The sequence below is a fragment of the Panthera leo genome, chromosome D2 (genome assembly GCF_018350215.1).
Source record: "Panthera leo isolate Ple1 chromosome D2, P.leo_Ple1_pat1.1, whole genome shotgun sequence".
Lineage (NCBI taxonomy): Eukaryota > Metazoa > Chordata > Mammalia > Carnivora > Felidae > Panthera > Panthera leo.
Genome location: NC_056689.1, coordinates 59049567 through 59116225, shown reverse-complemented (window position 1 = coordinate 59116225; position 66659 = coordinate 59049567). Strand labels below are relative to the sequence as shown.

General features: G+C 56.9%; 6 protein-coding genes across 17 annotated transcripts; 3 read left to right on the top strand and 3 right to left on the bottom strand.

Annotated features, from left to right (window-relative positions):
- Positions 1-11323: 11323 nt before the first annotated feature.
- SFXN3 (sideroflexin 3) lies at positions 11324-18600 on the bottom strand. The gene is made up of 11 exons (XM_042908759.1): positions 18470-18600; positions 17064-17227; positions 16229-16399; positions 15782-15880; positions 15332-15407; positions 15080-15165; positions 14691-14818; positions 14461-14510; positions 13576-13625; positions 13047-13094; positions 11324-12779 (listed from the first exon to the last, which is right to left on the bottom strand). The coding sequence occupies exons 2-11, from the start codon at positions 17222-17224 to the stop codon at positions 12683-12685; spliced, it is 966 nt and encodes a 321-aa protein (XP_042764693.1). The 5' UTR covers positions 17225-17227; positions 18470-18600; the 3' UTR covers positions 11324-12682.
- A 1323-nt stretch (positions 18601-19923) lies between these two features.
- PDZD7 (PDZ domain containing 7) lies at positions 19924-39467 on the top strand. Of its 7 annotated transcripts, XM_042908785.1 has the most exons (17): positions 19924-19965; positions 20624-21015; positions 25754-25894; positions 26200-26374; positions 26904-27080; positions 27314-27461; positions 28787-28847; positions 29230-29637; positions 30155-30352; positions 31919-31966; positions 32540-32715; positions 35851-35942; positions 36053-36144; positions 36300-36371; positions 36871-37476; positions 37769-37869; positions 38276-39467. In XM_042908785.1, exons 2-17 carry the CDS (start codon positions 20790-20792, stop codon positions 38489-38491), a joined length of 2937 nt encoding a protein of 978 aa, XP_042764719.1. In that variant the 5' UTR covers positions 19924-19965; positions 20624-20789; the 3' UTR covers positions 38492-39467. The 7 variants fall into 7 exon arrangements, 4 of the variants coding, with proteins under 4 accessions (XP_042764719.1, XP_042764720.1, XP_042764722.1 ...); XM_042908786.1 differs by lacking the exons at positions 37769-37869; positions 38276-39467 and having other exon boundaries at positions 36875-36994; XR_006194665.1 differs by lacking the exons at positions 36300-36371; positions 36871-37476; positions 37769-37869; positions 38276-39467 and adding an exon at positions 34997-35061 and having other exon boundaries at positions 36053-36141.
- A 223-nt stretch (positions 39468-39690) lies between these two features.
- LZTS2 (leucine zipper tumor suppressor 2) lies at positions 39691-49388 on the bottom strand. Of its 6 annotated transcripts, XM_042908796.1 has the most exons (6): positions 46534-46637; positions 43546-43995; positions 42258-42920; positions 41479-41736; positions 40540-40671; positions 39691-40464 (listed from the first exon to the last, which is right to left on the bottom strand). In XM_042908796.1, the coding sequence occupies exons 2-6, from the start codon at positions 43951-43953 to the stop codon at positions 39988-39990; spliced, it is 1938 nt and encodes a 645-aa protein (XP_042764730.1). In that variant the 5' UTR covers positions 43954-43995; positions 46534-46637; the 3' UTR covers positions 39691-39987. The 6 variants fall into 6 exon arrangements, with proteins under 6 accessions (XP_042764730.1, XP_042764726.1, XP_042764728.1 ...); XM_042908792.1 differs by lacking the exon at positions 46534-46637 and adding an exon at positions 49310-49388 and having other exon boundaries at positions 39691-40671; XM_042908794.1 differs by lacking the exon at positions 46534-46637 and adding an exon at positions 47482-47842 and having other exon boundaries at positions 39691-40671.
- On the top strand, positions 45560-51794 carry LOC122201830 (collagen alpha-1(I) chain-like). The gene is made up of 3 exons (XM_042907802.1): positions 45560-45574; positions 46667-47206; positions 49235-51794. The coding sequence occupies exons 1-3, from the start codon at positions 45560-45562 to the stop codon at positions 49601-49603; spliced, it is 924 nt and encodes a 307-aa protein (XP_042763736.1). The 3' UTR covers positions 49604-51794.
- Positions 51748-57309, bottom strand: TWNK (twinkle mtDNA helicase). The gene is made up of 6 exons (XM_042908790.1): positions 56996-57309; positions 55234-56478; positions 54807-55047; positions 54548-54655; positions 54090-54231; positions 51748-52937 (listed from the first exon to the last, which is right to left on the bottom strand). Exons 2-6 carry the CDS (start codon positions 56474-56476, stop codon positions 52617-52619), a joined length of 2055 nt encoding a protein of 684 aa, XP_042764724.1. The 5' UTR covers positions 56477-56478; positions 56996-57309; the 3' UTR covers positions 51748-52616.
- On the top strand, positions 57204-65399 carry MRPL43 (mitochondrial ribosomal protein L43). Its single transcript, XM_042908797.1, is given in 6 exon segments — positions 57204-57377; positions 57466-57572; positions 57694-57920; positions 60875-61001; positions 61135-61197; positions 65191-65399. Coding segments are annotated over 6 exon segments (849 nt in total). The 5' UTR covers positions 57204-57246; the 3' UTR covers positions 65385-65399.
- Positions 65400-66659: the final 1260 nt, after the last annotated feature.

Genomic DNA, 66659 nt, shown 5'->3' with positions numbered 1-66659 from the left:
GATAGGGAGGTAAGAAAAGTCAAGCTAATATCAAGTTATCAAGCTGCTGGTGCTGCTAAAAAAGAGGGAGTGGGGCGGGGGGAGAGAGAAAAGAAAACCTGTGGAATCTGGTCCACTTAGCAACCACTGAGCATAAGTAGTGGCTGCTGTTTTAGGTGGGTCTGGCCCTCTCTAGCTCACCCTAGTCCTGATGGTGGGACCAGTTTGCCTCATTGAAGACTCCTGCCTGCCCCTGTAACCTTTGCGGATATGATCCTTGAACTAGATTGGTCTTTGGCTCCAAAAGGCAATAGCAACGACAACAACAACAGCTACCGCTGAGCAAAGGTTCCAGTGTGCCAGGCACTGTGGCCAGCAATTTACATACATTAGCTTGTTGCAGACTTACAATGCCTTGTAAGGTAGGCTTATTAAACTTATTTTTTTAATGCTTATTTTTGAGAGAGAGAGAGAGAGAGAGAGAGAGCACAAGCAGGAGAGGGGCAGAGAGAGAGGGAGACAGAATCTGAAGCAGGCTCCAGGCTCTGAGCTGTCAGCACAGAGCCCGATGCGGGGCTCGAACTTACAAACTGTGAGATCATGACCTGAGCCGAAACTTACTTTTTAAATAAGGAAACTGAGGGGCGCCTGGGTGGCTCAGTTGTTTAAGCATCTGAGACTTTGGCTCAGGTCATGATCTCACGGTTTGTGGGTTCAAGCCCCGTGACAGGCTCTGTGCTGACAGTTCAGAGCCTGGACCCTGCTTCGGATTCTGTGTCTCCCTCTCTCTCTGCCCCTCCTCTGCTCATGCTCTGTCTCTCTGTCTCTGTCTCAAACGAATAAACATTGGGGCTCCTGGGTGGCTCAGTCCAACTCTTGGTTTCAGCTCAGGTCATGATTTCGCGGTTCGTGAGATGGAGTTGTGTGCTTGAGAGCACAGAGCCTGCCTGAGATTCTCTGCCCCTCCTCTGCTCTGTCTCTAAAAACAAATACACTTTAAAAAAAGTTTAAATGAATGAACAATAAAAGAATAAATAAGGAAACTGGGGTTCAGACCGGTAGGTAAGTTTGCCCACTGCCACACTGACCAGTAGGCAACAGAGTCAAGACTTGAACCTGGGGCTGCCCGGGCATGATTCTACCATCACACTGTCCTGACACTATCACTCTTATCTTTATCTGCTACCTTCAGGGCAGCTAGAGCCAGAACTCCAGCTGGTGGTTTATAAGTTTAAATGCCCCATATTCAAGAGCCAACCAGTAGAGATGCAGGTGAGTATATGTCCAGTCAGCAGAAAATCGGGAGGCGGGGAGGTGATGGGGCACATCCTCGGTTAAAGCATTTGGGCACCTGAGGCCAAAGTGCCCCAGGGTTAGTATTAATAGAAGATGAGAGCTATGAGCTTGGGGGAGGGGGGAGATGGGATCAGTCTCCTGAGATGCCAGGACCTTCGAGAGGCCTTGGGGAAGGCCTCTCCAGGTGCTCCTAGTGCTGAGACAGGTAGGTAGAAGGTGAGAGAGTGATGACTCAGCTGCTGGTATTGACAGGAACTCTCCTGGCTATGGGGGGTTGGGGTGGGGGGTTCTGGCGAATGGAAAGCGGGTGGCCGTCTGAGCTGGGGGACAATGTAAGCCTCTGAGCCATGAGGCCTAGGGGTCCCACCCATGCCTTCCTCCCTTCTTGCCCCTCCCCGCTCCTGGTCTGAGGGGTCTGTGGTAACCAACCAGCTTCCTGTGCAGGACTAGCCCAGCTAGCTCACAGGGGAAAATTGGCTGGGAGCCTTTCTTAGGTGCAGCATTTTACCGAAAGCCTCGCGGACACGGCGCCCCACAGTGCAAGGACGGGAGAAGGACAAGGAGGAAAGGACTTGTTCAGAGGCCCTTCACCTCGGCGGGGGGGCTCAGCCTCCACTTGCCTGGCCCGGTGGGTAGCAGGGAGGATGAGGCTAGGTCTGGGGGAGCGAGGGCACCGCGCGGTTCCGTGTCCCAGTCAGGTGAATGGCCCGGAGCCTAGAACTGGGCGCCCTGCCTGGGATCCCGCAGCCAAGGCCCGGAGCGCCCCCTGCGGAGGCCGAGAACACCGCAGGCAGGTGGCAGCACCCGGCGAGGAGGCCGGAGGAGGGAGCTCCAGCCCCGCCCGGGAGCCGGGTGCGCCCCCATCCCACCTGCACGAGGGCACCCCGCCCGGGGGAGGGGGGCGGGAGTCCGAGGCGGGTCGGATTCCCAGCCAGCTCTCTCCTCACAGGAGGCGGCCCATTATCCGGCGTCGTTAAAGAGCAATTAGATGGAAATTAAGCCGAGAACAAGTATTGATTATCTCATTAAGGCCGGGGGAGCCCGCTCTGTCGGTGAGAGTTTACCGCCGCTCACCCCATTATCTGCAAGGTGAAAGCCTGCGGTCATCAAAACCCAGTGAAGTATTGATCTTACCCCTATCCCCAAACCCAGTCCCGCGCCCTCCCCCTAGAGTGTATGGGGTCTGGAGAGGTGACACGGGGTGTGTGTGTGGGGGGGGGGGGATGATGGGGGGAGGAAAATCTCAGGCCCCCACTCTCTGTGTCTTAGCACTCCCTCTGTATTCCTTTCATTTTCTGCTTCCAAATCATTATTTTTCCCCATGCTACTTTGGTGGGGGGGAGGGGGGAAAGGAGACCAGAGATAATTCACATCCCTCCAGGGCAGTAGAGGGGGATCCCCTAGTTTTACCTCCAGAGAAGATAAACTAAAGTTGAAACTTAACTGAAATTATTTGCCCCTGTTGACACAGCATATCGGGTGTCTCTGGACCTCGAACCCCATACCCTGCAGGGAGGGGGATGGGTTTAGTTCTGGATCACCACCATCTCCAAAACAAGAGATACCTAGGATCACCCCCAAGGCCCCCCAAGGCTTAGAGACCTTAGAGTTAAGAAGGGGCTTCCCCAGGGTCCCCGATGATGAGACCTTGGGAGAAAAATCAGAGCGTGTTAGAGAGAAAAGTTGTTTTCATCCTAGTTTTGCTTCTAGCTAGCTGTGTAACCTCAGGCAAGTCACGTTGCCTCTTCAGGCCACAGAGTCTGCAAAGAATGGGGTTGGAAGCGCTCTAGAGCTCCTGCGCCCTCAGACACAACAATCTGTCAGACAAAGTGCGGAGTCCGGCTGGCAGGCCTGGGGGTGCAGCTGTGTGCCCAGCCCCTGCCTGACCCTAGGGGAGCTTATGGCCTCAAGGGGAAGAAGACATTGAATGGATAATCATGGAAATAATTAATAAGTCGCAATTATGATAGGAACTAGAAGGAAGAGTGCAGGTGCTAAGACGGTGTTGGAGAAGCGAACGGAGGGGGCTTGTGCAGGAAGCAGATGTTTCAGTAAAGACACAGGGAACGTCTGTTGCCCACTAACTCGTTCAACACACAGTTACTGAAGGTGCTCCAGAGCCCAAGGTGAGCAAAACCACGGTACTTCTCCCTGGAGCCCATAGTCCAGTGGGGGGAGACAGACAGCAATGATCTAACCACACAAATGAAAGCAAAAGCACACATACGGTACACCTACTGAAAAATACGACGAGTAATGAGCGAGAATAAGAGGAGGGATTCACTTGGAGAAGAGAGGGTCCAGGAAGCCTCTCTGAGAGCGCGATGGTCAGTCCATCATTGAAGACCAGAAGCCCTTCAGTGGAGTCTTTGGGAAAACGGGGTGGGGGAGGGAGTCTCCTGGAGAGGGCGCACCTTCCTCCCCAACGCGCCTTGCCTTGGAGCGCGCCCAGGACGGAGACCCAGCAGAGACTAGGGTTCCGGCCTCTGACACTCCGGACCCCACCGTGGGGCTCACCTGAGAGTTTCAGGCGAGCCTAGGGGGCGGAGGGCGGGCCGGCGGCGGCAGGTGGTACGCCGGGCGCACACCAAGTTGGCCCGAGCGGAGTGCGCGGCGCCGCCGCGGTATCTGGGCTCATCTCCCTGCCCCGGAGCCGGGCAACGATTAATCTTGGTTGACGGTTTCTAATGTCCTAATTGGGAGGTGGGGAGAGCGGCCCAGTCCGCCCTAAAGGTAGAAGCGGCTAATGGGCCTCTTCATCACCGCCAGGAGCGGGTCCCCGGTGGAGCGCGAGGGGCGCTGCAGCAGGTGAGACGCAGAGCTGGCGGCGGCCCTTAATGAAGCTGCCCTGCCTGCGCGGACCGAGAGGAGAGCTCCGGGGAGGGAGGCGGTTCCAGGGGTGGAGGGCGGTTAGCTCAGCCCAGCGCGGGGGCTCACCTGGGTGCCCTTTCCCTGAGGAGGCCTCCCGGGGGCGCAGGGCTGGGTGGGTGGGGGTGCTGGGTTAGACCTGAGTAGAGAATGGATCTTTTCGGAGGTGACAGGAGTGGGACGGGATATGGCCCTGCAGTAAGGAAGGGCCTGGCACTAGGTGGGCTCTCCGAGATGTTGCTGACCCACAAGGCCTGTGCCCGACGTGTGCAGGGCAGAGATGTGAGAAGCAAGTGTGGATTCTCAGGCTTTCGGGGACCCTAACGACTCCAGAGCGCCTTGTCTTTCACAGCTGCGCCCCTTGCCCTCTGCGACTCAGTTTCCCTTCTGGAGCGGGTTTGTGAGCTCCCAGCCCCTCCAGCTCTCAAGCCCACCCCACCCCCACCCCCTCCAGCATATACTAGCGGGACCTGTAGCTAACCTAGTCCTACCGATACAGTCTCCCTCACCCATCCCCATGTGGCCCAAACTGCGGGGGCTGGGGGGTGCGGGTCACGCTTGTGCCCCACTCCCACCCCCCGCCAGCCCCGGACGCGGTCCGCGCCGCTCTTGTCCTCCCCTGGGAACCTCTGCTTTCTGGAACCGCGTCTTCTCCGCGGGCTTCGCTGTCTCTCGCTCGCTCGCTGGAAGCCTCTCTCCCGCCCCCTTCCCCCTCCAGCCGCCCCAGAAATATATTGTATTCTCACCTAATCCTGTTCAATTACAGCATAATAAAACACATAATAAAAACCTAATTCATTTTTCTCCCGCGCCCCCCATCTCCCGGCATCTTCTTGCTCGGGATTAAAAATTTGTCTTCATGCTTGTGGCACCGCAGTCCCGGCGCCTCGGCATCTTTAATGTATGAGCCGGGGAGCCAGGGACCCGCCGGCTCCGCCGTCTCCGCTCCGGAAAGGCGTCCGCTAGTCACCTGAGGATGCGGGTGGGGACGGAGGGAGGAGCGCATCCCTGAGTGGGGCCCCATTGGCAGCCACCCCTCCTTTCCACGGGACGATTTGGGGCTCAAAGGTCCTCAGATTCCCAGTGGTGAGGCGATAGCTTGTCCGTCAGAGCCAACGGACCCAGTGTGGCCTCCAGGGGACGCAATGTGGGGCAGGTCTCCGGGAGGGAGTGTCCTAAGGGAGGCTTGGCTCCCCACCCCCTAATGCAGAGCAGAGCCGGGCAAGCAGCGGCCCCAGTTTCCTCGGCCTTCATTCTCTCCTCTGCTTCGGCACAACCTGGATCGCTGAAACAAGGTTAGAACTTCCTACAAAGAATTATCAAGAATTCGATACGAGAAAATTTCCTACAAAGGCACGGTGCCTGGAGATTGTAGAGGGCAGGTCTGAGACCCAGTACAACCTAGTGGTACTCCCTCATGCCTTCATTTCTTCCTTCATGCATTTAGGGCAAGGGTTCTCAAACTTTCTATGGGTTCCAATGGGACCTTTAGTTTCCCACTTTTCTTCACAGTACCCTAGGCCAAAAGAGATATCTAACAGTTCTGTGTAAGTACTTAGGTCCAAGCAATTCAGTACATATTTCTGTCCTAACTCCTTTGTACCTGTTTGAAAAACAAATCCACATACATTGTGGGAGGGGGGAGAATATTTTTATATAATTCGTAACCTTGATTACTTACTAACAGGATGTGTGCACCTGTTGAGATCTGCAAAACTTGTCCACATTTGGAACCAGCTTGGCTGCTGTCACCCTCATTGCCTGTGCCCCATTGATTTTTGTGTACTTCTTGCTTTTTGGCACATCAAAAACCCAGTTTTGCCCAAAGGCATTGAAAGTAATGCAGCACAATCTAATTTTGAAACCACGAACTTGGGTTAGCAGTTTGTGCAATGTCCAGCATATGTGGAGTATGCTGGGCTTCTCTTGAAAACTGAAAATATCGGGGCGCCTGGGTGGCTCCGTCAGTTAGGCGTCCGACTTCGGCTCAGGTCATGATCTCGCGGTCTGTGAGTTCGAGCCCCGCGTCGGGCTCTGTGCTGACAGCTCAGAGCCTGGAGCCTGTTTCAGATTCTGTGTCTCCCTCTCTCTGACCCTCCCCTGTTCATGCTCTGTCTCTCTCTGTCTCAAAAATAAATAAACGTTAAAAAAAATAAAAAAAAAAAGAAAACTGAAAATATCTTGCCACAGTCCTAACTAATTCACTGTAGTGCTCTGGGGTGCCTAAGTACATGGTTGGGAAACCACAGATTTAGGGAGTCTGTCTGTTTCCTTTACACAGCAAGCCTCTAGTGGTCTTGGAAAGTTTGGGACAAGTGAATGGAAGTCATCTGATTCGGCCAAAGAAAAAGAACTTGAATCTTATCCACAACTCAGAGATCAGATAGCAGCAGGGTAGTCTGACAGCCTGGGGCTTTAGGTGTCAGAAGCCAGCTTGCAGAAATGGGGCGCTGGAAGAAAATCACTAGCAGTGAAAGCAAATCCAGCAGGAAGAATCTGACCCAGCAGAGGGCTTGAGTATCATAAAAAGGAATGCTTCCAGGTATATTGTAGGGTGCCAGGTATATTGTAGGGTGATGCTTAATCTTACATCACTGCTACCCAGCACCTCCCCCACCCCACTGTGCCTTGGTGCCCTGGAAAAGAGAGGGGGCTGAGCCCCTCCTCTCACTGGCCATCACGTGTAGGGACACAGCTAGAGCAACCTTCACCTTGCCTGAGGGACCTTTCAAGCCCCAAGGTTCTGATATGCCTCCCGGGGAGGATAGGCTCCCCCATCGTCCAGGCTGAAAGTCACTAAAGATGCGAACCATTGTTTCTTTTGTGAATTTGTGACGTATTTTAGGTTTGCTGAGGAGTAATAAAATAGAGAGACACTGCTGGTGATCTTACCTAGGACCAACCTATGAGTGAGCTTTAGGGCTCTTTTGCATTCCACATTCATTTATTCAGCAAACATGTATCGAGTACTTACTGTGAGTCAGGCGGTACTAGGGGTGGTGTGGGCATAAAAAAGTGAATATACGAGCTGTTGTTTAATGGGTACAGAGTTTCAGATGCGCAAGATGAAAAAGTTATGAAGACCTGTCTCACAACAATGTGCATATATTTAACACTACCAATTATACACTGAAAAACGGTTAAGATGGTAAATTTTGTGTTATGTGTGTTTTATCACAATTTGTTCTAAAAAAGTGAAGATAATGGGGCCCCTGGATGGCTCAGTCGGTTGAGCGTCCGACTTCGGCTCAGGTCATGATCTCGCGGTCCGTGAGTTTGAGCCCCGCGTCGGGCTCTGTGCTGACAGCTCAGAGGCTGGAGCCTGTTTCAGATTCTGTGTCTCCCTCTCTCTGCCCCTCCCCCGCTGTCTCTCTCTGTCTCAAAAATAGATGAACACTAAAAAAAATATATTGAAAAAAAAAAAGGGGGGACGGGTTTACTTCCCTGTTGGATGTATGGGGTTGGGGAGGGAGGGGCTGTGTTTGTAGCCCAAGCTATGCAGGGTTCCTCCCTGCTCTAAGGGTTGTTATTCAGTTTTCAGAACCTTGCTGGTTTCAGATTGGAAGGAGGAAAGAAAAAGCTGGAGGAGGCTGGGGCCCAAAACTGGGGCCTGCGGTTATCCTTCTGGCAGCCTGAGTTGGGAGGACTGCCCGTGAGGAAAAAGGTGTGTATATTTAGAAAGAAAGGAGGGAGCTGCCCAGGAAGTTCCCTTGGAGGGTATGATGCAACTGGGCCAAGATTCCTCCACGATTCCTAGCAAAAGAATGCCTCCGCAGCAGCATCAAAACCGAGATCGCTGTAACAGGCAGGGAGATTGACGTAGAGGGGAGGAGGGAGAGACATCTTAATGACTGCTGGGCACAGGCTGTGTCCCTGCAGATGGGGAAGGACTCTGTTCACCCAACAGGCCATTTCTACCCAGCACCGAGCATACAGCCACTCTTAGCAGTTCAGTAAACGTTTCCTGAACTGTGGGATGCAAGCGCAAGTGGCAGGGCCAATAGTCGGGTAGGCCGCGGAAAAATCCGGGCTTGGGACCCAGGAGAGGCATCGCGCGATTCCTCGAAAACGTCGCGGATTTCCGGGCAGGAAGTCAAAGGGCGGGCGCTGGGGCGCTCGTGAACTTCGAAACTGGAAAGGAGGGAGGTGATCTGGCGGCTGTAACGGTCCGCGACCGAGGACACCCGGAAAGCGGACCTGATAGTAGGTTCCTAGCTCAGGTGGGGATGAACAATTGCATTTCCGGCCAGCGGCGATAAAGCCGTTGCCTGGGAAACGGAAAGGAGGTGGAGCCCAGCCTAACTTTGATTGACAAGGGCCAGAGGAGGGGCGGGACTCTGCGCTGACTGGCTTCGCCCCCCCCAGGGGGCGTGACTTACCGATGACTGACAGCCCCCCCCAGGGCGGGGCTGGCTTGAGACTGACAAGCTTGACTGAGAGGAAAGGGGCTTGGCTGTGACTTGCAGGGCGCCGCAAGGGGGTTGGCGGGAGAGCGAGGGGGAGGGGGGACTAGCCTACTCTGATTGGCCTGCGCCCACAGAGCGGAGCTGAAGCTGGCCCTAACCAGTGTCCCTGGGATGCCAGCCTCAGTGACCCTAGAAAAGGGCAGGCTAAATCTACTCCTGAAATCATTGTTGCACTATATGCTAACTTGGATGTAAATTTAAAAAATAAATTAAATTTAAAAGAAAGAAAGAAAGAAAGAAAGAAAAGAAAGAAAGGGATATGCCCATTTGGCTCCCTCCCTATGGCCAGCCTAACCCAGACCTGAGTCATTTTTCTCCTCAGAACGTGGGTTGGGAGAGAGGGACGGTTGTGGTCTTTCTTAATAATGGGCAAGATGGGAGTTCTGGAGCAGATGAAACCAGGCCAGGGGAAAAAGGCTGGAGAGGAAGACCTAAGACGCAGATGTAGGCTCCCAAAGAAGGTTCCCAGAGTCTGGCTGCGCATGAGGAGGAAGAAGGGAGGCCCAAGAATGGGGGAGATTATTTTCCAGCGAGAAAAGTGCTACCTCTGTCCAAATGCTGACTTCCCAGGAAAATTCCAAGTACGTGGAAGCAGTTTGGAAAAGGCACCTGGCTAGGATTTGCCCCTAGAGAGCCTGTGAAGTTAGCCTACAGCCAACTTTTGCTCTGAGAAGCTGGTGTGGAATTAGGAAGGAAAGATGGCAGGAAAGCATTCCTTCCTAACTGGCCTCACTGGTGCCTTGGCCAGTCCCCTCCCTGATAGGGTTAGTGTTATCTACAGAACACAGTAAGTTATAAAGTGTTCTTAATGATTTTGTTTAACAGAGGTTCCTGCACCTCCCTCCCCAAATAGGTTTATTTTACATGGATTTTTCCAGTAAGAGTGCAAGGCCTCTTTTCAAGGAGGTTACCAAAGACCAAAGCAGTACCTGCAGAAAGAGGTTTCAAGAGTTGACCCAGAGCCCCCTGGGCTTGGTAGGAGGCACCGGTCAAGACTGGCAGAACAGGATGGAATTGAAACTGGTTTTTGAAATGTTACCCCATATTTAAAAACATTTTTTAAAGTAAACTCTAGGCCCAACATGGGCTCAAACTCACAACCCCAAGACCAGGAGTCACATGCTGTACTGACTGAGCCAGCCAGGCACCCCATCTAAGTGTTGCCCTGTATTCAAACAATTTTTTTTAATGTTTATTTTTGGAAGAGAGACAGAGTGTGAGTGGGGGTGGGGAAGAGAGAGAGGAAGACACAGAATCTGAAGCCGGCTCCACACTCTCAGCTGTCAGCACAGAGCCCGACCCAGAGCTTGGTCTCACGAGCCGGGAGATCATGAGCCGAAGCCGGACGCTTAACCGATTTGAGCCACCCAGGCGCCCCATGTTGCCCCATCTTTAATCAAGAAGAGAAATCTTTGCTTATGCTCCTTCAGCTGTAAAACTCTCAAGCTTGGAAACTCCTCGGGCTTTAGTAAAAGGTCTGAGTACACTTGTGGGCCTATCAGTTTTGTGGGCCTATAAACAAACTGGGCCCAGGGAGGAGAGGCCCTGGAGCGTCAGAGAGATGAGGAGAATGATCTCAAGTTTGGCTGGTGGCTGGCAGGTGAGGAAGAAGCTTAGCCCAGTGGCTTCAGAGTCACGCGACTCGACTTGAATCCTGGTTCTACCACTTCCTAGTTGTGGAACCACGGGCAACTTTTTAAATGTCTTCAAGCCTGTGTTTTTGCTAAGAATGGACATAACACGTCTGGTCCCCCAGTGGGTTGTGAAGATCAAAAGGTGGGCTTAAAGCACTTGGCCCAGCACCACACGTACGGCTCAATGAGCAGTAGCTGGTATCACCCCCACTGCCCATACAAGGAAACTTCCATTTCCCAAGAGGAGTGAGAGAGCCCAGGCCAAGGTCCTAGGTTCACTTCAAGTTGTTGTGGGACCATACAGTCCCAAAGATTGTCTCCCACCACCTAGTGTGAGAGTTTGGAGCTGAAAAAGGGGAGATGAGGGGTATGTCCTGCAGGGAGTAGGCAATGGATTTTATCATAGATTCATACATGTTTATTCTTTTGAATCTTCCAAAGCCAAGACTTGGGGTAAGAGAGGCAACTAACTATAAACTGTTTAATAGTAGCTCTCACCATCTGTTCAGAGGCATGAACTTTTGGCCTCATTTCTCCCAGGGGGGGAGAAAAGGGTTACATAAGGGGGGAGTGGAGGATCCTGGGATGGGGGGGCAGGAAGGGGTGCTAACTAGCAAATGGTCCCTGCCAGGCTTGTTCCTCTGCTGTACTGGTGGGGGCATGGAGGGGTATGGAGGGTGTGCTGGTGCTCTAACTTCTCTCTGATGGAGCTGGACAGTCCCTAGCCTTCCTCTCTCCAGAGGCTTCCCTGGGAACCAGAGGCCCACCGACCCATGCCAAATGCCTGAAGGGAACCAAGAAGCCCAGAGCCTGAGCTGGTAGGTAGGTGGGATCAGCCTTCCTAGCCAAGAACGAAATGAAGCCAGGACTCTATCTGCAAAGGGAATAGAAGGCATCTACATCCCCTTAGTTAGCACTCTGGGTGCTGATGGAGGACTGATTTTCTAATCTCAGAGTGCCCTCTGCTGGGGGCTGAGGTTCCATACAGAAGGGAGGGAAGAGCTAGAACCTAGATTTTGTGGGGGAGGGAAGGCTGAAGGCAGAAGACTGGTTCTTCCTGAGCACTCAGAACACAGAATCAAGTGAAGATCAAGAAGTAGATCGGTTTTTAGTTTATTGAGTAACAATGGCATCATAGTTTTAGTCACTGGTAGCAGATAGTTGGGGGAGCACAAAAATGCTCTTAGAGGATCCCACTGGGGCCTTCCTCCGCACCACCCACTGCTTCAGCTAGAGCTCATGGGAGTTGGAGTCAAGGTCAAGCTCTGCATCCTGTGAGCGTAACACTATACCTTCCATTCCCAAGCCTACCTGCCCTTTGGACCAGCTATGGATGCCTGGGCCCTTCTTCCTCGTGGGAGATGGGGGTGGGAGTGGAGGTAGGAGCAGGGCCAAGCCTCAAAAAAGAGGAGCTAAGGTCAGGGTTCTGCTGAATGTCTAACAAGGGTCAAGAGAAGACAGAATTTCCTGTCTTAAGATTGTACACTCAGGGCCTAGTTGCCCTTGAGGGTGTGCTAGTTGTCTCCACTCAGATACCTGTGGTATCTGAGGTTAAGCACCATTCCCACAGCTGTGTCCCTCTGCAAGAGGGGGCGCTGGGAGCTCTTAAAGGGGGAATGCTTGCTCTGCCTCCATGGCTTTTTGGTTTGGGTTGGGACTATAGGTGTAGATTTGAGTCTATGATGTCAGAGCAGACCAAGAACTCCTAAGAATGTACCTAAAGATGTCCACACTGCAGTGTGGGGGCGAGGGGAGGATGGCAAGAGTTGTACAGGATACCACCCCTTTGTTCTGACAGAGGAGAGGAGAGGAAATGAGCTCTTTCAGGATGTGGGGGGTGCACAAACTCCCCGTCTCCCTTACCCTGATAGGTCTTTCTCTGCCAGCCCAGTTCCTGGGAGCCAGGAAGCAAAAGTCGGAAGGAGTCGGACCCGTTTGGCCTGCTAGTATCCCTCAGTCTCTGTTCTGAGATCCTGGCTACTCCTGTGTCCAGAAGGGGCCCTCGAGGTGCTGTCAGAAATGACTTGGCCAGTGGAACTGTTTAGGCAGGGAAGTCCTGTAGCCTGGCTGGCTGACAGGTGGCAAGAGGCCGAGAGGAGAAGCCAGATTATCAGGACATCCTAGGACAGCACGTCCGTTCCTAGCTTCTAGGACAGCATGTACACACACACATACACACGTATCATGTGTGTACATACATAAACATAGGAGCACAGGAGAAAGGGATTATGTGGCCCTGCTCTTTGAAACCAGAGAGGAGAGAAAAAGGCTTAACGGGGGCACCTCTCAGCCTATGGATTGCTGGTCTCAATGGCTGCTTCCCCACCAAGCCCCCCCCCCCCCCAGTACCAGGAAGAGGGGCAAGTGGCAGGGACGGCAAGGCTCCACTAAAGCAGCAGCCCAAGGAGGTGAGGGAGGGGTCCAGGGGCTGACCCTCCCTCAAAGCCCCTTGTTGTAGTAAACCACTTCGATGCTGGGGTTTTGCTCACGGACCCGAGCTCTCAGCTCTGGCTCCAGCCTGCTCACATGTAAGGAGCTGCAACAGAACAGCACAGGCAGGCTGAGGATCCCCTCAACCCAACCTGCATCAGCCTAAGGGCTCACCACCTCTCCTCCTCCCAGGCTGGACAGTCTCCTTCAACGGCCAGAAGGCCCAGCTCACCATCAAGTCCCCACCCCCAGAATAAGTCTAGTGCCTGCCAAGCCTCCTCCTGGAACACACTAAAGGACCCTAAGGTCAGTGGGTTCCAGAGATGTGGAGACCTATTCAGAGCCCCCAACCAAGCCCGGGGGCAGCACTTACCTTCTCTGGGGGAAGAGGGCACAGCACAAGGGGGTGGCAAATACCAGGCTTGGGGGGAGAAGAGTGTTGGGAAGGTTTGTGAAGTTTTGACCTATGGTTGTTGCCTCCCTGCATCCCACCCCATCCCTGGAGACAGCCCCGAGGGGTAGAGATTGATTAAGGCCAACGCTGACATCAGGTTCTGGCTAAGGAAAGAGCCTCCAGGGCAATGACCCAGAGCTCCACAGCCAGTGAGTGCCTGAATCAGAAATTAAACGTGCATGAAACTCCTGGATGATACCAAAAGGTATATTTCCACGCTTTCCTCTTGTACACAAAGACTAGAATGTATTCAACTAGACTGTTGACCTTCAAGGATGGCGATCACCTGCTAACACACACAACATGCCCTACAAGTGTCTAAGAGCCCTACCAGCTGAATGGATGAATGAATGATGTACATAAACATCTTAAAATCCGCAAATACCCACCCACATCCACCAGGGAAAGGGCACTCCCACACACCCTAGCTAAGTCCCCACACACTTACCAGAAGCCCACCAGTCCCACCTGCAGGGGCGCTCCCAGCCAGGGGCGACGCTGTAGGGAGACAGAGGCAACGGGATGGCTTGTGTCCCCTCCTCCCCTAACCCCCACCGCATTTCCCCTACCACAGCTCTATCCCACCAACCCTGCCTTTGAGTCTTTTCTTTCTCCCAAGACCATAACAGGCTTGGAATTTCCAAATCACCAGCCTCCAGTCCAGCCACGCCTACTTGCGACACCCTCCCTAGTGTCCCTTCACCCACTCTCCCCTCACAGGATTGGTTCCGCACTTCCTCCAGGAGCTGCTTTCTTCAGGAAGCCTCCTCTAACACTCCGCTCCCGTCCCAGTAGCATGCATGAATCTGTCCCTTTCCTGTTCTGCACGCCCTTCTCCATTCCCTCCAGCCACAGGGACCAGCGTTCGGTTCCTCCAGTGGGCACAGCTGGTGCTCAAGATATATTGGTGAATAAATGATTCAATAAATGAGCTTGTAGTCCTGTGCCTTCTCTGTTCTGTTCGTGCGTGTGTGAGCCTGTGTGTCTCATTGTTGTCGGTAGGTGACAGCATGAATATAGTGGCCAGTGTGATGGTGGTGGTCCATCCCCGTGTGTGTCAAGAGGCCTCTGGAGTGATACCAGCTCTCTTCAGGACAGAAACCATTTCCTTCCTTTCCTTATCTTCTCCTCCTGCTCCCTCAGTGTTCCTTCACCCCAGCCCACTTCCTTCCTGCTGAATGCATGAATGAAGGTGGAGGGGGCAGCCCAGGGGTGGGGCCAACAGGGAGCAAGTCTCAGACTCCTGGGCCAAGCTGGAAAGAGGGTTGGGGACTGGTCACTTCTGCTCCCAGCCGTCACCTCTTCCAGGGTGGGAAAGGTGGGCGTGGCCTACCTTTAGGAAGTCTTTCTTCTCCAGAGTGTCCATGATCACCGGGGGAATGGCTGCAGGGAGAGCAGGGCAGAAGAGGAGGTAAGAGTTAGTGGAATGAAAGTCAGAATCCTGAGGAGGGGTGGATCCCCTTCACAACTCTTCCCACTCCCCCGGGAGTGCTCAAAACCCCTGGAGAATGCACCCTGTTCTCTTAGAGCCTCCCGTGCCCCACCCAGGCACCCCTGCCTCACCCATGGCAGGAATGGCCATGCAGATTCTCGATATCACCACCTGGAAGATTCCCTGCTTGGCAGCGGCCACTGAGTGGCCAAGTCTCTGACCTTCCTCATCAGTCACTGGGATGCCCACCTGCAGTTCCCTGAAAAGGGAAGGGGGTGGGGGTCAGATCACAGGCCCGCATCCTACCTGCACTGCCCTCACGGGCAGCTATTCCCCGGGGTCCCGTCAGATATCACAGATTCAGATATCATTCCAGGATCCCAGAGTCAGACTGAGACTGTGCCCAGAAGCTTCTGTTTGGAGAGGGAGAGGACGGTCCCCACCATGGGCCAGTCGGCATGGCGGGATGGTGTGCCTGCCTGCACGCTGGGCCCGCATGCCAGGAGCTGGAGCCACTCACCTCTGCCTCATCAGGGGGATGTTGATGCAGTTGGCAGCTGCCACAGCTGCAAAGGGGACAAATCTGCCCACCAGGGGGGGCAGGTGCTGGGGGGAGGAAATATATCGTTTAGTGGCCCTAAGGGCCATGGAGTGGTGAAGAACTCTGGGGAGGGATGTGGGGAGCCTGTAGGTTGGTGTGGACGAGCGATGGGGAAGAGGGAGACAGATAAAGGGTAAGTGAGGGGGCAGTACAATGGGGGGGGGCATCTACCTTGGTGAGGGATTTGAGTCCCAGGGCTGTGGCCACGGCCCCAGTGGTGGCACTCACATAAGCTGTTCCCAGCTGCCTGTGGGTGGAAGAGGCAGGACACAAGGCTGGAGGTGAACAGTCCAGCGTGTGGTTCTTTCCTTCAGGGACACGTCAAAATCCTCAATACGTGAGGCGTGACGGGCAGAGAAATTCCTCCCCTGCTACAGCATAGACTTGCCTGGAAGCTCCAGTCCCTCGGACAGGGCCTCCCTTAGCACAGGCAAGAGGACCCCAAGCCCTCAGGCCAGGAGAGTGGGGAGAGGGGCGGACTGAGGGGAGGGAGTTGAGTCACGGGCTGCAGGAGCACTGAGGAACAGGAGCAGACAAGAGGGAGCAATGGTAGGCCTGGGGAGGCCAGGGCAGGGAGAGAGTGGCGGGGTGGGGAGTCCCGGTGAGGGGATGAGCTCTCACCCCACAGTGATGGGAGCGTCGCCACTGCGATTGGAGTAATTAACAACAGCATTGAAGGACTGATTCACCCACTGCCAGAACACCACGGTCGGGGTCTTCCTGAGGGAACAGAGACACTTACTGCTGCTCCTGCTACAGTGTCCCTTATCCTCAAACCCTAATAAAGAAACCCTAAAGGTTATTCCCAAACCCTCAGGAGGGACCCAGCTGATGACCTTAGAACTTGCTTCGGTGACCTCTGCACGACCCTCCCCACTGACACGACCACATACACTTGTCTCTGGGGTGGGAGGAGCCCTGGGGCTGAGTTCTGAGGAATGCGAGGGATTCTAACACAAGCTCTCATTCACCCACTATTTTCTGCCCAAACTGGCCTCACCTAGTCATCAGGCTACACTCTAGCTTGGACAGAGTGCTCAGGGAGGGGACACACGGGGCAGGACCTGCCTGTAGAAGGTGAGCATGCAGCCAGTGATGGTCATGTTCATGGGCACCTGGGCTGACATACGGCCAATCAGGACCACCTTCTCCCCCGTGTCCGGATGGAAAGCAGAATCGTACACATACTTGGCCCTCCAGAGCTGGTCCTCAGTGAGCCCTGGCGTCACCACGCCGGCCCTGCAGAGAATGTCAGGGAACAGACAGGCAATTCTAGGGGCAGATCTGCCTCCACCAGCCCTGACCACTTAGCTCAGGGAAAGTCTGGCCAGAGGACCAGGAACTTTGGCCCTGAGTCTCAGAATAAAGGAGCTCCTTGTCTCTGGGGGAGTCAAATCTTCCAGAAGGGCAGGGGGCTCCTATTTCCATTTTCCTTCTAGCCACATAAAGAAGGGTGCCCTTCTGTTTCTGCCTAAATGCCTGGTCATGGGTAATGGTAGTTTCCGGTGGGTCAAAAATGGCTGGGGGCATCTCAAGGGTATTTCCTCTTGGGGACAAGGGGGTGCTCTCCTATCTCCTTGGGGCTCAACTTTGAGCCCCATCTGTCCTTGAAGAGGGTGGGCCTAGCAGTGGGACAGGACCCTGTGGAGGGTTGTGAAACATACAGCAGCCCCCCACCCACAAATATCAATGCCACCTCCTCAACCCAAACACCCTGAAATTCTCTGGGTTGAAGCGCTGTGCCATAGTTGCCTGTGATTCCAACATATAGAGCTAGGGAGTAAGGGGGTCAAGGAGTGGGACAAGGTCACTCTCAAACTTGAGGAGATAGATGCAAAAGGTACCATATTAATGGCAGGGAATGAGTACCCCAGGGTCTCATTCGGACGGGGCAGCGGGCTACCTGTAGTTCTGCACGATGTTCCGGGAAGCTTCCAGCTGTGCTCCAGACAGCAGCAGATTTCGGGGGTCAGTAACGGTGAAGAAGTGCCGGGCTCTGCCCAGGAAAGTGCTTTGGTCCCAGCGAGGTTCCTGGATATTGATATCTAAGGGCAACTCCCCCATTTTCTGCAGAGCAAAGATCAGGATCGGAAGGGCTCCAAGGAGGGAGTCCAGGAACTCAACTTGTGGGAGCCTCTGGTGGCTCTGCCCTGGTCCCTGGGCCTATCACCAACCCCTTCTAGAGCTCAAGGTGACTCCAGATAGGTAAGCAAGGGTTGGGGGGAGGAGTTGTTTTCCAGGCAAGGCCCTGGCTCAGAGACCTGCAGCCATTGGAGGAGGGGGCAGGGGAAAACAGAACCAGAAAAAACAGATCTCTTTTGCACTCTGGCCCCGTGCAGCTTTTCATCAGTGAGGATTTACACGTGTATGGTTGATGCAACAGCAGCAACTAATCCTATGCAGCTACTCTTGTGCTCTGTGTGCACAAAAGTGTGTATTATATGCATTATACATGCATGCTCAGGTCAGCTTCAGGGCCCAGCTGCCTTAAGACCTAGATACAAACCCCCAAGGCTGTCTGGGAAGATGGCATAAGCCGTCCCACACCCCAGCCCCTGATTGGAGGAGAACAAGGGCTCACTGGCTACTTCGGGGCTTATCTATTCCAGATCTCAAATAGGGGACTCTGATGCCAGCCAAGCATGCGTGCCCGCAGTCATGCACAAGTCCCCCTCTCCAGGGGCATTTTTCTCAACCCACACTGAATGGCCCAAGGCCCTCCTTGTTCCCCAGCTGGGCAGGGCTGGCACAGACACCCATCCACCTCTCCCCAAGCCACCTACGTCTAGAAAGGAGGAGTCGGTAAGTGCCCTCTCCACCCAGTACCAAGAGGAAAGCCTGAAGCAGCCGGCTGGCTGTGTTAGGCAAAATCCTACAATATGACTAATCCTCTCCAACCGCACTTCCTCCCGCACTGGAGGAGACACCCTCCCCTCTCTCACAAACTCACACTCACATACCCACATACAAAGATGCGTACATGACCTACACAGATATACAAACGGCGGACACGCACTGCATACACCAGCCCACAAAGACCGTTACTTGCACACTCACACATACGCGCACACACACACACCCCATATGCATCAACTGCAGACACGTGAATGTGTGACCACATAAGGCCCCACCCTGACATTCCTCCCACCAGCCAACCTCCCCTCGTGCCCCAAGCACCTCCCTAGAACCGAAGATACTGAATCCGGATAGGATAGAGAGCACACCCAAGGCAGGCTTCCCTCCCTCTTAGCCCTCAACCTCCTACTCCCCTGAACCCCGCGAACCCCGCCCCGGACAGCCAGCACTCACGCTTTGCTGAGCTCCTGGGCTTCTGGCCTCTGCAGCTCCCGGACCCGCCTTTCTCTCGGCGCGTCGCCCCTGCCTCCGCCCCCCCAACCCATCACGCGTAACGTCACGCGTGACGCTGACAGGCAGGAGGGGCGGGGGCAACCCCCGCGCGTCCGCCGGGCGTGCCCAGGGATTGGCAGAGCCTGGGGGCGGTGGGTGCCATTTAGGGCGACGCCCCCAGCCCCGGCTGCAGGGAGCTGGCTCTACGCCGCCTCCCAAAGCCAATCAGGGCTCGGGGAATAGGTTCTGGCCCGTCCCCAGGCCTAGAGGGGAGGGGAGGAGCCGTGGGCGCTGCCCCCTTTGCTTGCAGTCCCCTGACTGGCCTCGGGAGGCACCCGGCTTCGGCAGCAACGCGTCTAGGTGCCCAGGGCGAAGGCTCGCTGGGCGCAGGACGAAGGCTGGCGGCGTGGAGGGGCCATCCTCTGATGGTGCGCCCGGAGGGACTCGGGTTACCGCCTGGGTTGTTTACTAGATGGCCGCCTTGGCAGTGGCCTTTGCCTACTTGGCCCCCTGGGCTCCTACCCCAGTTCTCACAAGCTCTTCTCGCAGCACTTGGGCATTCGCAGTCCTCCACAATCTCGTTCTGCTCGTGCCTGTGCCCCCTTCTATGTCCCCACCCTTTTCCTCCTCCAGCCCCCTCCTTACCTAGCTCCACTGGGTCCCAGTTTCCTTACGTCCCCGATCCCTATCCCGGCACCACAGACCTAGCCCCAGTCCCTGCCCTGGGAGGTGTAGGGGAAGAAGGCTCAAGGTAGCTCTGTCTGCATCAAGCAAGTGGCTCAGAAAGATTCTTCCTCCCCCTAGTGTCCTGGAACCAGTGATCCACTCTGTCCCCTTTCCAGAACTGAGGGGCCAGAGAGACACTTTGTGACATAGAAGGAAGACGCATGAGAAGGAAGTCAACACTCAAACACACACCCACACCCACCCACACACACATATACTTCACAACTCATCCAGTCACCTTACAGGGCACGCCTGCCGCACGCCCAGGCGCCAGCCCACGCTCCTGCCCACCTCATGCTCACGTCCCCACTGCCCAGGTGACATTCCTTCACTGAGGCCTCACAGGTGACGCGAAGGGGTGACAATTCCGAGCCCTAGCATCTAGCTTGGCCCGGAGAAGACGCGGTTCTGGGCTCCCCTGCGCTGAGCCGGTAGCGGGAGGGGGCGAGGCGTGACCCAAACCCTAAATTCGTGGGGGCGTGGTGGGGCATCAGAACTCGAACTGCAGGGGTCTCAGCCCAGGTGACAAACGCCTGACCGGAGCGCCCGAAACAGGGGGCGGAGAGAGTGACTGGCGGCCCTCGCAGCCAATGGGAGCCCGGGGCTACGTAGGCCAGCCCTGTTCCAGCAGCTAGGCGGAGCGTGGGCGGGGTTCCCCGGACGCTGCAAGAGCTCGCGCCCGCGCCCACCGGCTGGCTGGCGAGGCCGGCGGCCGCCGCACCAACAAGCAGGTGAGGGGGGCCAAGCTCAAGAGGCGGGGGCCGAGGGTGGGATGCTGCGTTCTGAGTCCCAGAGCTGCTCTGGGGGACTTAGCTCCGGGTTTGGGACGCGATGTTGTGGGACTCTAGCCAGCAGGTCCTCCCCGCAAGCCTGGGAGACGTTGAGGCAACCCCTTTCGACGGGAGAGGGGGTGGGAGGGACAGCAGCCTGGAGCCAAGGGATCTGTGGCGGTCGGGAAATCTCCGGGGCCATTGGCTGCAGCTGTCCCAGGTCCTGACGCCCTGCCTCGAGACATGAGCCCCCTGCCCACAAACACAAGGAAAGGCGTGCAGTGACTGGTCCTGCCCCCAATTTCTCTCACACCCACTTGAAGCCCTAGGGCCCGCAAGAATCCATCTCCACTCTCTCAGCCTCTACTGAGAACTGGTCACTGGGGTGGATGACTCAGCTGAGAGCAGGAATGAGGGGTGAATGAGAGGTTCCCACTGGCGTTGTATAAATGACTCCGAAAATCCACGATGGTGCCTGGACTGGGCCAGGGGTGGGAGACGTGAGGGGCCTAGGGCATGGGAGGGCAGGAAGCTCAAATCAGGGCGAGGGGTGGAAGTTCTGGGAGGCAGCAAGGGCAACATTCACACCCTTGTCCCAACCCCTGCTCTCCCTCCACAGGCCTGGAGCGCACACTGCTGTGAGGCAACGGAGGTGGGGGGCTCCCAGTCCCTGAGACCCCAGTCCCGCACGGAAGGCTCATGGAGCCCGGGGCACGCGGGGCCCTTTGCTCCAGGGCTAGCAGATTCTTTCTGGACCTGTAGGGCGTCACCCCAGTCTAGCCACAATGGCGCACAGTTTTGCGGTGGGCTTCGACCCACTGGGCCTTGCAGACCTAAGCTCGGGCTCTCTGAGCTCCCTCTCCTCCCGAGGCCACCTGGGCAGCGACTCGGGCTCCGCAACGCGATACCTGCTGAGGAAGCAGCAGCAGCGGCTGTTGAATGGGCCCCCCCGCGGAATCCGAGCCTCATCGCCCATGGGCCGTGTCATCCTCATCAACTCTCCCATCGAAGGTGGGGGCGGGACCCAGCTTGGGCCGGGAGCTAAGGGTGGGGGTAAGGGACAGCAGCACTAAGCAGGAGGAGGCAGAGCCAATATGGGTGGAGGAACCCAAGTGATGGGAGTCTTAAGGATGTGGGAGGTGGAGGGTCTCTGTTTACCCTTATACTCTACCTTATCAGCCCTTTCCTTATGTTTAGGCCAATCCTTTAGTGTTGCAGGGCTGTAGAGAGGTCAGAGGTGGGAGATAGGAGCCCGGAGGCACGGAAAAGTGTGTGTGGTATGCTAGCCCCCAAGTGAACAAGATAGGGTATTGAATTGGCCCCTCCATCCTATGGGCTCTGCCTTTCTCCAATCCCTTTGTGTATGCCTTTGGTGGGGGGGCAGGATAGAGAATGATATAATCCCATCAACCAGCCCATTGTGTGACCAGCTCAGTGCGGGGCTGTGAGGAGTCAGTGCCCAACTGAGCAGACAGAATTTAAGATTTCAGGTGCAGAGGCCCCTGACCAGTTCATTCAGGAGAGCATGCGGCTCTTGATCTCAGGTCATGAGTTCAAGCCCCATAGTGTGTGTACAGATGATTTCAAATAAGTAAATAATAGGGGCGCCTGGGTGGCTTGGTCAGTTAAGCGTCCGACTTCAGCTCAGGTCATGATCTCACGGTCCGTGAGTTCGAGCCCCGCGTCGGGCTCTGTGCTGACCGCTCAGAGCCTGGAGCCTGTTTCAGATTCTGTGTCTCCCTCTCTCTCTGCCCCTCCCCTGTTCATGCTCTGTCTCTCTCTGTCTCAAAAATAAATAAACGTTAAAAAAATTATTAAAAAAAACAAATAAGTAAATAATAATAATAATAATAATAATAATAATAAAAAGATTTCAGATGCAGAAGAAAAGAAATAGAGGTAGAGCAGCAAATGTTCCAAAAAGTGGGGAGAAGAGGAGGGTTGAGGATCAGGAAGGGAGTCCCAGGACTGAGCCCTGGTACCTAATCAGGGGGTACCTAATCTTCTGTAGTTGCCCAATGCTGTTTCATTGCACTCCTGTTCTATACCAGCCCTGCTTAGGTCCTGTAGGGGACCTAGAGAAAAATAAAGGTCAATCTTCACCTTCCAGAAATTTACAGGGTAGCAGGGCTTAGAGACAGAGCAATGAGAACAGCTGCTGCTGGGGTAGAGGTATCCCAGATAAGGCTGGAAGTGGAAAACAAGAGTACAAGTTGCGGGGGGGGGGGGGGATGCAATTAGGAGACAGCCAGGCTGCAGTGACAGATGTGAGGCGACACAGAGCTAGTCAGTAAGGCAGGACTTGAATGCCCATGGGGAATGGGGACCCCCCTGGGGTTGGGCTCTCTGCGGGCCAGATGCCATAAATGTCTCCAGCTCCCCTTTTGTCTCTCAGCGAGCAGAACTCCCCTGGCTGGATCCCAGAGTGGGCTTTTCAGACCCTCTTCCTCCCCTCTGACCCAGCTGGGCATCTCTGTTCTCCTCCCTGGGCCACTGGGGCAGGGATAGCCATGTTGCTCAGGCAGCAGGCTTTCCTGCCTCAGTGGCCCAGCATGCCCACCCCCATCATCTACTATGATGGGCCTCACCCCTAGGTGAGCTGTAGGGCACTGCTGAGGGTCAGCACTGTCATTCGGGTCATGGAGCAGAAGTCCTGAGAGGAGCTAGGAGACATGGTAGGGGACAGGGAAGGCACTGGGGCAGGACCCTTGTAAGTCCCATTGTATTAAAACAACTATGTTTTACCTCCCCTTCACAACCACGCACACCATGCCCAGCTATGATGTAACAGCTCTGTCCACTGTCCTGCTAAAGATCCTCTTGCAGAAGTTCCAGGATTGCTCTCTCTTTCTGCCTCACCCTAGAGCCCCAGTGCAGCCAGGAGAGCAGGGTCTCCCAGCAATGGGAGGACTGGGGCATTGCTCTGACCTGCCAGCCCCTACCCTGTCTGGGCTGGGAAGCTCTGAGCCCAGAATCTTCCCCCTCTGCCCGAGTACAAACATCTCCCAATTCACCGAAGCCTGGAACCTCTCCCCCTTGTTACTATTCAGACCATTCCAGAGGCCTAAAATAGCTGGTAATGGAGAGACAGTGGGAAGGGAGAAAGTGCTACCCCCATCACCCCCACGAGTTCCCACCAGCTCCACAAACTCAGCTGGTCCCAAAGGAAATGCATCCTCTAATCCAAACCAGCCCTTACTCTTCACTCTCCTTGTTCATTGGTCTATTCACTCATTCATCCATTTATTCTTTTACTCATTCAAAAAAGACTTAGCAGATATCAAGTGCTGCGCAGCACATTGGAGATATATTGGCAGAAAAGAATTACAAAGTCCCTACCATGATTGAGTTTACAATCTAGTGGAAGGAGACAGACAATAAAATATGAATAATCAGTATATGAATACATAATATATGAATAAGCAAATAATGAGAAAGGATGGTAAGAATCTTGGAGGTACTAATTTGGATGGTACAACAGAGTAGCGGTTCTCAAACTTTGGAATACATCAGAATTGCCTGGGGTGGGGGGACTTGTTAAAAGACAAGTTGCTGGGTCCTACACCCAGAGCTTCTGATTCATTGTGTCTGTAGCGAAGAGCAAGAGCACACATTGTTGTTATATAATTTTTTAAGACTTTATTTTGAAGTGATCTCTATACCCAACCTGGGGCTCGAACTCATAACCCCAAGACCAAGAGTTGCATGTCGTACCAACAGAGCTAGCCAGGTGCCCCAGGTATACATCTTTTTTGAATAAGTTCCTGGGTGCCGCTGCTGCTGTTGGTCTGGGGAGCATGCTTTGAGAACCGCTCTAATAGAGACCATCTGGGAAGAAGGGTAGGGACTTCTTTAGGTAGGGTAGCCCAGGAAGGCTTCTCCGAGAAAGTGGTGTCCGAGCCAGGCGGGGCTGCAGAATGGATGCTGGCTTTACAAAAGTCTGGACAAGAGTATCAAGGATTGAGGGAACACTGAAATGATTGGCCCGTGAGAGGAACAGGAAGGAGGTCAGTTTGGCCAAAGCTCAGTGAGGCTAGGGATGGTGGCCAGAGGTGAGGGTAGGGAGGTGGGCAGAGGACAGCCCATGGAGGGCCTTACTGGGCAGGGGGGGCTGTGGAGTTCCTTCTAGAAGCCGGAGCAGGCATTGAAGTTCTCAATAAGCAGTCTACTGTAAAAGCTGGCTCTGGCCACTGTAGAGAATGGTCTAAACGAGGCAAGAATGGAGGTGGGGAGACAGTGAGGAGGCTGTGAGTGCCTAGAGGGAGAGGTTGGTGGCCTAGGCTAGAGTAGTGGAGGTAGAGAAATTTCCATCCTCAGAGGCCCCAAGCTCCTATGCTCAAAACCCCAGTGTGGCATCCCTCTGGCTCAGGGCCCTAGGAAGGCCCTAGGGAGGGCCTGAGAAGAAAGAGGGTTGGGGGGCAGGAAAGCAATAGACTCCTCGGCTGGGTTGAGACCTATACAGTCAGAATCATCCAGGAAGCCTTAGAATATCGCACATCTCTGTCCTGCACCATCCATGCCCACAGGCTGCCCTTGAAGATTTCTTCCTGAGCTGTTCTGCTCATGTATTGTAACCTGATTTCTCTTAGATCACAGAGAGAGAGAGAGAGAGAGGGAGAGAGAGAGACAGATTTGTCCCCCACAAACACCTCTAGAGTAAGCCTTGTTCAAGAGGAAATCTCATCTTCTCACCTTCTCACCTGAGACCTAGCTTCCCTCTGCAGTCTTCTTATTTTTCTCTAACCAAAGGCCTTCTCAAGGACTCACTCCATCCCCTTCTTCAATAGTGCCCTCCCTTTCTGCTCCCCCCCTCCAACCAAATCCCACTCATCTCAGGCTTCCAAATCATTTTCCCTGACAGCTCCAGCCCCTAGGGACCCTGCTCCTCTGACTTTTCCCAACACTGATGGAGGGGACCCCTCTGGGCTCTGGGCAAACCCTGCAACATAGTGGTGTTTTGGGTTTCTCTCCTCATATAGTCAAGTAGCTCCTAGAGCCCTTACCTCCAGAATCACAGAGTTGAAGAGATAGAAGGAGCCTCGGGGATCCGTCCACAATATCCCAGACAAGGATTTATCAGGGGTCAGCTTGTATGCCTCCAAAGATGGGGAACTCATTATCTCTCCAAAACTCATTCCGTTGTCTGACAGCTGAAGGTTTTAGATAGATGGCCTCTATCTCAGGCTTGGTTCTGTCCTCTGGGTTACACAAACAAAAACATCCAATGTCTTTCACAGAATAGCTCTTCAACTGTTTGAAGATTAGCATACTCATTTCTGTGCAAGCTGAAGAGCCCAAATTTGCTCAACTCTGCCCTATCGAATGGAATCTTGAACCTCTTCTCTATCCATCTGACCCTTAGAGTGACAGGATTTGTAGGAATTTGTCCTATCTCAGGCCTGTGGGTGTGAGAAGCTGAGTAAGCATTAGAAACACACACACACACCTGCACACACGAACACGCGCACGCACACATACGCACACACACTCACCTATATAAGGGAAGGAGAGCAGTGGCTTCTACTGTGGAGTCCTGTCCTGCCTATTCCCACACTCTCCCTGGCCCATGGCCTCAAAACCACCAATAGGGAACTCAGAAATTGGCTGCCCTCAGGCCTTAGAGCTTTAGGTATCTTTGCCTAGAAACCCAGCCTTTGCAGGCCCCAACCTGGGAAACCCAGGGGCCCTCTGTGCCCAGAAAGGACATGGGAGTCATGCCTATGTCCCTCCCACCCACACCACCACACAGCCAACAGTGATGAGAGCGACATCATCCATGCGGTCCGGGTGGAGAAGAGTCCAGCAGGGAGACTGGGTTTCAGTGTGCGGGGCGGCTCGGAGCATGGCCTGGGCATCTTCGTCAGCAAGGTGGAGGAGGGGAGCAGTGCAGGTGAGCAGGGCTCCCAGGAGCGAGGTTCTGGCTTAGGATGGTGCTCTTATCAGGGATGGGAGGAAAGGGTCCTCAGCTTTGGAGGGCCCGATCCAGTGGGGACATGGGGCCCCCTCCCAGGGTGGAGTGGGCTAATGGACAGGTCCCTAGTCTCATAAGGACTACTCAGACCTCACCTGGGGATCCCCAATTTCACGGAAGAAGTTTTACCCCAGGGAGCCTTGTGTGGTGGCGGGAGGCTTAGCTTCACCCTGGAGGACTTCTCCCAAGTGGCCCCTGCCAGCCACGCCCCTCCCCTGGTGCAGAGCGGGCCGGCCTGTGCGTGGGGGACAAGATCACGGAGGTGAATGGGCTGAGCCTGGAGAGCACCACCATGGGCAGCGCCGTGAAGGTGCTGACTGGCAGCAGCCGCCTGCACATGATGGTGAGGCGCATGGGCCGAGTGCCTGGCATCAAATTCTCCAAAGAGAAGACCACGTGGTGAGAACGCCTGGCCCCAGCCCTGGCTTTTCCCCTCCCCATCCAGTTCCCCCCCCCCCCCCCCCACAGGAGAGGCCGAGGTCACAGGGCTCTGCGTGGAAATTGACTAGTATGGCTTCTACTCTTCCCTCCACCCAGGGCACCGGAAACACAGGGATCCCAAGGCCTGACCTTGAAATAAGACAAGGCCGTGTCTCTCCCCAGCCCTCCTCCCAACCCTGCTATCCCAGAGGCCAGCAGCCCTGCCCCCAACACCGCCCGGCCTCTGCTGTGAGCCTGGGGGTGGTAACAGCATCTCCCCCTCAGGGCTCTTGTAGGGAGTTGGGCACGATGGAGCTGCTCCGTAAAAAGAGGAGATCCAGGTCGTTTTCCAAATTTGGCGAAATCTACATCCCACTGAACGTCCCTGGGCTGGGGAGTCCCCCAAGGCAACCTCTCCTTTCCCGTGCGGTTGTCAAGGATGCTGGGAGGAGGGGGGTGGTGGTGGTGGATGCGGGCCCAGGCCGAGGGCCCCTTGCTGTTGTCCCAGGGTGGATGTGGTGAACCGGCGGCTGGTGGTGGAGAAGTGCCGATCAACGCCGTCTGACAGCGGCTCGGAGGATGGCGTGCGGCGCATCGTCCACCTGTACACCACGTCAGACGACTTCTGTCTGGGCTTCAACATCCGCGGGGGCAAGGAGTTCGGCCTGGGCATCTATGTGTCCAAGTGAGCGCTGGGCGGGGCATGCAGTGGGCGGGGATCAACAAGCGAGGCCTGGCCAATGACATGTCCAAAGGAGGGCCTGGGTCAGGGGTGGGGTCTGGAGAGGGGTGGGGGCTCCGGGAGAAGAGCCAAGGAGTCTGGCTGGGGCATCCCTGTATCCGAGGGAAGAGAGTCTGGACTAGGGTGAGAGAGGGCAGGCTAGGCAGCCGACCAGACCGCCTCCTGTCTGACCCCAGAGTGGACCACGGTGGGCTGGCCGAGGAGAATGGCATCAAGGTGGGGGACCAGGTCCTGGCGGCCAACGGCGTCAGGTTCGACGACATCAGCCACAGCCAGGCCGTGGAGGTGCTGAAGGGCCAAACACACATCATGCTGACCATCAAGGTGGGCAGGACTGTGGGTATCAGGGAGAGGCCAGACTATAGAAGGACTTCCCTGACCGCTCTAGTACATCATTATGCCCATCGCTCTACAATCTATGGTTTTACCATAGCCATCGATCGGAGAGGGAGGGCAGGCATTGTGCTCGTCCCTATTTCTCAGAAGAAGAAACTGAGGCTCAGAGAGGCAGAGTAACTCAGGAATCCCAGTCCATTACTCAGCTGGTCAGTAGCAGGGCCTGGGTCCAGTCCTGCTCTTCAGATGCCTAGGGCAGTGCCCCTTCATATGAGTGGTGGAGGACCTGGGCTGAAAGGAGAAAATGTCCCACCCAGAGGGTGGGGTGGTAGCTGTGGCTTTGGGCAGGACGTGGGCACAGGGCAAAGAGGCTGGGCTGGGGCCAGAGATTGGATTTCAGGGGAGGCACCTGCATTCATTATTCATGTGGGTCTCACACTTGCCTGAGGATCAGGTCTTTCTCACTCTGTCTCCAGAGGAGGTGACGTCTCGCTCTCCGCTAGTGCCCAGTCCCAGCCCCTGCCCTGCTCTCTTCCCTTTCCCAAGCTTTCACCCACATTGCCCTTCAGGGCCTCCTCTGCCATTCCTCTCCTTCTGCAACCTTATTTCCCATCCCACGACCACCCCCCCCATCCCGTTTCTCCCTTTCCTTCCTCTCACATGACCCCAAACACTCCTCCTCTCTCCCGCTCTGCCCCTCATTCATCCACTGAACATTTTCGAGTACGTTCTACATGATGGCCACTATGACAGGTACCGGGGCTGCCACGGTGAACAAGACAGGCAAGGTCTCTGCTCCTCGGGGGAGACGGACACACTAGATGTGGGCCAACTGTGACGAGTGCTACACTGTAATTAACAGAGAGGTGGGAGGGGTAATTTGGGAAGGCCCTTTTAGCCAGAGCGGTCAGGGCAGGTCTCTCTGGGGAAGTGACACCCGAAGAGGGAGGAGCTGGCCAGAAGGTGAGTTGAAGGAAGAGAATCAAGGCAGAAGGAACAGCAAGTACCAGGCTCTGAGGTACAGAGGAGTTTGGCATGTTGAGAAATAAAGCAGCTTGTTTGTCTAGAGCATGATGAACTTGGATGAGAGAGAGAGATGGGGTTGAAAAGTTTACTCCTGTCCCATCACTCCCCCTTCTTAACCCCATCCCTTCTCACCCACCCCCTTCTCGTCTTCCCTCACCCACCCCTCCTTCCACCCACCCCCTTTCTCATCCCTCCTACTCACTTACCCCCCTTCTCATCCCCCTTCTCACCCACCCCCTTCTTGCCCACTCCCCCATGCCTTCCTATGCCCACCGCGCTCTTCCCAGGAGACTGGCCGGTACCCTGCCTACAAAGAGATGGTTTCTGAGTACTGTTGGCTGGACCGATGTAAGTGGCTCAGGTCCATGGGTTGGAGGGAAAGGGCTGAGGCCCAAGGGTGGGTCAGAGTCTCTGAAGAATAATTGGGCAGGAGGAGCAAACCTCCTTGGGACTTTCACACCACCCAGCGCCATTTCTGGGCTCCCTTCCGAGGAGCTGCAGGTTTGGTTCCAGGCTCCCCTTGGCTCTGGGGTCCTGCGGTGAGTGGAGGAGAACTGATTTGCCTAAGTCAGTGGCAGGACTGCTGAGCACCGGTTCCCCGGAGCCCGTGCTTCCAGCCCTGGCTGCTGCCCCACACTACACCCCCCCCCCCCCGGACCACCCCCAAGCCCAGGGTGGTCTGCAGCCCGGCCTTCCCCTCAGCCGCCCCCGCCTTCCCCACTGCCTGCAGTGAGCAACGGGGTGCTACAGCAGCTGTCCCCGGCCTCTGAGAGCAGCTCCAGCGTCTTCTCCTATGCCTCCAGTGCCCCCTACAGCTCGGCCGAGGGCTCGGGCTCCCTGCCCTCCGACCGCATGGATGTCTGCCTGGGGCCTGAGGAGCCCGGCGGTCGGGGGCCGGGCTGGGGGCGGGCGGACACAGCCATGCAGACGGAGCCCGATGTGGGGGGCCGCGTGGAGACCTGGTGCAGCGTGAGGCCCACCGTCATCCTCAGGGACACGGCCATCCGCTCCGATGGGCCCCGGCCTGCCCGCCGCCTCGATTCTGCACTCTCGGAGTCCCCCAAGACTGCCCTGTTGCTGGCCCTGAGCCGACCCCGGCCCCCCATCACAAGATCCCAGAGCCACCTGACCTTGTGGGGTACGTAGGGGGATGGGTGGCTGATGTTCTCTCCGAAACTCCCAGTCCCAGACCTGCCTCGCACCTTGTCCTGGGCCCCAAACCTCCCTTTGCCCCGGGCCTTGACCCAACCTCAGTTGCAGCCCCAGAATACACTTCGATGCTGCTCTGGGGGCCCCATTTTAAACTGGTCCTGGCCCCCAAGCCCCAGTTTGTTTTCCTGTCAGTTTTGGGCCCCAAACCAGTCCTAACCCATCCCTTCCACCCTACACACACACACACAAACACACACACACACACACACACACACACACCAGCCCTCTTGGAGACTCCTCGAAGAACTAGAGCTGTGGGGTGGGGGAGGGTGGAAAGTTGGAGGAGGACACCCACCCCTACCTCCAGCACCACCTCCCCACAAAGCTTCAGGTCCTGTCTGCCCCCTACTCTCTCTCCTCTCTGTCCCTCCTCATACCCCTGCCCCTCGGCCTTCCCTTCTGCCCACCACTCCAGCCCCGCGGGCGCTCCCTCATGTCTGCAGAGGAGAAGAGGCAGAGGAAGAAGGAGAAGTTGGGGTCTCCTGGGGAGAAGGGAGCCCTGCAGCGCTCCAAGACACTGATGAACCTCTTCTTCAAGGGAGGGCGGCAGGGGCGGCTGGCAGGGGACGGGCACAGAGAGGCCTGGACGCTGGACAGAGGGACCCCGGCCAAGCCCCGCCCTCGCCTGGACCCGGAGAAAGGTAAGCGCCATGCCGGTCAGATGGGATGGGGTGGACGCAGGTGGGGCCCACGTTGGCATCCAGCAGCTCTGGGTTTAAATCCCACCCTGCTTATTACGAGCTGGGAGTAACCACTGGCCCCTGTAAGCCTGTTCCCTTATGAGTAAAGTGAGAGTGATGATACCTATTTCTTTAGGAATAGTGAGGAATAAGTGTATGTATGGATGTAAACCACTTAAGGACCTCGTCTGGCATATGGAAGGTGCTCAGAAAATGTAGTGGTTATTGTTATACTGTCTCGTCTCCCCACTTTCCAGAAAGGAAATCTGATAGAGGCACAACATAGCAAGGAAGTTGAAGGGCTTGGGTCAGATCCCTGTGCCCTTGGTGCTGAGGTGGGTAGGGGGCTCCTCTCCTCGAATACGTGGCTACATCTCCCCTGGCCAGAGCTCCACAGGCCCTACCCAGCTCTAGAACCATCCTTGAGCAAGGTCATTTCTAAAGCAGGGCCCAAGCAGAAGGGCCTCGGCAGGCTCCACTCTGTCAGGGGCTTCAAGGACCCTCAGAGAGGGCCTCTCGTCTCTCAGGTGAGGTTCAGAGACTGGACCGAGAGTGGACAAGTTGAGACTCTTGGGGTTGTATGGGCCAGAAACTCAACTCAAATTAGGTTTAAAGCACTGCTTGGCTCAGCTACTGATGTAAGTGGGTCTAAAGATTTAAACACTCTCATCAGACATCTGCCCCCTTCATCTTTGGTTCCATTTTCCCCTGGGTTGGCTTCATTATCATGTAGGTTTTGCCCACTCAGAGTTAAGATGGCCACTGTTGCTTAGCAACCCAGGGACAAGAAAGCTTCTTAAATAGTTCCGGCTGAAGTCCTAGGTTCTCACTGACCCAGCAGGGACCACATGCCCAACAAATGGCTGTGGGGGGGGGGGTTGGGGGGGTGCTCTCATGGGCCAGCCTGTGTCTTGTGCCCACTCTGGAGTACATGCACCGAGAATGGGGGTCCCCAGGTGAAATCGGGGTGCTGTTTCCGGAGGGAGAGTGGGTGTTGGGTAGGAGCTGGCCCTGCCCCTCCTGGGGGGCTAAAGTGAGAGTCTCACGGGAGAGACTCTTTAAATGAGGCCAGGCCAGCTTCCACCTCTTCAACCCATCTCTTTTTCCACAGCCCCCGGGGCCCTGCTCTCTCCTGATTCTCCTCCCATCCCTCTGGCCTCTCCTCTCTCTCCTCCAAAGGCTCTTCTTTTTTTCTCTGTCCCTTGAAGGTAGGTGCCCTCCCCCCACCTTCCCTTCGGGGTTCTTCCCCCCATATATTTGCCTCTGAATGAGTCTCCACAAGCAGAGGTCAAACTGTACCCTCTCTTGGTCCCAAACCTTCACGGACTTCCGCTGCCTATGAATGAAGTCCCTAGTTGACCGTGGCCCCAAGACCTTCATGGCCTGGCCTCTGGCCTCCCCATTCCACCTCCTCCCAGCCTGAGCTTTTCATCCCAGCCAGTGGTCCAGCCGTCCCTGAGCCCCCCCAAGCCCCATTTGCAGGTTGGGCGCCAGGGCCTTCAGCTTAACCCTTCTTCTCCACGGCAGGGGCAGTGGGGCCCGTGCAGAAGTTTGTCACATGGAGACTGAGACGCGGTAATTCAGCATCCCTTTAACAAGGCCTGGTGACAGAGCTGCAGATGGGGTGCATGTTGGGGGCTGCTAAGGAGCTTTGGGCTAAACTCAGTTGGGGCCAAGTATGGGGGACTGGGTGCGTATTGAGGGCAGCTAAAAGCATTGGACTAAGCTTACTCGGAAAGACAGGGCTGCAGACAGATGTTGGGGTACGTTTTTGAGGACTGGGGAGCTTGGTTGGGACTCCCAAAGACAGATTTTGGGGGCGGTGAGGAAGCCTGTGCTAGAACTCCAATGAGTACTATGACAGTGCATGTTCGGGGGCCCAGAGGGCACTGGGCTAGGACACCATTAAGGAACAGACTAGTAAAGGGGTCTGTGATGGGGGCCACGGGGTCTGGACTGGTGCTCCACTGGTGGGCAGATTGCTATGGGAGGCCATGGAGGGGAGAATCCGGCCTAGGCCAGGATGTTGTCAGGGGCACCTAGGCCTCTCACGGACCTGTTCTGGGGTCCGACCCAATTGAGAGAGGCCCCTACTTCCCCCTCGATGTCTCCTGGCTCCTTCATCATACACCTTCGTTCCTGCCCTAGAGCGGGAGAGGGGCCGGGCCCTGCTCTCTGCCAGGTCTGGGAGCCCCTCTGGCCAGCTGCCTGATGTGGATGAACGGGTGCAAGCCTGGGAGAGCCGACGGCCCCTTATTCAGGACCTGGCCCGACGGCTGCTGACTGACGACGAGGTGCTGGCAGTCACCCGCCACTGCTCCCGGGTGAGCTTCCAGCCTGCCCCCAACTCCAGCACACGGTCACCCAGCCCCTCGTTCATTCAGGCCACTGTCTCCGACTATCTGGGATCGAGGCCGTGAGGTCAGTGGTCAGAAAATGCAGGAGTCACTCCTGTCACACACACACACACACACACACACACACACACACACTGAGCTTACAGGCAGGAAGGGGAGTTACAATGACTAGAACCTAGACACCCGTAGTGGCAAATCATGTGAAGTACTGTGAAAGGAAAAAACATGAGAACATAACCCAAGAGATACAAATTAGGTCTAGGGGGGCCTCCTGGAGGAGGTGATATTTCAGCTGAGACGGAGCCAGACAGGTGATGAGTGGGGGCACATCGCAGTCACTGCCTTCCTCCTCCTCTCAACCCCAGCCTTCCCTGCCACATGCCTCCCTCTGCACCTGGGTCAGCCGACAGGCCCAGCCTCATGCCGGACCCCCTCCCCTGTTACCCAGGTAGGTTATCCTTTGTCCCCCGCCACACACACACCCCGAGCCTCCTCCGACATCTACATCTGTTTCCTTCTACTTCAGACAAGAAGTAGGGCCCCAGGGCGGGGTGCAAGTTAGAGGTGAGGCAGTCCTTGCGGCCTGAATGTTGGGGAGGCTGTGGGAGGCACAGGTTATCCCTTCCAGGGAGATTGGTGGGCCCTCCCCTATCCCTCTGCCTCAAAGACCCCCAGGTTTCCTGTGCTGGGGTCCCTGTGATGTGCCTGCATCAGTGCACGTGTGAGCCTGTGTGCAAGGACAAACTGAGGGGTTCCAGGGCATAGTTTGTGATCCCCAACCCCCCAAAGCTCTCTCACTCTGGTCAGGGTAGGGCTGTGTTGTGTGACTGTGTGATGTGTACATTTGTGTGTCCGTGGGGTCCCTGGGTTTGTGTCACCCTAACTGTATGACGGATCTGTGTGTGAGCGTGTATGTGTCTGGCTAAGGCACGTGTGTGTCACGTGGAGACTGAGGCCCAGTAATTCCTGCGGCCCTTTACCAAGGTCTGGTTTACAGCAGAGCTGCAGATGGGGTGCGTGTTGGGGGGAAACTAAGGTTCTCTGGGCTAAACTCCGTAAATATCAGCCTGCTCCACTCTGAGCGCTAAGTGGGGTGGCGCGCCCCGGCCGCCGTGAGCTTGCAATTCCGAGCTCCGGCCATTAGGTGGCGTGATGTGTCCGTTTCTTTGGTCAGGTCCTTCTCCATCATCCCTCTGTTCCTCCCACCCTGTCCAAACCAGGACCACCTCTCACTGCACCCCCACAGCACCTGCACACCACCCAAACTTGACCCGCACGACACCCTCACCAAGAGATCAGGCCCTCTGGGGTAGAGCTCTGGCCAGAATGATTAGTAAATCTCCCCCAGTGACTCAGATCACCGGGCCTCCCCTCTCTCTCCTCCTCTGTGCTGTCTCTCCACAGCCACCAGACCAGGCTTTATAAGTCACCTCTTTGATCACTTTACACTCCCCAAACCCCCTTGCAACCTCTTATCTTTGGCGGAATAGAGTTCCTTATGCTCACATTCAAGGCCTTCCCCGATTTGACTCCCCAACCACTAACCTCAGCTCTCCCATGGTCACCACATCACCACGTCATTATCTTCTGCTGGCCACTACATAGGGGTGTACAGGTGATGAACTGCACAACTCCAGAGCACTGCCTCTGGGAGTCACGACGTGCGAGGCCTACACAGAGGCCCTTCATGTACCCCGCGGCTAAGTTAAACTTCTCTCTGCCCGTTATGCCACGTCTCCCTTGGAGCGCCTTCCTCCCAACTTGCATGTTGTTCCCTGCATTCATCCTTAAGAGTAAGTGTAAATGGAAGCCAACAAACAGACCAAAAGGGCTCAGCGTCAATGCCGCCTCCTCCAAGAAGCCAACTCCGGTCTTGCCACCCTCCTCTGAGACTCCCTCTGCCTCATTGCCAGTGGTTTGGAATTCACTGGGGCACGTGGCTCATCCTGCCCCTTGTTCCCACCACCAGACTGGCTTCTGAAGGAGCTGGAACAGGGTCATCTTCCTTGTGCCCCCACTGCCCAGTGCAGGGCCAGGCCCGTAGTAGGTGCTGAATGCAGGTTGGTGGACTTGAAGTGTGTATGTAAGAGACTGGTTCTGTGCAATTGTATGTATCCCTCTCCCGACATGTGGGGTTGTATTTTTGATACGTGTTTGTCTGAGTCCCTGTAAGTCTGTGTGTGGTTTAGGGCCCCGTGGCTGACAACTTATTTCCGGGTGTTTCTGAACGTCTCACTCTGACCACCAGGGCTTGCTGTGTTGTGTCTCTGTCTATCCCTGTCCAGGACGCTGTGCGTGCGTCTCCCTGAATCAGTACGTGTCTCCCTTTCACCACCAGGGGGCGGTGTGCCATCCAAGCAGGGTGGCTCCCAGCGTTCGGTTTACCAGTTTGTCTGCGTTAGTGGGGTGTGGCTGGTGGCATCCGGGCAGTGCCAGGCAGAAGGGCCTCCCCCCAACCCCCCCCCACCCCCCCCCACCCCCCGGGTACTGACTGGGTAGGCTTTCTGTCGAGCCGCCCCTTCCCTAAGGTCCCCATTCCAGCCCTGAACAAAGCCTAATTGGTAGGTCTATGTGCAGACATATGCTGGGCCTCCCAGGCCCGCGGCCTAGTGTTTGGCTCAAATTCCTTCCTTCTGCCTGGGAGGTGGGGGTGGGGAAGAGAGCCCGCTGCCTGCACATCCTTTTCCGGCACCAGAGCAGGCAAGGGCCAGACTTCTCAGGTTCCAGTCCCTCTTCACACTTCCTTACCTGTGTGGCCGTGGGCAAAGTCCTCGTCTCTGAGCCTCAGTTTCCGCACCGGTAAAACGAGGATAATTAATGTCATCTCTCAGGGTTGCTCAATGAGAGATCATATGTAAAAGGCTTAAAAAAGTGCTTGCTCCAAAGCTGTCATTGTTGTTGCTGCTATTATAGGTCTGTTATTATCGCAGGCTTCCACCTAGTCACCAACGTAAAACCGTCCTGTGAACAGCCCGGGGTTGGGGAGAAGCCTTCCTAAACGTGGGGAAACCCACATGCTCAAGCAGCACCCCCCCCCCTGCGTCCCCCCCCCCAGCTCTGGATGGCCGTGCTGCTATCTGACCTCTGGGTCTCTCTCTGCAGTATGTGCACGAGGGCGGTGTGGAGGACCTGGTGAGGCCCCTGCTGGCCATTCTGGACAGGCCCGCAAAGTTGCTGCTACTGAGGGACATCAGGTGGGGCGGAGGGTGTGGGGAGGGCTGGGGGGCAGAAAGGGGACCTCTAATAACTCCCCCTACCTCCAGAACTGTGCCCCTGCCCACCCCCTATCTCTTGCCGTCCCCAGGAGTGTGGTGGCCCCCACGGACCTGGGCCGCTTTGACAGCATGGTGATGCCCGTGGAGCTGGAGGCTTTTGAGGCCCTTAAGAGCCGGGCAGGTCAGCAGCTGGGCGGTGGGGAGAGGGTGGGACCTGTAGACTCTAAGCCCCGGGTGGGGATGGGAGTGGAGTCTCCCAGGGGAGAGGGGGCAGAGATGACCAGCCGTGTCCCCCGCTGGGCCCCCTGTCTCTGACCGGATCTCCTCTCCCACCAGTGTGGCCTCCTGCCTTGAGACCAGCCCAGCAAGACGCACCTCCCAAGCGTCACCTCGTCACGCCCGTGCCTGGTCAGTCAAGAGTCCCAGAGCCTGGGGAGGGGGCACACAGCTGGGGTACTAGGGAAGGGAAAAGGGGCCTTCTGCCCCTGCCCCCGTGTAGGGTATCCAGGCTTCAGAAGTTTGTCTGGTTCCCTGAAGGAAGTCCCTTGTCCACCGGAACCATTTTTATCGTCTCTACTCACCACCCACACTATTATTTCCTTAATAATTGGTTTTAGACCCACTCACTTTTGAAATCTAGTCTCACTCTCTGCAATAATCTCCGAGAAATTGCCAGTGTGGTGTGCGAGCGATATTTTTTCTACGACACATATCGCGATGGAAAGTATGAAAATACTATTCCAACAGAACCCGGGCAGTGTCCCTCACTGTGGCAAAGCTGCCGCAGGGCCCAAGCAAACCCACGCCTGGGTCCCCCAGGCCCTACCCCAGCAAAGGCAAGGACTGGGGCCTGGCACCAGCAAGGGCAAGGAGGGGCAGCCTGCCTGACCTCGGCCCTCTTCCCCAGATAGCCGTGGAGGTTTCTATCTGCTGCCTGTGAACGGCTTCTCAGAGGAGGAAGATGATGGGGAACTGAGGGAGCGGCTGGGGGGCCTCCAGCTCTCCCTGGGGGCCCCTGCTCCCCGCCACCCTCATAAAGGGATCCCCCCTCTCCAAGACGTGCCGGTAGACGCCTTCACCCCACACCGAAGCACCCGCACCCCCCCTCCGCAACCACCCCCCGTGGCTCCCAGGCCCCCAAGGCCTAACTGGCTGCTGACAGAACCCCCGACCCTGGAGGACCCACGGCAGAGCCAGATCCAGATCCAGGGCCCTGCCCAGAGCCGCAGCCGCAGCCGCAGCCGCAGCCGGGGCCGAGGCAAGTCCCCAGGACGCAGGCGCTCCCCGTCTCCAGCACCTATCTCCACCCAGAGCGTGGCCAACGGGCGCTACCACAAGCCTCGGAAGGCCAGGCCACCTCTGCCTCGACCTCTGGATGGGCAGGCAGCCAAGGCGGGAGGCCACCAAGGCCCCTCTGAGAATGGAACTGGTGGGACAGCCGAGGAGACAGCCGCGAAGGCCCCTGGCGGGGAGCTGAGGACAGTCACGTTGTCCAAGATGAAGCAGTCCTTGGGTGAGTCCAGGTGGGCCTGGGCCTGGCAGGTGGGGCTCTTGGGTTTGGTGGGGTCTGTGGGCTCGGTTTTGGGCTATAACTAGGGGGCTTGGGCTTAAGAAAAGATTGGGGTATGGGGGTAGATTGCAGAGGTGGGAGTAGGCGATTTTTGGAGTTGAGGACTGAGTAATAATAGTATGGGGATTAGGGAGAAGTCCGGGCCCGGACTTGCTGTTGGGGTCCTGGGTTTCTCCTGTGAGCTCTGGGTGGAGGGGGGTGGCTGCGCGTTCACCCACTGCTTCTCTCTCGCCAGGCATCAGCATTTCTGGGGGCATTGAGTCCAAGGTGCAGCCCATGGTGAAGATAGAAAAGATCTTCCCTGGGGGGGCTGCCTTCGTCAGTGGGGCCCTGCAGGTGGGTGAAGAGCACCCAGGCCCACTCCTGAGGCCCAGAGCTGAATTCTGGCGGGAGTGGGGCTAGAACATGCTCATCTTCCAGCCAGACAGGTTTAGACCAGGCCATGGGAGGAGGCTTGGGTGCAGGGGGGTCAGGACTGCAAGATGACCAAGCCTAGGGAAAAATCTGTCCCCTCATGCCAGCCTGGGCCTGAGGGTGGCCCATCCTGTTCCACCCCTAGCCCCAAGGGACAAAGGGCCATTGTCTGTGTCTCACCCTGCCCCCGACCGCTCCAGGCACAAAAGTCCCATTGTCCATCCCCTCCACCCAGATGGGGAGGAGTGTCCTCGCTGGTGGAGGTGAGAGGTTGGGTGTTGGGCTGACCTGAGAAGGGAGGGCTGTGATTTTCCCACTCCCATCCCAGGCTGGCTTCGAGCTTGTGGCAGTGGATGGAGAGAGCCTGGAGCAGGTGACCCACCAGCGAGCAGTAGATACCATCCGCCGAGCTTATCGAAACAAGGCTCGGGAGCCCATGGAGCTTGTGGTCAGGGTCCCTGGGCCCAGCCCACAACCCTTACCCCCCGAGTCGTCAGCCCTCGCCGATCAGTGCCTTCCTGCTGACCATTCCCCTGCCCGCTGACCCCCTCCTGGTACTCATTCCTTCCCACTGCCTCCCAGAACCTCCCATAAATGCTCTTCCCACCGATTCCCAGATCCCTCCCACTGATGCCAGTCTCCTCCAGCGGACCGCGAGCCCAGTCCCTTCTCCAACCCCTCCGGACTCCCGATACTAACCCCAGACTCTCTCCACCTATGCCGGGACTCTTCCCACTGACCTCAGATCCTCCCGCTGCCTCCCAGGACCCTCCTGCTGTCTCCCAGACCTCCCCTCCTACCCTCCTCTCGGGATTCAGGAACCTCTCACTCCTCCTCGACTTGCCTCCTCCCAGAGCTCCACACTGCTGGCGCAGACCTCCCCACTTTCTTCCCTCCCCCGCTGTCACTAAGGCTCTGCCCTTTCCAGATAAACTTGGTGTCAAGGACAAGGTGCTGCGGGGTAGGCTGTGTCACCCGCGCACTGCCCCCAACCTCCCACGACCGGGAGAGGTTGGGAGAAAGCCAAGGTCTGGAGCTTGGGACTGGCGGGCCCTTTCTCATGAGGCCCCCTTTAATGCCCCCAAGCACTGAGGAACATGGACTCTCAGGGCCCGGAGGGGTCATTGCATCCGTCCCCCAGCCCCAAGCAGTGTTCTGTGCAAGGGATAGGATGGAAAGCTTTTCTAGTTTCTCAAATCCTGGGAGACCGCTTCATGTGGTGGTCCGTTAGGATCTCACACTTTCCACTGGATTTGTCCATCCCCCATCACCCTTTCTCTCCCCAAGACCTCCACGAGGGGTCAGAAAGAGGTGGGAGTCGGGGTCAAAGAAGTTCCCATCAACTCTCTCTAGCACACTCGTCTTTTTTTACAAACAGAAAAATTTTTAATTTGTTTCTTTGGGTTTGTACAAGAAATTTACAGTGTGGAAAAATATACAAGTGAAAACGAGGCCATAAACCTGGGTGTGGGGAGGGGCCACTTGGTCACAAACACAAATAAACAAGACGTTTCTGAGTTCTTCCTTTGGTCTGACTACAGCCCCTCACCCTGGGAGACAGGCTGCAGAGCTGGAACCTGGGTGTCAGACCCCAGTCCCAGCCCTGTCGCCCGACACGGGCAGGGTGGGGGCAGGCACATCTGGAGCAGCTGGCACTGTCTGGCTCTCTCTGGCTTCGGGGTAGGGGAGTGTGGAAACGAGGGAACCCCTTCTTCTTCCCAGCACCCCCCCGCCCCCCCCCCCCCCACCCCGGGCGTCTGGGATGAATGCGGTCGGCAGAGTGGCAATGGCGGCAGCTGGGGAGTGAAACGGGTGGAGTGAGCAGGAACCTCTGTGTGACAGTGAACACGGGGACCTTCGAGGAGTCCGATCTTGCTCATCCGAGTCACAGGGCAGCCCCAAGTTCTTGGCAGAGGCCCAGAGGCCTGGACCCCCGGGGGGCGGGGGACGGGCGGCTCTGGGGCCCTCAGTGGACCTGAGGCTCCCGCCCCCCCCCCCCCCTTCGGCAAGGCTCCCCGCAGATCCGGGACGCCGAGGGCCCTAGATTTCGGTGGCGGTGATCTCCTCCAGGCAGATGCAGGGAGCCGGCTCGGCCAGGCCCAGGTCGGCGAGCTCCCGAGCCTCCAGCTCCAGGCTGAGCTGCTGCAGCTCCTGCTCCAGCTGCCGGTTGCGCCGGTACATCTGGATGTAGTTGTGCTGCAGCTGCTTCTGGTAGCGGATCACCTGCTCCTTCTCCGCCTGCCAGGCCAGCCGCTCGCCCTCGAAGCTGTCCCGCTGCTCCTCGCCCCGCCGCCGCTCCCGCTGCAGCTCTGCCCGCAGCCTCTCCACCTGGGCCCGCAGGCTGCCCCCGACCCCGGCCGCTGCCCGCTGCACCTTGGCCTCATCGCTCTCCGCCAGGAGGAAGGGGTCGGCGGTGGCAGGTGGCGCGGGGGGTTCCCGGAGTCCGGCGGCCTCGGTGTCCAACTGGCCGGCTTTCTCTCGCAGCCGCTCGGCCTCCTGGCGGTGCCGCTGCAGCTCCTGGGAACAGGCCTCCAGCTCCAGCTCCCGAGCCCGGGCCGCCTCCTGCAGGCCCCGCGCCCGGCCCTCACTGACCCGTAGTGCGGCTCGGGCTTCTCGCAGCGCCACCCGCAGCGCCACCAGCTCGCTGCCCTTCTGCACCAGCTCCGCCTGAGACTCCTTCAGTTGCTGCTTCAGCAGGGAGATCTCGCCTGACTTCTGGCACACCTGTTGTGGGGGGAGGAATGGAGAAGGATGGTGAGAAGAGTTCTCCCGGGGGGTCAGGCCCTGAGATCACGCAGGGTATGTGGGGAGAGGCTCTCTGATCGTGACACCCGTAACACAGATGGGGACACTGAGGCAAGCTTAGTGATATGTCCAGAGTCACACAGCTGGTAAGTGGCTGAAGGGAAATAACGGATCCAGATCTTTCTCCTTCAGAGCAGGTGTCTTTAAACCATCGTGAAGCACCACCGAGCCCTGGGGACAGGCTGGTGGCAGGCCGTGCAGGAGTGGGTGCGGTTGAGGGCAGTGCCCACATTTCCACAGGCAGGCACCGCGGTGTCTTGGTTAACAGCACAGACACTAGAGCCAGATGGCCTGAGTTCAAATCTCAGCCCTGCCACGGACTAGCTGCAATTCTGGGCTCCAGCCTTTCTGGGCCTCAGTTTCCTCAAACGGGGATGTTAACAACACCCAGCTGGCAGGGCTGTTAGGAGGATTAGAATATCCCCCCCATATGACATAGAACGGTGCCCGGGGCACAGCAGCACTACGTTCTTATTCTTAACTGGTCGGGAGGCAGCGGGTGGGAACACCACTGGCTGTGTGAGCGCTAAACCCGACTGCTGAGGAGCCCCACAAGGGTGGCACAGGGAGACCCCCACCCAGAAAGGAAGGCCAGAGGGGGAGCTTCATCTCACAGAGGGGAGGGTGGGGGGGGGTCCTCTAGCAGTAGCAGGCCAGAGGGGGTGGGTATGGCTGGACTCCTTTTCCCAGCAGGCCCCGCTCCCTGCCCCTCCTGGTCTGGCCCACCTCCCACTTGGTCTCCTCGAGCCTCGGCCCGAGCTCCCGCTGCTCCCGCTCGAAGGTGGCGCAGCGCCGCTCCAGCTGCTCTCGTTCCTGCAGCAGCTGTGCAAAGTCGTCCTGCAGCTGCCGCTTCTCCTGCTGCAGCTGGAATACCTGCAGCTGCAGCAGCTGTTGGGCCCGCTGTGCCCGCTGTGCCTGGGCCGCACCGTCCTCCCGCAGGGCCTCGCGCTCCCGCGGCCAGTGCCGCTGCCGGTCCTCGTAAGCCTGGGGACGACAAGGCGGCCCTGGGTCCTGGCGGCTCCCCCCGCCCGGACCCCGAGCCCCGCCTGCCCACAACTCCCCGGTCACCGACTGCTCTGGCGGCCCAGTGGCTGGGCTCAGGGATGGCAGGCTCTGCTGCACCGGGATAATGATCGCGACAATAATCACAACCACTTTTAGGACGCTAGAAACAATATCCATAATAGCAAGCGCTTCCGTAGAAGTTTCTAGGTGCCAGGCGTTATTCTAAGCACTTTACAGCCTTTGCCTTACTTCATCCTCATGATAAATATCTCCATTTATAGATGAGGAAACCGAGGCTCAGTACCATTAAGTATCTTGCTCAAGTCTGAAAGACAGCAGACGGTGGTGCTGGCTTCGATTCCTTACCACTCTGCAGGTTACGCCGGACAGCTGGGCTGGGGACCGCCCCCCCCACCCAGCACAAACAGAAATGCTCCTCGGACTCCCCAGCACCTCTGGATGTCCTGCCATGCCACCCCCATTATCGCTGCTGACCACACCTGACACATGGTCACCTCACTCTCGTCCAGACTGTCCCGCAGCTGCTGCAGCTCTGCCTCACGGTCTCGGAGCTTTCCTTCCAGGACACAGTGCAGCAGGGCCTCATCCGAAGGGGGTGGCGGGGGTGGGGGCGGGGGCGGAGAGCGCTCCCCACAGGAGCCGCTGTCAGGGGAGGCCCGGGCACCGCTGCCCAAGAGCCCCCCAGCCACACGGCCTCCCAGGGAGCCTGTGCTCTTGCTGGAGGAAGACCGACCACTGTCCGAGTGGGAGGGCCCAGTAGGGGCCCCTCGGGCTGGACCCGGCAGTGCCCCCCGCCCGGGGCCGTGGGAGGGCAGGTGCCCGCCTGGGGAGCTGTTGGCTGGCTCTGCACCCCCGGTGCTGTAGGTGGGCAGGCTGGACAGTGAATTTCGGCCGGAGTCAGACAGTGTCCCCGATGGGCAGCCACTGGCCCAGCCACTCAGTGCCAGGGGTTTGTCAGCAGCCGAGGAGGAGGAGGAAGAGGAGGACGAGGCAGGGCCCCCAAACAGCTGGGTTAGGCTGCCCTGGCTCCCAGACAGTCCGGCGGCCCGAGGACCCAGGAAGCTAGGTAGGGATGGTGCCCCTCGAGGTTTGGGCAGCACTGGCTTGAAGGCTGTTGGGCGGATCAGGATTTTCTCCATGTTCTGAAATGAGGTGCCATGGGACACTGGGGATCAGCTGCCCAATCTTTCAAAGCCCTTATCATACTCCCTGCCCTCCCATCTGGGGTCCCGATCCCCACATGTTAATAATAAATGCTACCACCGGCTGAGGGCCTCCCGATGTCCTCTACATCAAGCAATTTAAAAGGTTCATCTCTTATCATTACAACAGCCATACAAGTAAAATATCATCAGTATCCCCATATTACAGATGAGGAAACGGAGGCTCAGCAAAGTCAAAGACCTCGTTCAACGTCAGACATGTAGTTGTTGTGCAGTAACAGTAATTTGAGCAGCTGACATTTATTGAGTACGTTATGTGACAGGTACTAGGCTAAACCCTTACGTACATTATTTGACTGAATGCTCACAACGATCACATGAGAGCTAACCTATTACCTCTATTTTACAGATGCAGAAACTTTGGCTCAGAAAGGTTAAGTGATTTTCCTAAGGTCATGCAGCTAGAAAGAGGCAGAGCTGGGATTAGAACCCAGGTCTGGTGAATCGGGAGCCCACATTCTTTCCTCTGAATCGACCCTCAAATTCCGGCTTCTTCAGGGGCTCCTGATTCCACCCAGGCCCCAAAGGAAGGGCTGGTCCTCACCTTCTCCAGCTTTCCAGAGACAGGGATGAGCTTGGGTGGGGGGCCGCGGAGATGGGCATTGCGTGCCCGCTGCTCTCGGGCATCCTCAAGGTCACTGCTCGGGCTGGGGGGTGACTCTGTCCGGAAGTCCTCGTTGATGTAGGTGAAGCTGGTACCAGGGACGGCCTTCCTAGGGGGCACAGCTGGACACAGTGGCTCCTGTGCCTCATAGCCACCCCGTAGCAGGCCATCCTGCTGGCGGAAGAAGGTGGGCCCAGAGGGTCCGTGGTGGCGGGGAGGAGCTGGCCCCCCAGGGCAGGGCCGGCCTGAGATGAGGCTGCTCACGCTGCCCATGGCTGGAGGTTGTGGGGCAGTGGTGGCCTCAGGAGTGGGCTCCAGTGGCACTGGCAGAGTCTGCACAATGGCCATGGCGACAGGGGCTCAGGCCTGGCCAAGGGCCTCCAGGGGAACCTGTGAGCAGGGCAGGGGTGTAAGAGTCCCTTCACCTTGAGGTCCCTCACTATCTGAGTCCCTGAGTCCCTCTCCTGACCCCGCGTCCCAAGACAAACAGCCCCCTGACTGCCCACAACTTCCCCCTCCAAGCACTAGCACGAACCTGACTTCTTCCTGGGACCCAGACCACTGCCCAGCTCTGGTCTGAACAGGGCTAAGGACTGACTCTACAAGCAAAGATGATGATGGGATGTGAGGCCTGGTGGTTACGCAGGGCCCAACAGCAGAGGCCCAGGCCCCAGCCTAAACCTGCATCCCTCATGGAGGCTAGGACTCAAGTTTAGGAGGGAGCTCTCTGCCAGCTCCCAGCACATGTTGCTGGTCCCCTAGGACAGGTGTCCTCATTAGAGAGCAGTTTGGGCACAGGCAACCTCAGGGACAGAGTCAGCAGCCACTCAGATGGCATTTAGGAAATAAAGAGCCAAGGCCAGGCAGTGCCCAGCCTCCCCCAGCTGGGCCTCAGTTTCTCCCAGACAGAGAGGCAGCAAGGATGGAGCTGGCCAAACAAGAAACCCAGAGCTTTTAGAGAGCCCACAGGTGCCCTCTGGGGTCTCCCGCCTTCCAGACGTGGATACAGGCTCATGCGTGTTTCCATGACAATTCCCGGCCTCACCATACCCAATCAATCAGGCCTAAAGGAGCCTACACAGGCATGCCACCAACCTCTAAGAAACCATGCAGCTTTAGACATTCCCCAGAGTAACCCAGAGGGGATGAGGGTAGAAGCCCCACCATCACCTTTGGCAGCTGCTCTAAGATCTCATTTCCCTGGAACCCAGGGAAGAGGGCTCCACCTTCCCAGGCTCTGCTCCTTCCTGGAAGCGGACAGCAAGTCTCCGCCCGGAACTCCCTCCCCAGTCCTGAGGCCGAAGACCAGGACTCAGGCATCTGCTGAAATCATCATGCAGAGCGGGGGCCAAGAAGCGGACAGAATCAAGTCGGAACAGGAGTGTGCGTTTGTACTCATCGGTGTGTGTCGGGCTGCGCACAGGCGCATGGAAATGAACTTACTTCGCGTGTATGTGAAAATGTGTGAAAACGCGAGTGCATCTGAGTGTATGTATGTTTGACTAGAGGTATGAGTACATTCGTATATTTGTATGTGTGAGTTCATATGTGCACGAGTATGTGCGTGCCTCCGGATCACTCTCAGGAAATACGTAAAAGTGGTAACTGCATATGTAGTAAGTAAATTTGTGCTGTATGAACGTGACTGAGAGAAGAGAACATCTTTGGATAGATGTCCATTCACATGTTTACGTGGAAACTGCATACGAACAGGGAAGTGAGTGTGCACAAGCGGGTGCAGAGCAGTGTGTGCACAGAGCATGTGTGAGAGTGGGTGGGAGCCTGGGTGGCGAGCAGGGCCACCTAGGTGAGCAGGAGCCTGGTTTCTGTCACTCATTCGAGTGTGGGGAAAGGACAGACACATTATCTGACTCCTTTGCCGGGTCCGTTCCCCTTCTTTCTTGCTTGTATCGCACGAGGCTCCCCCTCCACTCCCCACTCAAGTCAGGAGACCATGAGAACCGGGAAGGTATCCAGACTGAGCCTGGAAGCGGGAGTGGGGGGGGTGGGGGTGCGCTGAGCCCATCGGCAAGTGCCAGCCCCAAGCCAGGCAGCCGGGGCACCGCCTCTCCTGCCCTCTCCCCCACCACTCCAGGGCATAGAGAAAGCTGTGGGGTTAGGGGCTTCTTAGGGGGCAGTGGAGGCTGGCACCTCTGTCTGCATTTGCCCACTTCAGTGAGCACTGAGAAAGTGAGAAGTAAGGGGAGGAGACAGGCGGACTCAGAGAAAGACAGGGGCCCAAACGACCAGAGACAAAGACTCAACAGAGACCCCAGGGTCAGGGAGACAGGCTGAACCAGTGAGCCCAGGGACCTGAACCCCACAGAGCCAGGGGCCCCTAAACCCAGAAGAGACATGAAAGCTGGGCCCCGAGAGTCAGACGCCCAAGGAGCCAGAGCCAGGCCTCTGGAAAGCCAGGCCCAGCCAGCCGGGCTCCAAGAGCGGGAGCCCGAGAGAGGAGGGGCAAGTGGAGGCTCCATTTTGAGAAACGCGTTGTGTCTGTGGGAAAGGGAACCCCTGGCTCTCCCAGCACTCCTTGAGTAATCACTCTGGCCCAGCGCACGCACACCCCCTTCGTGGGCCGGGGGCAGCCGGGTGCTGGCTTCGGCCAGGGCCCCGGGCAGGTCTGGCTAAGCCCAACTCCCGCAGACCTGTTCTGGGGGCTGAAGAGTTGGGGAAAGTCTCCCCCCACCAAACTCCAAGGACTAGTCAAGCGGGATCGAGTCTGGGATCACGAGTTCGCATTCCGCGATAGGAAGCCGGGAGCCCCCAACCCACCCTCCAGGGCCCCCCGACACCCCCCCCCCCCTCCCCGCCTCTATTAAGTGCGGGCGGCTGGGGGACGCCTCCTCCCCACCCGCCCACCGCCGCGCACAAGTTGGGGGCGCCCCCGGGTCGCCTCCCAGCCCGGCCCCCCCTCCCCCTCACCTCCGCCGCGCCGCTCCATGCTCAGCCCCGGGCCGCCCCCAGCGCTCCACAGGCGCGCCGCCCGGCTCCAGCCCGCGCTCGGCCACTCGGAGCCGCCCGGCCCGGCCCGGCCCCGCCTCCGCGGCGCCCCTAGCCCGGCCGGCCCCCGTCCGGCCCGAGTGGGCGGCGCAGCGCGGGGGAGGGGTCGGAGGGGCGTCCCCGCCCCGGGCGCGGACACGCGCAGGCACCCCGCGTCACGCGAGGCCGACCAGGCGCACGCGGGGGCTGCGCCGGGGGACCCAGGATCCCCGTCCCCCCGCGCCCCCACTCCGAGAGCCGGTCGGCTCAGGACTCGGCCGCGGCCGCGGGTCACCCTCTACCCCTACCCGGGCCCCGGGGCCAGCGGCAGCTGGTCATTGTTCGAGCACAAAGGGCCGGGCGCCAAGGCGGCCGCCCTTCCCCCTCCGCTTCTTCGGTCGAAGCCTCCCCCGCAAGACACACTCTCCGGCTTCGGAGTCCAGAGCGAGACGCCGAGGGTCGGCTGCCCCTCCCCCGCCCCAGCCCCTGCTACCGGGACCCTGCGCCCCAGGATGAGTCGGGGGCCGAGGCTCGCGCCGGGCCTGCCCCCCACCCCCAGCGGTTGGTGGAGGAATATTTGGACTTGCGGAGGCGGCGCCACCTGGCGGCGCATTCGGTGAATACACTCAGTCACCCCCCGCCCTCCACCTTGGGGGCCTCTACACGACTCCCCGGCCCTGTACCCTCTCCTGCGCGAGCCCAGGCCTGTCTCAGGCGCGGCTCTCTGCTCCCCAACCTTCCCTCAGAATCATTTAAGAAGGAGGTCATTGCTGGGAGAGGAGGCGCAGCCCCTGGTCCCCCAACAATCACTGGGGTGAGCCGGTCCAAACCTACACCAGCCTCACAGCTGACAACATTCCTCTGCCTTCTCAGGGTCGCAGATAGTCTCACCTTCTGGCAAACACCACAGTCTTCGTAACACCCACACGACCTTTCCCACATGCAGTCCCACGCAGCCACAATCACACAGTCTCATCCATCACGTGGTTCCACGCTCCTTTCCATAATCTTTCAGGCCACCGCACACACAGACATACTCCCTGTCACAAACCTTGTTGTGCACAGTCTTTCACAACAACTCAAAGTCCTTACTACCGACTCACGATCTTAAATAGGCTTCCTCTCCTAAGCATCTTTCACACATTGGTGGTCTCATTCACAGTCAGACAACTTTCATAAACAGTGAGTTTCACAAACATTCTACCACACAGACTTTCCCCGAAGGGTCTCTGTGCCCCAGTCAGGTCAGCTGATGCCCACACCCCTGGGCAAGAACAGCTTCCCACCCCCTACTTGCAACCCCACCCCCAAGGCCAAGGCCTGCCAGAGCTCCTCTGCCCCAGGAAGGAGCATCCCCCCCTTCCAGGCCACAGCCCTGGCCAGCTCTCAGCTCTATTTTTAGCTCTATGGAAAGGGTTGTTTTTCTTTCTTTTTCCCTGGAAAGGGAGACATAACCCAACTACCCTCAGGCTCATCCCAGACCCTGAGCCTTACAAGAACAGACTGAGCCCCCCCTCCCCAATAGAGACCCCCTCCCCTGGCCTTGCCCTGATCCCAGCCTCTTGGGGCACCAGGAGCCTCCTCCCCTTTCTGGCAGCCAGCCCAGAAGCTCAGGCAGCAGCTGGGCTCAGCATGTGTGTAGGGGTGGAGGGTGGGGCGGTGAGGGAGGCAGAAGGCCGCTGCCCACTCCCTCATTCCCTGGGGGAGGGGGCTCATCCTCCCTTCTAGGGGAGGGAGATAGGCCCACTCTTGTATTTAGGGACATTTACCCTCATGCATTCTCCGGGAAAGGGCTCCCACCTTCGCAGGAGTGGGCTTTCTGCTCCTACATTGGGGGGAAGAGCTCCCAGTTGTGCAAGGAGGGGAGTGGTAGGAAGGGGACCCACTGGGGCTCAGGCAGCTGCTCCCCGGACTGGAGGTATGGGGCAGGGGCTGCTGTACACTGCCATCAAAAATAACTCCCTTCTTCGATACCTTCAGGGATGAGGGCACCACGAACATGTTCGGGTGAAGGAAGGAGAGGAGCCCAGGTCACCCCACCCAGTGCAAGTCTCCAGTCCTGCGCTACCCGGACTCCAGGGGGCGTTCTGTTCCCACTTCTGTGGGAAGGTTTAACACTTCTCTGGAAGGAGAATGGAATACTGCTCGGCTGGAGACCTTGCAGACTCGCCCAGGACTGGGGAGGGAGGTCCTCGCCCTGATGCGCGGGTGGGGGAGCACAGCCCACTTGTCTGCGAAGCGATCACGTGCTCGGCGCCTGTTTACGTCTTAGTCTTCACCTGTGGGCGGCCAGGAAGCAGGAACCTCGGGAGGTGTCCCACCCGGCCCGCCCCCGTCGGCGGTCACAGGGCAGCCCTTTATCTCCAACCCCCGTCAAGTGCGCGACAGCAGAGCGCTCTGTCCGCTGGGGGTCCGTGCGGGCCAGTGGCGCTGCTCCAGGGACTGCAGGGGTAATCTATGGGGCGCGTCCTTTCCTGAATGCACGTGTGTTCGTGTGTCCCAAGTGCGTGGGTCTGTGTGCGCGCGTGTGTGTGCCCGCTGGTGTGAGTTTGTGTCGGTTCCCTGTTCAGACTCCTCGCCTGCGCCCCGCCCCCGTCCCCCAGAGTGGGGACCCCTTTCTCACTCCAGTCCCCGGCTTCCCCAGATCGGGAAAGTTCGCTCCGGAGCCGGGATGTGTGGAAGGCTGGAGTTCCGATACCTCCGTGTCCCCACCACTCACCCAGCGCCACCTGCGCCGCCGCTCCAGCTCCCGCCCAGCTCCTGCTCCAGCGCGGGCACCTCCTCGCCGCAGATCCGCCGGCTCCCAGCCAGCTCCGGGCTCCGGACTCCGGGCGCCCGCCTGGCCGGGCCTGGTGGAGCGGGGCGGGGCGGGGCGGCTGAGGCCGCGCCCCCGGCCCAGGAGGGGAGTGGTCTGCCCAGCACCCCCTCAACAGCCGACCCGGTATCCAGCCCAGCAGTAGCTCAACGGTGGCCTGAGGCTGCTCCGCTGGCCTCCGACTTCACAGCCTTCTGAATTTGGCTTTCGACCTGGGAAAGGGGCGAGCAGCACGTGACCGAGAGCTAAACTACCTGGGTGCCCTAACCAAGTTGGCGATAGGGCTTTACTGCCACCTGCCCGGCCCTGTGGGGAGCCAAACCGAGTCCACTCTCAGCTCCTTCCCTAGGCACCGGGAAAACCCCTAGGAAGCAGACAAAGAAGGCTCAGGTTTCACCAAAACAGACCCCGCCCCACTCTCGGGTCAGAGCTGCCCTCGCACAACTACCTTCCTCCTCCCCTGGAGTAGGTGTCTGCCCAGGTGAGTGTGCTTGCCAGTTCTGGCCCCCCACAGAGCAGGGGCCAGGCTTCCCTTAGACTCATAAAGTTCCACCCACAGGCACAAACAGGAAGTTGCCTTGTACTGCAGGGAGGCACCTAGGGCTCCCTCCCTCCATGGCACCCGAGGCGGCCTGTGGGAAGGCACAGACTGCGAGGTCTCTAGGTATCTGGGCCACACTCGCAGCCTGAATACTTGGGCAGCGGGAGTGCAGTGAATTTAGTCCCTTCTCAAACCCATCTGCAGTAACGAAGCTGCTGGAGGACTGAAGCTGCCCCCCTCACAGACAAATGTGACCCGGAATCTGAGAGCTGCGGATCCAGCTGGACCCTGCTTGGCCAGGCCCTTCCTGAATGCTCAAGGAGATTCTTAATATCCAATTGGACATAGGCAGAACCAGGGTAATTTGACTTAATCTGCTCTGGTTGGGTACAGGGACAGTGGCTCCCAGGGATTCCCCCACTGCTTTCTAGGCTCCTGGGACTCTTGAACATACTTTGGGCTAATCTTGATGTGAGGAGTTTAAGACAGGGGTGCAATGGAATGTGTTTGTGTAGGGGGAGGGCTGGGGGAGCATTAACTTCCCCTGCCCCCCATCATTATTCTCCTTTGTGCCGGGCAGGGAGTCTGCTAGGAGGGTGGGCCAAGACAAACAGGCAAGTGTGTGTCTGTCCCTCTATCCCCAATTCACAGGGACCTCCGGGATTTCCTGAGAACTCACCAGGAGTTCCCAGTAGATCAGAATGTGGGATGTAGAACCCACATCCTCAGAGGTAGGACTGACCTGGTGGTGTGCATCTGGAAGGCATGGCTGACGTTGTTATAGACCCTGGATGAGGCCTAGACCAGCCAGCGGCTGGGAATGATTACTGCGGGATTAGGAGGCCTGGCTCCAGCCAGTCTGGGAGACCCCCAAGAAGGGAGGCCCTGGAGGAACTACCCCCTCCCTCCCCCACAGGTTCTTCCCCAGAGAACAGCTTTGTTCCAGGGTCTATTTCAGGAGTCAGCTGTAGCCATAGTTCTCACAACCAACAGACCAGAGAGCCCAGAGCCTTCCAGAGGGCCCCAGAAGCCCGCTTAGGTGGACTGGGGGAACCTGATAAGGCAGCCCTGCCTGGAGGGAGCAGGAAACCTCCGCCTACCCTTACAAAAGGCTTCTTCTCAGCTCCCTCAGGACACCTGGCATTCTGACCACTCTTGCATGCAAATCTAAAGGGAAAATAGGGCTTAAGGGTATCAGAGGAAGTGAGATGGAAAAGTGCCATCATTTAGAACTATTTTTCACAAGTCTCTTACAGGACAATCCCCTTCAGTACTTGTTAAAGACGAGAAATCCTGTAACTTTTCTCAAACCTCTAGAATCAGAAACATCTGTGTGTGTGTGTTGGGGGGGAGGGGAGTAGGCCCTAGGTTCTTCATTTTTAAAGAATCCTAGGAGTTCTGACACATACTGACATAAGACAAACACTGAGTGTACAAGGATGAGGAAAATGGATGGGGAGTCCGATAAGAAGGCAGCATGCGGAACCCGCACTCAGGTCAGTGAGTGGCTCGTATCACTGAGGGACAGCTGGTCAGGCAGGGCCTAGACATGTGGCCCACTGACCCACACCTGTGCCAGGGATCACATGGAGATCTTCAGGGAAGATAAGGATAAAGAGACACCATTCTGTCATCCCTAAGCCAAGAAGAGGTATAAGGGGTTGTGTGGGTGAAGGCCCTTTAATGCCCGTTTCCTTGGGAGTGCACAGCTAAGACTCCCTACTGAAAGCAAGAGGAAAATCCAGTTCTAGACTGGGGAGACACCTGGTGGACAAATAAGAAAAAACACAGAAACCAAGGCAATGGAAAAACTGTTTTCAGTAAAACTAGAAAAGGCTCTACAAAAAGTCATGACTGTCCACCCCAGTGGTCTGAGGTGACAATATGGAATCTGTGTCCATGTGGCAGGCACTCTGGGCTCTGCTTCCTTCCATGGCTCTCTGGCCAGCTTCCACCTTTGGGGCCCTGATACTACAGGGTCAAGCACCTAGGATCCAATCAGTGGTAGGGAGTGCCACCTCATGGCAGGGTCCAGAATGGGCCAGAGAGGAGTCTGGTACCCACCATGTCACTCTTTGGCTTCACAAGCCTAGGTTTGAGTTGGGCAAGAAGTCCTCTATTCCCTTCTACGTTCAGGGGGCCTGAACCCACTGCTTTGAACTCAGTTTGCTCATTCCCACCTCAGGGCCTCTGTATCTCATTTCCGCTCTGCTTGGATCCCTCTTTCTCCAGATGTTCACACGGCTCAATCCTAGTCCTTTAAGCCCCATCTCCGATGTCCTCTGCTTAGAGATATCTGTTCCGACCCTAATCTACACTAGGCTGTACGTATTGCCCTGTTTTCTTTTCTTCATGGTGTATCTCACTGTCTAAAAATACGGTTTGTGTTTGTTCATTATTTCTCTTGTCTTGCTTATCAGAATGCAGGTTCTAGGGAGGCAGGGAGCTCATCTGTCTTGTCAGCGCTGTATTCCCAGGACCTAGAACGAAGCCTGGCACACAGGAAGTTCTCAAGTCTCTCACTATGGAACTCTGCCCTAGGTTAGGCCCTCCGTGGAGGACCCCTAGCTTAGGCCCACAGGACAGAGGTAGTCTTGGCAGAGGGCTAAAAAAGTCTATGCCCCTGCCTGTCCGGCCAGGCTCATTTCAGTGTCCGGCTCTGAACGGCCTTCACCTGGAGGGCCTGGAGGGGTCTGGCTGGCAGGGCTGGTGGGCCTGATCCAAGCAAGTCTCAGAGTTCTGGGGCACAGCCCCCTTTTTGCCAGAAGAGGGCTTTTTGGTCGCTAGCCCATTGTCATCCTTGACCTTCTTGAGCCGAGCCTTGCTCTTTGGTGGTATGGAGAAGGTAAGAGAGCTCTTGTTGAATTCAAGTGGGAAGACACCTACGTCTCCATCAAAGCGGTTCTTGGACACCTGCAGATACCGTTTCCCTGGACCAGTTACCAATTTCCTGTCCTGTAGGATCAGAACGTTGTCCGCTTCCTGGCTTGCCTGGGGGATGGGGGCAAAAGGAGGAAGGAGCAGTGAGAAGACATATGAGAAGTAAAAAGGAAGGTTGAGGGTCCAGGGAAGAATGGCAAAGCCATGGACTACTGACCACAACCTGGGGCCACCTGAATCCTTCAGTTCCTTGACTACTCACTGCTGCCCTAGATTCTGTACACGCCATTCCCTCTGATTGTAACTTTTCCACAGCCCACCACCCCACTCAACCCCTGCTTCTTATCACTCAGGTCTCTATCAGAATGTCACACTTTAGGGCACCTGGGTGGCTCAGTCGGTTAAGCGTCCGACTTCGGCTCAGGTCATGATCTCGCAGCCCGTGAGTTCGAGCCCCGCGCCGGGCTCTGTGCTGACCGCTCAGAGCCTGGAGCCTGTTTCAGATTCTGTGTCTCCCTCTCTCTGACCCTCCCCTGTTCATGCTCTGTCTCTCCCTGTCTCAAAAATAAATAAAACGTTAAAAAAATAAAAAATAAAAAAAAAGAACGTCACACTTTATCAGAGACCATTCTTGATCCCCATAAACAAAGAATGAACCATCATCTTCCCGCTTCTGTGTTACTCTCTTCCCTAGCTCCATGTCTGTTCCATTGTGGCACAGTTTGTGCTCCCCACCCTGTATGCCCTGTGCCCAGCCGGCCTGCCATGTAACAGGCACTCAGTGTACCCCTGGAAGCTCCAGGACTGGGCTGGTCCCGCTGCCCAGGAGGCCCTCCCATTTATTCGATTATTTAGCACTTACTGTCTGCCAAAACTCAACCTAACCTTTGTTGACACCTCCTCTCCCCAAATAGGTGAAGAAGTCTCCCCAGATGTCCCAGGCTGACTCAGATGTTTCGCGGCTCCCCCAATGCCTGTGTTGCCTACTGTAGCTCTTATACTGAGTTATAATCACGGTCTTGCTATTTTCCCCACTGGATGATGTGAGCTCTTAGAGGACAAGGAGGGCAAAGGACCAACTATCATCAGCCTTTATATTCCCAGCACACGTATTCCTCATGTCATGGCCCGAAGGCAGTGACAGCTGTCTCCTGCCTCTTCTAAGTGGACAGTCAAGATGATTTAAGGCTGAGTGAGGGCCATCCCTGGTCACACCTGCCCCCTCTACCCTCCTAAGCTTGGGCTCCTCTAAAAGCCACTCACTTTGGCTGAGCCAAAAATGGACGCTGTCTGCAGTTCCTTATCGTCATCCTCCTTCCGGGGGTGAATGACCAGTGTCACGTGGCAGCTATTGTCTGTTGCAAACTTTCGAAAGGCCCCGACGATGTAGTCTTGAGCTGCAATCCTGCCCCCACCCCAACAAAGTGAAGAGGTTATCGGACACAGACAGAAGCACAAGAGCGTACACACACTCTTGATTCATTCGCATCTCCCCAGGCCACAGACCCACACTACTTCACTCTACCCAAGAACTCACACTTAGGCTCCTCTCCATACGTCCCACTGCCACAACCCACACGTCTGTGAAGGCAGAAATACACACAGGGTGGTGTGTACCGGCACACAGGTCAGACATCAAGAACACAGCGTGTGCCTAAGGGCCGGCTGCCTACGAAGACACGCGTGTTCAAGTGCGTTCCAGTTACACAAGAGGGTGTCACCTGTCTGTGGACAGCGGCTCGTGCCCCATCATGAACTGCAGATTGTCGATGACCACATGACAAATGTCATACACGTATACTGCATGTTGCATTGTGTCTATCACAGTCCTGGGAAGAAGAAGAAGCAAGGAATTCAAGAGTCAGTTACAAGCAGTCTCTAGACCATCCCAGCAGAGAAGCCAGCATTCCTGAAAATTCTGTTGGGGATCTGTTCTCCTGCAGTCCCATTCTCTGAAAACCCTCGGCCCTGGAATCTCACCTGATGCTCTGCTGCCCATGGAAAGTCATGAAATAGAGAGGCAGGTCCTCAAAGCGGTCGGCCCACTCATCGTATTTGTCCAGTTGCTCTTCTAGCCGCCCCACAGCGAACTGTGTCAGCATGACCCGGGCGAGTCTCACGTTGCTGATCTCAAAGCTACCCCATAGCGTGTTTACCCCCTGGGTACACAAATCCAGGGCATACTCACTGATGAATGTGGTCTTCCCACTGCCTGTTGGCCCTGCAGGGGGTTGAATACAGACCTGGGTAAGGGAGGAAAGTTCTACCCTTAAAATTAAGACCCGGAGCAAGGGTTTCAAAGTTGGGAGAAGTCTCCTCTTTAACATTTGCCATGGCCCAAACCCACATGCGTTTCACCACCTGATCCTCTGCCTCTTACCCCAAGAAGTGATTTCCCAAGGCTCACCTGTGAAGACTGTCAGCTCGCCCTTCCGATGTCCCTTCAAAAGACGATTGAGGTCTGGGAAGCGGTTCCAGCGGATGCCAGCTGCCTGCTCCACATTTGACAATTCTCCTAGCACCTCCTCCCGAAGCTGCCGGAAAGACACGATCGACTTGTGCCAGGCGGGCAGGGCGGTACGCAGAATACGAGAAAGACTTAAGCCTCGGTTCAGGGCCTCCAGGGGCCGGGGCTGCCGGTCTCCAGGCCGCACCAAGGAGCATCGCTTGGGATTCAGTTTTCGGGCAAACAACTTGGCAGCTTCCCAGGACCGAAGGTCATCTCCTAGCCAGAGCACAATACGTCGAAACTGTTCGAGGTAAGGGAGCAAGGCAGGGGGTAAGCAGGCTGTTCCTCGGGGTAGGGCAAGGGTGGGCAGCCCTGTGGATTGGTTCAAGGCCAGGCTGTCCAGCTCACGACTCGTCAGTACCACCTCAACATCTCGACGACTGATCAGTGGTAATCCAAACAGATTACGGTAGACCCCAGGCCGGGGAATGGTGGTTTCCTTGTAGTGCACTCCATCTCCCTGGCCTTCAGCGCCTAGTAGCTTCAAGCCTCGTAATCCCAGACCTCCAGGGGAGAGCCAAGGGAAGACAAGGCTGCGAGCCGGCCGCAAATACCGCACATTGAAACGCCTGAGCGTGTCATCTGTCACTCTGGTAAGGCCAAACATCACACGAGCCAGCTGGGCCTCCTCCGGCTCAGGCAGCTCCCAGAGAGGTACAGCTCGGTCCCAGATCCTCCGGACCTCCTCACTGTCCTCCACTTCTGGGGCCTCACTGAGCAGGACTCCCTCTCTGGCCCCATCTCCTCGTCCCTCCACACTGGCCTGGAAGTCTTCCCAGCTCCCCTCTGCTAGACTGGTCATGCAGAGAAAGCGGCCTGTGGTCTTGTCAATGAAGAGGCTGAAGGAAGCAGTAGCACCATTCTGGTCCTTGAGCGGCAAGGCCTTTACAAAGGGGCTGGGTGCCCGCAGGCAGCTGTGGCCATCTTGGAAGGGGATCCCCCGTGCCCGCAAATATTGGCGGATTTCAGTTGCAGTTACAGGCAACACTGGCACCTCCAAGGCTGGGAGAGCCTCCTTCCTGTACCGTCTTCGGGGAGGGCCTGGGGCCAGGCTTCTGGGCAGGCCCCTGCGACCCATCCACTCCCCACGCAGCGGCAGCAGGATACGGAAGGGGTACCCACCTCGAAGGAGTATCCACATTCCTAGTCAAACCGAGGAAGTCACTACTTGAAATGCCTTCCGTGCCTTGTTCGGGGGGGCGGGGGCTTCGCTAGGTCAGACCCCAGGGATCCTCGGCGCAGCACTCTACAGAGCCCACTGGAGGTGGTTTCTTTCTTCCAACTTCTCCCTCATAAACATCTCTCTGAATCCTCTTCAGCCCCTGCGCATTGCTACTTCACATCTATGGCCATCTACAGGACCCTTTCACGTCCGTGGGCTTCTGTCTGGCTCTCTGTCTCCATGGCCCTGTGCAGCCACCTCACCTCTACGACCCTCCACACTGCCCCTCACCGCTGTGCCTTGCCTAGATCATCTCTTTACCACTTCCGCCCCTCCAGGGGATCTCCTGGTCGTCCTCATCTCTACCGCCGCCTGAGCCCTTCCTGGCCTCAAGGCGCTAGCCCCCAACTCGAGGCTCTCCTCGCCGCTCCTTCCTTCAAAGAGGACTCACCACAAGTAGAGCGCCACCCGGCGGCTCCCGCCAGACCCCGCGCTCACCTCGCCCCCGCGCCCGGGTCCTCCCTCGACTCTACTGCCAAGAGCTGTGCCGCTTGCGACCGTGGCCGCGCATCACCACCTTCCTCTCGCCCCTCTCGACCGCAACGTGGGTCACTGTCCCACGCCCCGGGCCATGACCGCGGAAGCAAAACTCCCCGGCCGCGTGTGTTCCCGGAACCGGAAGTCCCGGCGTTCGTCCTGCCCCCGTCCCGCGAGGTTGGGTTGGGCTAGGCTGCCTGGGCGCTGTAGCCATGACGGCGCGCGGGACCCCGAGCCGCTTTCTGGCCAGTGTCCTCCACAACGGTCTGGGTCGCTACGTGCAGCAGCTGCAGCGTCTCAGCTTTAGCCTCAGTCGCGATGCGCCCTCGTCCCGCGGCGCCAGGTGAGCCGGGCGCAGGGCGCGGGGCGCTCTCGGGGCAGAGTCGCCCAGGGTCGGGGGTCGCCGTGCTTACTCTTCTGGGCTTCCTCAGGGAGTTCGTGGAAAGGGAGGTGGCAGACTTCGCCCGACGGAACCCGGGGGTCGTAATATACGTGAACTCGCGGCCGTGCTGTGTGCCCAGAGTAGTGGCCGAGTACCGTGAGTGGGGCCGGACGAGGGCTGCAGGGCGGCATCTGGGGGGTGCTCCGCCGGCTCGCCTTCCTCTCGTCTTACCCTGATCCATCCGCTTCCTCTCCCCCCACCCCCTCCCTTCGGCCAGTTAACGGGGCTGTGCGCGAGGAGAGCATCCACTGCAAGTCAGTGGCGGAGATTGCGACGCTGGTGCAGAAACTGGCGGACCAGTCGGGCTTGGAAGTGATCCGCATCCGTAAGCCCTTCCACACGGACAGCCCTAGCATCCAGGGCCAGTGGCATCCCTTCACCAACAAACCGACAACGTTGGGCGGGCTGCGCCCGCGAGAAGTCCAGGATGCCGCCCCAGCCCAGGTGCAAGTGCCATGAAGAGTTACCCCAACAACTCCAATCCCAGGCTTTGGACTCTTGCCCCAGTGGAGGTGGTTCTTCCTCTCTGGTTCAGGGGATTCCAAGCCCACGCCGGCAGATGGAGCCCACCAAAAGGGAAGTTGACGCCAAAGCTTTTGCTTGGGATAAAGAAGAGCTGCTTGTCTTCGTTGCATAGGAGGAGGGGCAGTGACTTTGTTAAGTCTCCTAATTATCGCCCGGTTGACATCCTTGAAATCTGATTCTTCAAGGATTTTATAGGCTTTTATTTCTCTGTAATCCAGACTGATAATAGTGATCTCAAATCCAGGTGTGGGGTTTCAAGACTGGCTTCTGAGGAATCTCTGATGTCCCAGTTCTTTCTTTCTTTCTTTCTTTCTTTTTTTTAACATTTATTCATTTTTGAGAGAGAGACTGTGTGTGTGTGTGTGTGTGTGTGTGTGTGTGTGTGTGTGTGTCTGAGAGAGAGAGAGCGGGGGAGGGGCAGAGAGAGAGGGAGACACAGAATCCGAGGCAGGCTTCAGGCTCTAAGCTGTCAACACAGAGCCCAATGTGGGGCTCAAACCCACAAACTGAGATCATGACCTGAGCCAAAGTGAATGCTTAATTGGCTGAGCCACGCAGGTGCCCCTCCCATCCATGTCCTATTTCTGCAACCATTGAACTAGAGAGAGCTAGCACCTTAGATTCTGCTGTGAACCTGGCATTAGGACAGCCACTTTACATCCGTGTAAATGTTTAGATTAGAAAACTGAGGTTAATAAACTTGCCCAAAGTTACACTTGAGATCTTCAAAATATGTGTATATTTTAAGTCTAACCCCATTTTTCATTATCCTAAAACCAGAAGGGGAACATACAACCCTTCAGGATGGTTAGTGTTAGAGGCCATGTGATTATCCAGTCCTAACCCTTGGAGACTGATTCTTAGGCCAGGTCCCTGGTAACAAGCTTGCCCTGGTCCTAACTACTAACTACTCCCCAAGAAGACAGGCCCCTCTGCAGAAATGAATTCATGTTGTCCCTCGTTGGGGGGAGGGACGGGACTGAAAAGCTTCTTGGGGATGAGCAAGAGAGCTGATAAACAGAGAGCATCTTCTAGGCTTAGCCAAAACAAGGGGGAGGAATAGTGAGGAAAAGAGCTAGGAGGTAAAAACCTAGACACCCTTGTATGAATTCTTGGAGTGTTGTAATTTTGTTTGTCATGCCCATACCACCATGATCAGTGAGTAGTGAGAACGTTATAAAGGCCTTTGTATCCACCCAGGGCAGTCAGATGGAACCTGAGGATCCCAGTTTCCTCTGCAAATGGTTTTATGGGGAGCAGAGCCAACCCTGCAGCACCATTTCCGTAGAATCAGAAGCCTGCCCCCTGGTGACCAGGGGAAGGCCAGTCTAGACCAAGCAGACCACACATGGCTGTGGGGAAAGAGGGTATTTATTAACCAACAGGAGGGGGAGGAGCTGAGCCCAGGCTCCCCACTCTGTCACATGCCTGTTCTGCCCACCTTGGTGGTGAGTGGGGGCATTCCTAAAGAAGTGTAGCCGTTCTCACAATAAATACATTCATTGTGGGGTGGAGGTGGGAGAAGTTGGGTGAAGGGCAGTAAAAACCCGTGGGATTCCACGTTCTCAGCTACAAAAATAACAGTCATCCTCACCCAAAGGGAATGGGGGAGCTCAGTCAGGATTTGATTGTCCCATATGGGCCTGGAGACTTCAGAGGCCCCTGGACCCTGAAAGTGCCCCGGTGAGGTAGGACAGGGATGGGAGCCAAGCATCCAAACTCCCAGCCTCTGCCCTTTGCATAGTTCCAAGAACGGGCTTCATGTGCCAGGTGAGACATCAGATCTCCTCCCCCTGCTGTGGTCTGGGGGTAGCAAATGCTTGGTCCCCAAAAGGGAGGCTGGCTCATTGCAGTGTTGGTCACCCGTCCTAGGGAAATGTCTGAGAGGACAGCTGAATGGGAGAGGGCTCTCCCTCTGAAATGTCCATGGACCAAACCCAACAGATACAGGTCCGAGGCAGCAAAGGGAGGCTCAGAAATGCAAGTGGAAATGTAAGCATGTGTGTGTGAAGGGACATGCCTGGGGCTCTGTCTGTCACTCTTGAGAGTGACCAAGGGGGTGAGGAGGTTGACCAAAGAGGGCTGCACGTTAAGGAAGAAGAGGGGAATGACACAGTCCTACCTCCCCAGACTGGCCTGTTCCCGAGCTTTTGCCAAAGAGGTCACCACATGGGGCTGGGACTAGGGGAGAAACCTAGATAGGATGGGATATGGCCATTGGAAGGGTACCCAGAGTCCAGGAGAGATGAAACACAATGTTCCAGGAGATGGGGGTGGGGGCCCTGCAGCCCAGCTGATAGACATTCATCCGTGTGCACACGTGAATGCATGCAGGGCTCAGGTGGCTCTGGTGGCTGGCAGAGGTCTTGTCTGGTTTCGGGACCATCCAGCACATAGGGCCACGCAGAGGGTGGTGACCTTGAGGTCATCTGGACCTGCAGAGCCCTGCCTGGGAGAAAGAGGAAGGATTTGAACAGACAAATGGGGCAGGAAGTTGGCATCCTCTCCTCCCAAGTGCTTGGGGTAAGGGAATAGGAACTGGGGCTGGGTCTACGGAATTCCACGTCCTGGGGGAGTACCCACCTCTGAGGAGCACCGGTGGGCCTGGGCTGCTCACAGATGGGTCTGTGGAGACTGAGGAGGGGACTTTGGCTGGGCCTGACTCTGCCAGCCCTACAGGGACATCACAAAGTTGGGAGAAGGGCCTGGAGTTGGGGGGAGGGAGGTGAAGGTAGAGTGGCTGTGTTGGGGAAGCAGCAGCCCAGCCTGGGGCAGACAGGCTGGCTTGGAAGAGCATTTGTCCTAGGAGGCTGGGCTCAGACAGAGCTCTCGTCCAGGTGCTCTACAAGCTGTGTGTGTTTCCTCTTCTCCAGGATGCGGCTGAGCTCCTCAGCAAACGAGCAGGGCCCTGCTGGCACTCCGTTGTTGCTCTGCCTCAGGAGCACGTAGCTGTTGCCGTTCATCCTGCGCAGCCGGCTGGGTAGTGCCACCAGCCCGTTGGTCAGCTCGGCCGGTGGCGGTGGGGGCGGCGGAGGCGGTGGGGCTGGGGCTCCCTCCCCAGGGATGATCTGGAGGCAGCCACCTTCCAGGCCCCCAGCCCCTTCCCCATCATCACCCTCGTCTTCCTCTCCAGGACATTGGCCTGAAACTGTCTGCAGCTGCACAGCAGAGCCCCCTGCCCGGCCAGCCCGACCCAGAGAGTATTTCCTTCGACGCCCTCGTCTGCCTCCCTGAAGACAGGCCACATAGAGGAGGGAGGAAGCCAGGATGAGGCAGAGGCCGCCAAGCGCAGCGATGGCTAGCACATACAGTAGCCTCACGTCAGGTGCCAGCTGTGCCCCGGGCATGGCAGGGGCTTGTGGAGCTGGGGCAGGAGTGGCTGGCCGGACTGTGAGGCTGTAGGAGGCCAGCAGGGTGCGGAGGCCATTCTCCTCAGCATAGCAGCCATAGTTGCCACTGTGCTCAGGCTGTATGTTTGTCACCAGCAGCCCATCCACGCCCACGCGGTAGCCATGCTGTCCGTCATTCAGGCCCATGCTCCCATTGAGCAGCCACAAGGCCCGGGCCAGGTTGGATGGCTGGTCACAGGGCAGGAGAACATCGTCACCTCGGAGGACAGAGCGGGTTCTCAGTGGTGGTGGTGGCCCTGGAGGTGGGGAGGGGGGGGCGGTGAGAGGAGTGGTCAGTGTTGTCTATCTGAGGGAGGGCGTTGGAGATGGCAGGCCAGGTGGTTCACTGTTACGTCCCTGGCACCAAGCGCAAATCTGGAATCACGGTGACAACTGAATGAGGTCTCCTGCGTTTGTGTTCCCATTTAAGGTTTGCATTGTCCCGTCTCAGTGGTTTCAGTGCCTGCTATCTGCCAATGATTTGTAAGCTCAATCTCTAGCACAGAGTTCTCCCCTGATCGACAGACTTGAACATCTTCCACACACAGGGCATCTCCACGGGAGGTCTCTTGAACATGGCACAGGAACTAAGGCCAAAGCCTCCGTCCCAAACTACACCATGTCTTTTCCTTGAATTGTCACAATGAATGGCACCAGTAGCTACTCAGCTGCTTAAGTCAGAAACCGGGGAGTCCCCTTGCCTCTCTCTCTCCTTCACCTTCGTGTCTAATTCTCACCAGGATTCTGCTTCCAGAATCCATCTCAGCCCTGTTCACTTCTCTCCTTCCCCAGCTGCTGGCCCACTCTGGCCCCCATGTGATTTATTCTCCATGCAGGAGTGGGGTAACCTTTTAAAAACACCACACTGATTGTGCCACTTCCCTGCCTCAACATGGTCCCTGCCCACTTCTGCAGCCTCTTGGCAAACACCCCAAGCTCATCGGCCTGCTGTCCCCTCTGCTTGGATGTCACCCCCCTCTCCGTGCCCTCTGCTGGTTGGCCAGGGGGAAAGAGCACAGAAGTAATGAAAAGCACAAACTCCAGTCAGACTGTTCGGGGTCAGGTTTGAATTCTGACCCCACTACTTAATAGCTTATTAACTTTGGGCAGTTTACTTACTCTCCCTGTACCTCAGAGAGATTGCCCCTCATAGGGATGGGGATCGTGGCACCTCTCTCCTAGCAATGCTGTGAGCATAAGAGAAATCGTGTGTGTACGTGTTCGGTCAGCGCCTGGCACAGAGTAAGTACTCAGTACATGTTAGTATGACTATTAACTTCTGCTCCTCCTTTAGGTATCAGCTCAGTCATCTGATCTTCCTCAGGGGAGTATTCATTGTCCTTCAAATCCTTGTTATAGTTGTAAGTATTCCTTTTGTAGCAAAAACCAATGGAAAGAATTACTTGGGTGATCATTTAATTGCCCCCCCTCCCGCCCCTGCCAGCACACACTTGGCTATAAGCTCAGGTGTGACAAAAAGAACTTTTATGTCATGAGCCTTTCTCCTCATTTATAATCCTTTAGGGCAACAGATGTCTGTGGAGCACTTACTCTGTGCCACACTGTGCTGGAACATCCTCGCTGAAAGCACACAGACACAACCATTCAGATACGTACACGCACAGGCAAATGACAGTAAATGTAGAGGACAGGCTGTGCAGCCGGGCCTACACACGTCCATGCCTGTCACTTACCTGTGTCCTTGTTGCCTTCACAGCCTCGGTTTCCTCTCTCTATGTCCTGTATCAGTGCTGTCCTAAACTCACGAACAGGGGAACTGAGCTTTAGTCTCCCCAGTGGAAGTCAATGATGCTGTTGCCAACAACCGCCCCCCACTCCCCCTCCAGCTAGCAGGCCCGCCTCCTCCCCTCAGGCCCTGATCCCCTGTTCACACGGGACCCTCACACCCCTACCACCTCTTACCTGCTACCCTGGGACCTGTTGGTTATGATGCAGGCATGGGTGCTGGGGTCCCAGCCACAGTAGGGGTCCCGGGCCAGGATGCAGTCATAGCAGGAGCGGTAGCGGGAGCAGCTAGACAGTGGTAGCTGGATGACACCACTAGGGGCCCCCACGTAAAGGCTGTGCTGGGAGCCGGAGAGGAAAGCTGGTTGGCAACACCCCCAACTCCCACCTACAGACACACACGGCCACTGCCCAGCCACCCACTCCCTCCCCCTATTCTGGCAAGTAGTGGGTCAGAGGCTACCTGCATTGGAGAGATGACCAGATTTTCCACAGACTGGGGCTCCTTGAACACTTGTGTCTCTTCGATAATGTGCATCCCAGAACCCAGCACCACGGCCTTGTGGATCCAGCCATCAGCTGGTATGGAAAGGGCAGAGGGTCAGAACCCAGAAATGGAATTTGTTTTCAGCCCCCTGCAATAGCCTAATGGGAGTAGCTTGGGAGCCAGGACGTCAGGGACAAGGATTCAGCCGGTAACAGTTACTCAGGACTGGGAACAGTTCCCTGGCTGGGAACTCTGGGCTTGCCATGGCAGGAATTGTTGGGTCCAGAAACATTAGTGATCAGGGTCAAATATCACTGTGGTTGGTGACAGGAATCCGCAGGTACCAAGAGCCAGTGGTCATTGGGGGTCAGTAGTGAGTGTTCATTGAAGAATCAACATCATTGGTCACCAGGGTTTTGTGATCAAAAGTCATTCAGGGGATGAGCGGTCAACGAGGATCAAGGACCCAGGTCAGCAGTTACCAAAGGGCCCAGGCCAGGGGTCAAAAGTACCTGTGCCCAGAAAGAGCAGGTCATAGGTGGGTCCGGCAGGCGTGGTGACAGGCGTCCCTGTGAGGTGTGTATAGCGCACACTGCGCTTGAGCAGCAGGGGCCGTCCTCGTGTGGGTACCACGGGCCGAGCCATCAGTGGGTGCAACTTCACAAAGTCCAAGACGAGGGATGGCAAATCCTGGGATGAGTTGTAGCCGCGAGTGCGCAATGAATCTGTGATGCACTGGGGTGGGGGGCAGAGGCAGTGAACCTCAGGAATCTACTGCTTGCGTGCCCTCCCCCCCCCCCCCCCAAGTCTAGGCCCTCCTGCCCCTCCCGGGGGTTCTGTCTACTCAGCACTGACCCCAGGCCTGGGCACTCACTGAGCCGGGCCGGGGCTCCGGCACCCCACCCTCATAGCGGCCCCAGCGCCGGGCACCATCCTGGTATTCCATGTAGGGACCTGCGAAGACAGCCTGCACCTCGGCCAGGTCGTAGCGGCAGATGGCTGAGGCCTCTAGGGTCTTCCTAGGAAGGGACATAGGGGAGGGGCCTGAGCCACACTGGGTGGAGCCTGCCCCCTTGCCACCTGCCCCAGCCTGGAGCTCACTGTTAACCCTGGCCAACCCCAGCTCTCGGCCTCAGGGCCTCTCCTAAGGGTCAGGAGGCCACTGTGGCCTCTGGCTCCAGGCGAGCTGGATGTGCCTGGAATTCTCTCTCTGCAGCCAGCCTCCCCACAAGGGATCCTATTTCTCCTCATTGACCTCTGCTCCAGGCCTCAGGCTGTCCCCAGTTCCTTGTGTCCCCACTGTCCCTGCACTGACCACTGTGTGGTCAGCGTGAAGGCCGCATAGAAGTGTGTGCGTGCTGAGGTGTCAGTGTCCAGGCTGCAGACACCACGTAGCATCTCATACTGTGGAATGTGGCAGACTAGACGCGCCTTTAAGAAGGAGGTCCACTTCTTCTGCAAGATCTTCTTTCCTCCTAGGTCTCCCTGGGGAGGTAGGGCACAGGGTCAGCGTCAGAGGTTCCGCTTGTACACTCTTGGGCCAAACTTGGTGCTACTCACCTTGCACACACGGGCCACACGGGCCACACGGTGGCTGTTGCGGCTCTGAGTGAAGCTGCTGGGGCCCTCGTCAGTGGCCCGCTCCGTGAAGAAGTAGTAAACCTTGTCGTCATCGCCCACTGTACTGGCCTCGCTCTCCCGTACCAGGACGGAGAACACAAACTCAGCATCTGCAGGTTGGGCAGTTCAAGTGGCCCCTGAGACAGGATGGGGATCCCCTCCACTACCCCTCACTCAACCACACTCAGGAATAGACAGGCTCACCTGGGAATTTGGGGATGGGATGTCAACTGCCCAAGGGAGTAAAGATGAATAGTCCCCTGCCCCCCAACATCCCGTGCCTCATCCTCCTAACCATTGAGCCAGTGCATTGGAGCCTCCTCAGTCCTCAAGGAGTGCGGGTGGCGGCTTCGGCGGATGTCAGGGATGCTCCGGAATTCATACCGTGTGGCTGTGTAGAGGCCTCCATCTGGAGCACAGGCATGCCACGCATGACAGACACGTCACATACAGTAAGGCACATAACACATATCAGTGGCAAGTCCTAGCAACGAGGTCCGTGTCCCCCAAAGAGCACGCTGATGGACAAGGGGCCAGGGTGGGGAGGAGCGCATGCTCACCGATGATGAGGCCTGTGAAGCCACGGGCTGGGTCATAAGGACACTTCTCCTTCCCCTCCTCAAAGCTTGTTGGCAAGGTGAAGGCCTCAGCATCCTGGAGGATTACGAGGCCAGAAGTCAGTGGTCTCGAGGACAGGTAGGGGTCATGGCCCAAGCTCAGACTGGTCCAGGGCCAGGGAGCAGCAATAAGGGCTGGGCTGGGGCAGGCCTACTCACAATGGCTGCACAGAGAGGCTGGAAGGCGTGAGTCCCGCATGCATAGAAGTGGGTGGCATTGAGTCGCTGAAGGAATCGCACATGGTTGAAGCACTCCGTCTGGGGGGGAGGTGGGGGAGGGCTGTGAGCCCCCAGCCTGCTTAGAGGCCTTTTCCGTTAATCCAGCGTTGTAGTTCGGCTCTTGCCCCCACCCACCCGACACAGTTCTGAGTTCCCAGTGGGCCTGCTCACTGCCCGGAACACAGACTACTCCCTGGAACCCACTGTCCTTGGGCTTCCCAGCGGCACTGACCCCTCTTCAGTCTTCTATCTCACTGTCAGGATTACCTGACACATTTTGCCAGCTTCTGCATTGCCTGCAGCCCTCCACACCCCCAGTTCGGGGGCCCCCAGGGCTCCCACCACCCTGAGATACTTCTCTCACATCTCCTTCTCAGCAGTGTCCCCTACTCCTGGAGCTCCCACACCCCCTGTGGGGTGACACTACCAAATGTATCCCCAGGCTCTGCCCTCTCTCCACCCAATAGCTAGCTCATTCCCTCCTCCCTAACCTGCATCTTCCCTCCTAAACCTGTTCATCCAGTCTTTCCCACCTCACTTCATCCATCCATCCTATTAGTCGATTCCAGGAGTCATCCTT

Excerpts from the sequence above, each read along its gene's own strand:
- SFXN3 (XM_042908759.1), bottom strand. The coding sequence starts at position 17,224 with ATGGGGGAGTTGCCCTTAGATATCAATATCCAGGAACCTCGCTGGGAC. Across the intron at positions 15,408-15,781 it reads GACGCTCCCATCACTGTGGG|GCAGCTGGGAACAGCTTATG; the intron begins GTGAGAGCTCAT and ends TTCCACCCACAG. Across the intron at positions 12,780-13,046 it reads GCCCTCTTCCCCCAGAGAAG|CTCCTTACATGTGAGCAGGC; the intron begins GTAAGTGCTGCC and ends GTTCTGTTGCAG.
- PDZD7 (XM_042908785.1), top strand. The coding sequence starts at position 20,790 with ATGGCGCACAGTTTTGCGGTGGGCTTCGACCCACTGGGCCTTGCAGAC. Across the intron at positions 29,638-30,154 it reads GAGCCACCTGACCTTGTGGG|AGGAGAAGAGGCAGAGGAAG; the intron begins GTACGTAGGGGG and ends TCATGTCTGCAG. Across the intron at positions 37,477-37,768 it reads CAAGATGAAGCAGTCCTTGG|GCATCAGCATTTCTGGGGGC; the intron begins GTGAGTCCAGGT and ends CTCTCTCGCCAG.
- LZTS2 (XM_042908792.1), bottom strand. The coding sequence starts at position 43,953 with ATGGCCATTGTGCAGACTCTGCCAGTGCCACTGGAGCCCACTCCTGAG. Across the intron at positions 41,737-42,257 it reads GTGAGGTGACCATGTGTCAG|GCTTACGAGGACCGGCAGCG; the intron begins GTGTGGTCAGCA and ends TGTCGTCCCCAG. Across the intron at positions 40,672-41,478 it reads TCGAGGAGACCAAGTGGGAG|GTGTGCCAGAAGTCAGGCGA; the intron begins GTGGGCCAGACC and ends CCCCCACAACAG.
- LOC122201830 (XM_042907802.1), top strand. Across the intron at positions 47,207-49,234 it reads GCCACCTGGCGGCGCATTCG|ATCGGGAAAGTTCGCTCCGG; the intron begins GTGAATACACTC and ends CGGCTTCCCCAG.
- TWNK (XM_042908790.1), bottom strand. The coding sequence starts at position 56,476 with ATGTGGATACTCCTTCGAGGTGGGTACCCCTTCCGTATCCTGCTGCCG. Across the intron at positions 54,232-54,547 it reads GAGCCGCTGTCCACAGACAG|GATTGCAGCTCAAGACTACA; the intron begins GTGACACCCTCT and ends GGGTGGGGGCAG. Across the intron at positions 52,938-54,089 it reads CCATTTTTGGCTCAGCCAAA|GCAAGCCAGGAAGCGGACAA; the intron begins GTGAGTGGCTTT and ends CCCATCCCCCAG.